Raw genomic sequence first — 72,089 nt, 5'->3', positions numbered from 1 at the left:
TGGAGCGAGGACTTGCTTGTGCTACGTATGTGCAGCCAGGTAAATGTTATATGGATTCTTCAAAGTCATTCAATCATCAATGAATCTAAGTTATTTTATAGTTATATTTGTACTTGTGTTTTTATAGTTTCATTGTAAAGGTGATTCTTTGAGTTGCTTTGTGATTCAATAACAATCATAAGGCTTCGTCAATTTCAACTAAAATACATCTAGAACTTGCTTGATGTTGAAGAAGTAAATTTTCGTTTCAATTGCTAAAAGTGGGAAATTGGTCTATCTATCAATGGAGATTTCGTTTAGCAGCCTTGTGTGTATTTGTGTGTGTGTGTGTGTATGTGTTGCTGTACTTCAGAATCAGTGTTTCGTTTTCTTCTGGAATGTGCGGCTGCGAACTATCTGTGTAACAGGCTCTTTTGACATGTTTAGAGAGAGTTGGATTTGTCACAAGGAATTGCATTGGTTTGTTCTTACGAAATTCAGAGGTTGTGGGAAATTTTACTTTTTGTTATTCTGTGCTGTCTTCAAAAAGGAAAGCTGATTTTTTATGAGGATCTTGATCTGTTTAGATGACATTTTACATCTGAGATACGATTTCATTCTTAGATTCGATGTGGTGTTTAACAAATGGTCTTTTTAGAGGTGTTTCTTTAATAGATATGAGGAGAAATTGACTTGCCTTGTCACTTAGATCAATCTTGTAGAAAATACACGTTTTCTTTTCTTTCTTCTTGTTATTATACCTTATCATATCTCTAGCCGTGTTTGGCAAGTGTCTTGGGTATAAAATATAGAAACAATGAGACAATGAGGATAGAAACAAGTGTTTTGCTCCCTTTTCTAGGACAGAGACATTTTTCCTGTTTCTGTCTGTCTCCTTTAAATAGGTTTGGGTGTCATATTATCTATATTCCTATCCAAAGATAGTTATCAAATGGGGCCTCTATGTACTGCTGCACAATAATAAGTTCCTTCTTCTATCAAAGGAAAAAAAAAAACCCTTTATTAGCAGCCCAGCAAGATATGATCAGTTTTTAAAGCATTTTATCATTAGGTGTAACCTTGAAAGACATTTATATATTATTACCATTCACAAATAAAAAACTTGTTATTTGTGACAATGACAATAGTGAGTGAGGGTGCCAATGACAGTAGCATTGTGGCTTCAATGTGAGAGGAACAGAGAGAGTTGGAGAGAGGGAAAATGAAATAAGAGAAGAAGTCGACATGGGGAAAAATTTGTTGTTTTTCAAATTTTGTTCTTTTTTCCAATGAAAGGATAATTTGGACAATTCAATTCTAGTTATTGGTTGTAAAATACCTTTTTGTTGTTGAATTAGCATTTCCGAAATTATTGATATTCTAACAAATAATTCCTAAGTATTTAGGTTTTTTTGTTTTTGTTATTTTTGTTTGGGGGGGGGGGGGGGGAATAACCTGTAATGAAAAACAAGCCCAAAAACATGGTTGGAGCCTGTGAAGGGTTTAACATTTTAACTTTACAAAGGCTTTGCTGACAAAGGAAAAAAGGAAAAAAAAAGAAGATGAAGCTTCTCACTCTAACTTGCTCTTCTCTCTCCTTAGATACCACCGTTTATTGTTCATCCCTTTTTATTACAAATCCTCCTCTATTATTCCCACCTTTTACATCATGTAAATGCAATTCAGCTGCAGATTAGTCACTGCAACCACAAATTTTTATTCTTTTTGGCATGTTTAGTTACCCCATAATTTCAAATTCTGATTTTTGTTTTTGGTTTTTGGTTGGGGTTTTGGGTGCAGGTTTAAGAGTAAGGTGTATCAAAAAGGAAAATCAAAAGGTAGAGGTGCTTCTAGAAGGGATGCCAAAGGAGTACTATGATGATGTATGTATTGTTAATGCACTTTTCTACTCTCTGTCGTTTTTTAATCTCATTGTGGCTGCTGCTCCCTTGGCATATTTTTTATTTTTTTATTTTTTATTTTTTATTTTTTAAAGCAATGGCATTATCATCATTAAAATGTTTCTTAATGTTAGAGACTCAAGTTTAATTAAGATTTAATGTTGTTATGCATTGGATGTTGTTGTTAATTGTATGTTTATTTATTGATTTTTTAGACTGTGGTAGGGATTATGACATTCGGTTATTGATAATGAATGGTTCAATTGTGTGTATTTTTAAAATTTTGAACATTTGTATATGTTGTATAAACAGTGTGATATTACATATATTTCTCCAAAAAAATGGCCATCCTTTCATCTGCTATTTTAATATAGCAGTTTTGGTGTCAACCGCTCTAACCATGGGGCTAATATGACGCAAATTCTAATAAGGTAAATGCTGTATTTTGCCCAAAAGTGTTTGAATCTTATAGATGTATTTGGTAAAGGATGTATTCTTGTTAGCAACTTAGCAGGGAGCTAGATTTTTTTTATTGCCCAAAAAGCTTCTAGAATGGGGGAAAGGTAACTAAATTGGTTTTATCTTCAAAGAAAAAATGCTATAGCTCCACTCAAACTTGAGTTCTTGTTTTGTTGGTCAATTATGTACTGCTCTTAACATCCTTGCTGAATATGTTTAGGGCATATATATCATCAAATGATTCTGATTTTTAACTGCATTTTCTGTTGGATAAACATTATATCAACATATATATAGTGCATGAATGGACATTTTTCTTCTTGGCCAATTAGTTTGAACTATGAAAATATTATGGCATCAGTTTGTCCCTTGGCCATTCATGTATGCTGAATTGTTTGAAGGTTTTATTTGTATAGATTTCACTAACCATCACAAAGATAGGAATGGCAAGCTCGACAACGTGAAGAGACAAAGGAATTGCATCAGTTACGCAAAGAAGATGAGGAAGAAGAAAGAAAGATGGATGAATATAGGGAAATTGGCATGCGACTGAAGGGATACCCTGAACAAGATGTCATAAAAGCACGGAAGTTGGTTTCAAGCTTTATACTAGCTGCAGAAGAAATTGAAGAGGTAATTTCTTGGTGAAACGATATCTTTTATCATCATGGAAATGCAGTTTTTGTTTTCGATGCATAAATTTAAATTTAAAGGAAAATTGTAAATAAGAAAAAGAAGAAATGGAAGGGAAAGTGGGTCCATTATGTCTGACATGTATCTCATTCTAATAGCCTTTTTAACATCTTTTTTGCATAAAAGTTTCATCCCTTGCAATTATGTACAATTTATGGTTATTAAAGTTGTCGCTTTCTTTATAACGTGTATTTTGTGCATATAAGAGAATCGTAAGGAAATTTTCATACCAGTCAGGCTTTTTCATGCATGCGTGTACAATTTTTGACATGTTTTAGTTGGTGTTAAGTCTTTTTAACTAGGATTCAATGATACTAGTGTGAATGATTGATCACTTTTGTCTTTATTATTGGTAGAAAATTGAGGAAGCTGCTGAGAAAGGAGAACTCAATGAACTTGTTTTAATGGTCATATGGAACCGGCTTGATCTTGCCCAGCGTGATGTAAGTTGTTCTTTGTTAAAAAACATTTGGAAGTTTCATTTTCTCGTGAACTTGATTCTATTCATATTTCTGATTTTGCTTACCCAAGAACTCAGACTCTTCGATTCCTTTGATGTGTTCTCATGTAAAACTTTCAACTTTCAATTCCTTCTCCTAATTTGAGATGGATTATCCAAAATGAATATTAGCATTAGTGCTATGTTTTCTTCTGTTTAATCCATGGATCCTGCTATCTAATTTCATGTTACTTGATCACCACTTTACAGGAGGAAAAGGATGCTATAAGAAGTCTGGATCTGTTATACAGAAGGGTTGAGGTAACTGCTCTTCTTTTTTGTTCTGCTTACTACATAACTTCTTTAGGAGTTCTAGAACTCTGTTAACTTTCTGTGCCCTCATCCTTCTTTTCTCACCACACACACAAAGAAGAGAAGGAGAGACTTGCTCACTCAGAAGGCTGTGGAGGCTCCTGATTTTCTACATAACTTGATGGATAGTTCTACTTTGGCTGCGATGGATTGTTCCTTGATTTTTAATGCAATATGAGGTCTTTATAGCCATTTTGACTGTGAATTGCTGCTTCTCCTGCATAGCAAATACATACACAAATAAATGTTATTGGGTACCACCCTCTTACCAGATGAAAGTGTCCCTCTTTTAAGTATGCAATATTTGAATGTGTTTACAGTCCAATGTCAGTTAATGTCAGTTAATAAGTACTTTTGATAACCCTCCTCTTATGGGCTAGTTCTTAGGTTTGAATTACAATTGCTGAATTTTATGACAGTATCATAGTTTATCTTGCCTTGTAACTCTCATACTCTAAATGTTCATACCTTGTAACTTTAGCTGCTCTTGCTAATTTGATGCGATGCGCACCTGTAAGAAATCACACAAGAAAAGGGAGAGAATAGGTATAGTGTATTATTTACTCACTGTGAAGTACTAAAGTTGGGTTTCAGCTCTACTGCTTGGGAAGAAAAACACATCAAAATTAGCAAAGGGAGAAATGAGGCACTGTAGCAGCCTCACTCTCCTAGCCAATTCCTACCAATCTCCTACCTTGTCTCCACACCCTACTGTGCCTAAATACATTTCCCCCATAACAGAAAAACACAATGCACCCATATATTCTACTACCAGACTAGCAGTCTCTCATTCCTCACTCCCTTTACAAGTTAGTTAGAACTTAGAACCTAAGGTCCCACTCAACCTTCCAATATTCTGATTTTGAGTAATCTCCAAACTGCCCTGAATTTCTTACACTTGTAAACTTGAAGTCCATTGGGAAATTTGTATCTAATCCTAACAACACCGCCATTAAAAAGAGAGCCCGTGTTTTCCCTAGTATACCTAAGGTTATCAATCAATCCAGTAATTCATGTCTTCCCTTGATCAACCGATGTGATTTTAATGCATAAACCATATGATTTTTGGCTCATATTGCATTTCTTTACATACCCCCGTCCCCAAAATTTTTGTTTCTGTTCTTTTTTATTTATTTATTTTCTGTTCTTGATTGTAGACTGAGATCTTGAGTCGAGAGGCTACCCCTGCAATGACACTACTCAACGAGCTTTTGATTATGTATGATGGCTTTGACTTCAGTGAATGGCTGAAGAAATGTAAAAAGATCATGATTGATATTTTTCCACGGGAGGATCCATTCAGTGTTCTCATTCCACCAGGATTTGAGTCTTTTGACATTGATAAGGTAAGCCACACCTATAGGCTTTAGTCAAATGATATGCTTGTATAGTAGCTTCCCTAAGTTCGAGTTCTTCCCTATCTCTACATCCCCCCCCCCCCCCCCCCCCCCCTTTTTCCTTTTTTCTCTTCTCTCTCTCTTTCTCGATAATGAAGAAAGAAAAACTACAATTTTTCCTCTGAAAAAGTTCGAGTTGTAACAGATTTGTTTCTCAAATAGAAACCACATGCAATTTTGTCCTTGAATTTAATATTGTTAGAACAAGTTGATCTTTCTCCAGGACCAATGCTATTTTATTCAGGGATAAAATTGTATGCGTTCTATTTCCAGAATGAATTTGTTGCACCCCTATAAAACAGAATTTTTGTTTTTCTAAATTCTACGGTTCCACTGAATAAAGTATTAATACCAATATACCACACTAAATCTAAACTAAGTTCATGTTTTATATGACCAAATACTAGTCTACTTTGGAAAGCTCGTGCCTTTCTTAGTGGTTTCAAGGTTGAGTCTCAGGAATGTATAAAATTACGATAAGTCCACAGTAATTACTGAAATTAGGCATCAATAGTAAGTGCTTAAACTTTATTCAAGTTTATCTGTTTATACTTGAATACATAAATCTGGTTAAAGACAAGAATAGTGTAGATACTATCTATTGTCTAAAGGGCAGTTTGATGCAGAAGCATCCCATGTTAACGTAGGGAAGGGCTGCACCTAATATACGCAGCCTATCTATTGTGTAAACTACAAAAAATTTGTAGTTTGAGTCCCACCTCTATCTGAATAAATACAAAAGTTATTAATTTCAATAATCTTGCATGGTATCAAGCTTGAAGGGCCCTTGCGACCGACCCTTGAAGACGACGGTGCTCTATTGAGGGTAGACTTCGTAAGAGAGGTGGATGCATTGCTACAAGAGGTTCGAGCCGATCGAAGTGAAGTGGAAAATGCAGCAGGATTCGATCCACAATCTGTTGCAAATAGATTGAAGCAACAAGAGAAGCAACAAACAATACGCCAAGTAGAAGCCTATTAGATTTAGCAATTGGTTTGACGTGGTAGCCTTCTTTTTATTATATTTTTCTTATAGTATATAGTGTTGATATAAGAGTTTGTTATGCATTAAGTTTGCAATCAATTAGCTTCATTTTATAACATATTTTTTTCCCTTTCGAAAGGATATGAAACCATAGCATGCCAATTTACTGGTCGAAGTTTTAAACAAAAAGTAAGAGAATTGAATAGTTAGATCAATAAGCAGTTGAGTCTACGGCTTATCGTCTGCGTCTCATTGATTCATTTCAAATGAAGAGTGGCTGGTAATGGAAGGATAGAGTAGGAAGGATTTAGACCTCATCTCAGCCCTACCTGGGAATTTAAATTCTTTCTAAAATTCAACTTTATTCTACTTATGGGTTGAGAATCTCTCAATTCTAACTCTATTCGCATTCTAAAGTTCTACACCTGATCCTATCTGATTTGATCCACAATAAATCAATTTTTTCAACCAAACATAATATTTACTCATTTTATAGTTCCTAAACATACTAATAAAATAGAAAATATAAAATTAATTCTATATTAAAATTAAAAGCAACAAAATCATAATATAATTTATTTTTAAATTACAAAAAAAAGGATGTGAGTTTGATTTTTATCAATTTTATTACATATGTTATAAAGCTAACAATAAGTAGGATAGGGTAGGATTTTTACTCCATCTTAATTGTTGAGTATAAGCAAGATTACTGAAATGACTTAGTATTCAAGAAAATTAAGAATACTTCAAGACCAATCTGTTTTATCAATGGGCTCTCTTGGTTTGTTTTCTATTAATTAGTTAGTTAACTTCCTCTTTATATATAGAACACTTAGCTCTTAGCAATTGTTAATTGTAATCAATATATTCAGTTTGTAATATAACTATATAATTCTCTAGTTCATAAAATTTACATTATTATTATTGTAGAACAAACTAATCTCAATTCTCTTCTTCTTCACTCCCTTGATCTTTAGTACCTGACATGGTATCAAAGTAAGGCTCCGATCTAGAATCTAAATCATCAGAGATCACATCTGATTCAACTCGAATGATGGACAGTAACAATTCTTCTTTACTCAGTCATGGAAATAAAAAATTTCTGTCGATAGTAGGATAAGTTGGATGAAGTCAATTTTCTCACATGGCAAGAGCTTGCTTTCTTTACAATTGGAGCAAATGATCTTGAAGATCATCTCCAGAAAGAGCTAGTGTCATCAATGTATGATACAAAAGCAGATAGAGCTTCCAACACTGCCTCAAAAAATACAAGCAATGAAAATTGTATGATAATCTCCTTGCAACTTGGCTGGTGCAATCGATTGTTAATTCCTTCAAAACAAAGGTAATTGGCAGTAAATTTGCTTATCAAATTTGAGACAAGATTCAATAACACTTTGGCAAGTTTTCGAACATAAAGGTGAAACAGCTCAAAATTGAATTAAAAGGCATCAAGAAAGGAGGATCTACAACCTCAGAATATCTCAAGAAAATTAGAAAGGTGATGGATTCTTTAGCAGCAGTGGGCAATCCTTTGACTCTTGATGAGCATTTTGAGGCTATTACTAATGGTTTGAATGAAGAGTATGCTATATACATTTCTATGATGCAAAATCAGATAATCTTAGCCTCAGTGATGCTGAAACTAATCAACTATGCTTATCTCTCATGAAAGCATGCTAACCAGGTTTAAGAAACCTGATCTTGGCCTTGTACAATCTAATTTTACACAAGTCAGTTACCAATTCAACAATAGAGGAACTAGCAGAGGCTTTATTGCTGGAAGAGGTAGAGGTAGAACCTTCAGAGGAGGCAGAACAAACTGGAACTCCTCCAATAGTCCACAATGCCAGGTTTGTGAAAGGTTTGGCCATATTACAGTAAACTGCTTCCACAGGTTTGATCAGAACTTCACTTCTAGCAACAACTCTAATTCCACTGCATCATCTTCAATTACACCACCACCTTCAACCTTCCACAATCCAATCCTGCAAATTCATTAGAATCCTCTTGGTTTCCAGATATTGGTGCCTCACACCACATCACATTAGATCCGAATAGTTTAATTTCCTCTTCAGTCTTTCAAGGAACAGAACAGGTGGTATTAGGTAATGATACTTCTACACCAATTGCACATATTGGACACTCATATTTGATTTCTTTAGATAACAATCATAAATTTCTTTTAAGACAATTACTACATTCACTAGAAATTTCTCATAATCTTCCTCTGTTCAAGGAGTTTGTGGGAGTTGCCTGTCTTTTTGTTTGCTTGATACTGTTTGCTCCACTTTAATGTGTTGAACTTTTTTACTTTAAAAAAAAAAAAATTTACTGTTGATAACAACTGTTACTTCGAATTTCATCCAAATGTTTGCTATGTGAAATCCCATGCCACCAAATAGATCCTTCTTCATGGATCACCTAAGCAAGGAGTATATGAGTTTGAAAGAGTTGCAATAGCTAAATCAACTACAATTACATCTAATCCTTTTGTTTTTAGTGCAAATTGTAATAATTTTGATGTTTGGTACAAAAAATTGAGCCATTGTGCACCCAAAACAGTTTCTTTAGTCTTAAATACATGTAATCTTTCTAGTGACCAAATTAATGATACAACTTCTTCCTTGTGCAAATACTACTGTATGTCCAAGATGCATGCCCTACCCTTTCATCAACCTGATTCATACCAATTTCATAAACCTTTGGAAATGGTATATTTGGTCAAACATAGCCTTTGCTGTAAATAAAGTGTCCCAATTCATGCATAATCCTCTTGTCTCTCATTGGAAATGTGTTAAACGAATCCTAAGATACTTGGTTGGTACCATGGATCAAAGGATTCGAAGCACCGACTTAAAACTCTTTGCCTTTGCAGACTCAGATTGGGGATTAGATATAGACGATAGAAGATCCACCACGGCCTATTGCATCTATTTGGGGACTAATCTAGTCTCTTGGGCTAGTAGAAAGTAGCATTTCATGAGTAAATCAAGTACAGAAGCTGAATTCAGAAGCATCGCTGCTGTTGAAACTGATATTCGCTGGATACTGAACCTATTTTCTGAGCTTCATATTAGATGTTCCAGCATTCCAATCATTTACAGTGATAATATTAGTGCTGTTATGCTCACTGCCAATCTCATTCTACACAACAAAACCAAGCATTTTGACCTAGATCTACATTCTGTTCGGGAAAGGGTAAATCAACAACAATTGGTTGTTATTCACATACCACCAGTAGATCAAGTTGCCAATCTTTTAACCAAACCTCTCTCTTCCTCTAATTTTGATCGTTTCAAAATCAAACTCAAGGTCTTGTCCAAGAAGACCATGAGTTTGTAGGGGGTGTTGAGTATAAGAGTAAGATTACTGAAATAACTTAGTGTTCAAGAAAACCAAGAATACTTCAAGACCAATCTATTTTATCAATTGACTTTCTTGGTTTGTTTTCTATTAGTTAGTTAGTTAGCTTCCTCTCTATATATAGAGCACTTAGCTATTGTTAACTGTAATCAATATACTCAGTTTGTAATACAACTATACAATTCTCTAGTTCATAAAATTTGTATTATCATTACTGCAGAACAATTTTCTGCACTGCAACTAATCTCAATTCTCTTCACTCCCTTGATCTCTGGTACCTGATACTAACCCTACCTATAGATTTAAGTTATTTTTAATCCTCTGTCTTATCCTACGTGCAGGTTGAGAATCTCTTAACATTAACTCTACTCGCACTCTAAAATTCCCCACCCGATCCTATCGGACTCGATTCACAACAAATTAATTTTTCCAATCAAACATAATATTTAATTACTCTATGATTTTTAAACATACTAATAAAATAAAAAATATAAAATTAAATTCATATTAAAATTAAAAATAACAAAATCATAATAAAATTTATGTTAAAATTATAGAAGAAAGAGGATGTGGGTTGGATCTCCATCAACTTTAATATATATGTATAATAGTTTTTAACTGCATATAATAGGGTTAGGCATAAACCCTAGCCCAATCCTACCTTGCAGCTCAATCTGCTTCGCTATGGGTTGGTTTCCAATCCTGCCCGAACGGATTTGGTTGGATTGGATATCCACGAATAGGTTAGTATTGCCAGCTCTATTCATTTGGGCTTGAAGTGTTGTTTTCAACTCTCATTCCCTTCTTTATATTGTTTTTGATAAAAGAAAAATGGTGAGAAAATACTTAATCCAATTTCTAATAATTTTTTTGTAGTGTCAAAAGGCTTTAAAACAAAAGTACCCATTCCAGTCTTGGTTATTCCAGTCTTGTTTATCTAGTAAAGTATTAATATGAACTAACACAAGTTATATAGTCATCCTAACTCCTATTATATAAATTAGTCATGTTCTTCTTCTTCATCGATAGTGGTATCAATTTTTTTTTTCATTTTCTTTATTATCATCATCATCATTATTAAAAGTCACAGAACTAACTACATTTTTTTTTATAATTATCATTTTTATTATCATCCTCATCCGAATTCCACAAAAAAAAATTTTATATGCTAATCAATAGGTGAAATGCACATATGTGATGTATAGAATGTGTATCACATTGATATGATTTTCACAAATCGCACCATACAATTAGTTTAGAAAAACACTAAAAAATTTATAGTACTTGTTGGTCGACATTAGTTGTGTCAATGATAGAGAGATCGATTAAAGGAATTCGATCAAATTAGCATTGACAAGAAGAAGGCCGAAAATGAAGTTTGCAGAGCAGTTATCAAGCTTGTGATTGGTGGGGAATAGTTATTGTTAGAGTATATGAAGGTCAACACATGGCCAGGCTTGATTGGTTGAAGATGTCTATAAATATGACGATAAATGATGGATAGAAGGTTAAAAATTTTACTAAGGAACACACTTATTCTCTCACCCGTTCCAGTAACTTCCTGTGTAGGTTTCCTTCTACATGTTCTTTATATTCATTATAATTCGGGCAAAACACTATAATAAGCCAACATTATTCCAAATTTACCTATATGAGCTAAAATGAAAATCGATACAGCAATGAGCCAGATCATATTTTTATGTAATTCGAACCAGGCTAGTTCGAACTTCATCATCAAATAAATCGAACCAGAGTAGTTCGAATTTCAAAAGAAAAATTGAAAGTAAATCGAACCAGCCTGGTTCGAACTACGAATGCAAGTAATTCGAACCAGCCCAGTTTGAATTATGGGTAAATTAGGTCATGTAATTCGAACCACCCTGGTTCGAATTACGCTTAAGCTAGGTTGTTAGTAATTCGAATTACTAGGGAATGGGCTATATAAGGAGTTCGAATCAGCCTCATTCGAACCATTCTCACCTTCCCCCTGCCCCACCAAATCTCAGAGAAAACGACCCAGATTCTCTCCGCGAAGGAACTGAACGCAATACTCTGCTCATGGGGGACGATCCGGCGCGGTTATATCGCTTGGACGGAGTCGCCCATATAGCTGGGGTCATCAACGAAGAGGTTAGTACGGAAATAACTTTGTTTTACTGGTACATGTGAGTTTGTGGTTTGGCATGCGTGTAAGATATTGGTTTAGTTGGTGGTTTATTTTAGTGGTTTATGTTAGTGATTTCTGTAAATGGTTTATGTTAGTGGTTTTTGTTAGTGATTTATGTTGGTGGTTTATCTTAGTGGTTTATGTTAGTGGTTTATGTTAGTGGTTTATCTTAGTGGTTTATGTATGTGGTTTATGTAAGCGGTTTACGTTAACGGTTTACGTTTGTGGTTTTTGTTAGCGGTTTATGTTGGTGGTTTATGTTAGTGGTTTATCTTAGTGGTTTATGTATGTGGTTTATGTATGTGGTTTATGTAAGCGGTTTACGTTAACGGTTTACGTTAGTGGTTTTTGTTAGTGGTTTATGTTGGTGGTTTATCTTAGTGGTTTATCTTAGTGGTTTATGTTACTGGTTTATGTATGTGGTTTATGTAAGCGGTTTACGTTAACGGTTTACGTTAGTGGTTTCTAGTTGTGGTTTATGTAAGCGGTTTAGTTGTGGTTTTATAATGTTAGATCTTTCATGTCAGTAGCCTATGGTGGTTTCTAATTTAAGTTTCTTATGCAAATGGTTCTCGTTCTTGGTATTTTTTAGCGGCTATACATAGTAAGATTTTTTGGTTTATCAATTATCGTGTTGATTATGTTTGTCACCGGTAATTAAGCTAGTTCTAAGAATGCGGTTCATTTCTTCCGCAGCCTCAGCGATGCATCAGGAGCATGCGGCGGCAGCAGGGCATGGTCCTGGATGACAGATACGTTCCGTACCTGCAGATGGCTGGTCTTTACCATCTTGCAAGGCTGAACGATAGATGGTTCCGGTTGGACGAGGCCCTTGTCAGTGCGTTTGTAAAGCGATGGCGTCCGGAGACTCACACGTTTCATATGCCGTTCGGAGAGTGCACTATCACACTGCAGGACGTGGCATACCAGCTGGGTTTGCCAGTGGACGGGCGTTACGTCAGCGGCTGCCTATCAGAGTTCCATATATACATCGAGGGTGGCCGTCCAGCCTGGGTTTGGTTCGAGGAGTTGCTTGGAGTGGTACCTCCTCCTAGCCAGGTTCAGAAGTACGCGGTCAACTGCAGCTGGTTTCAGGAGACGTTTGGTGAGTGCCCGGAGGGAGCTGATGAGGATACTGTGCGTCGTTATGCCCGTGCGTACATCATGATGTTGTTGGGCACGCAGCTTTTTGCGGACAAGTCGGGCAACCAGGTTCACATCAGATGGCTTCCGTTTGTAGTTAGACTGGAGGACATGGGGACCTACTCAGATGGCTTCCGTTTGGCCGATTCGGATCTGCCTCGTCCATGTTCGTCCGTATCCTAGTGGATCTCGGACGACCCTCTCTCGCACGCCTCTTGGCAGGGTCCGGGATCACGGTTGGCCCGTCGTAAGGTGGCCAGAATCCCTCCGGTATCGGCGGTGTGAATCCCATCTGGTACACACGGAACACTGAACTAATCTGATACACGCTGTGAACATAAGAGGACCAGGTAACCCGTGAGTAGGCGCAGCATGCAAGTGCGTGCTGGCACGGGAAATGAAGTGCCTGGAAGTACCCGCAGTCACAGGTCCGGGACGCAAGCGATACTCTGTAGGTACCTAATGAGAAAGAGCCCGTCGGAGTGGTCTCGGCTACGGTGAACTCAGAGTTATCCCGGTCATACAAAGTCACCGTGAAGCACCTCGAATTCTTCAAGTTGGCCTCTATACACTTCACCAAGTACTGACTGAATTGCTGTCCGGTTCCCATCTGGGCCTCAGCCTCTCTACCCTTGCGAACAAAGAGTTCCGCAAGCCTTCCATATGTTGCCTTCACCAAAGAGCAAACAGGGAGGTTTCTGACACCCTTTAGGATTGAGTTCACACACTCCGAGATATTCGTCGTCATGTGACCGAATCTCCGTCCCTCGTCACGATGCTGAGTCCATAAGGAATAATCAATCCGGTTCGCCCACTCACACATCGCCGGGTCTTCAGACCGAAGAATATCAAACCAGTAATCAAACTCAACCTCGGTCTTGGCATATGCGGCATTCACTAGAAGCCTACGTGCATCCTTGCCCTTGAAGGTAAGGGCAAAATTAGCCGCTACGTGTCGAATGCAGAATGCACGGTATGCATATAGAGGTAACCAACCTCCGTCCGGAGCCTCAAGCGCAGCCTTTATGCCGTTATGCCTGTCCGATATAACCAGAAGACCGGGCTGCGGTGTCACGTGCTGTCTAAGGTGGGAGAGAAAGAATGACCAAGACTCTGCATTCTCACCTTCTACTAGTGCGAATGCAACGGGTAGAATGTTGGAGTTCCCGTCCTGTGCAATCGCGATGAGCAAAGTACCCCCATACTTCCCATACAGATGGGTCCCATCAATGCTAACTAAAGGCTTGCAATGGCGAAATGCCTGGATGAGCGGTGGAAACGTCCAGAAAAGTCTGTGGAAAAAAGCTTGAGACTCGTCTACTTGTCCACTAACTCGAACGGGGCTCGTCCGTAGGATTGCAACAGTACCGGGCATCGTCAACTGGACTCCCAAAACCCACCTGGGGAGCTCGTTGTATGACTCATCCCAGTCACCGTATACGAGGGCAATTGCCTTCTGCTTCGCCATCCAGACCCTCTTGTAAGTCGGCCTAAACCCGAAGTGTGCTGCCGTGGCATTTAGGAGCACCTTGATGCTGACGGATGCATCAGCCCTAACCATTGGCATAACGAACGCGGAAATCACATGATAATCCAAGCTCCTGTGGTCACTCGAGATGGAGGTCGCAAGACAAGTGTGAGGTCCATTGTACCGCTTGACCTCCCAAATGCCCTTGCGCTTCCGCAGACTTAGTCGAATCAACCATGTGCACCCATTCCCAAACTCAGAACACTTGCCCACATAACGGCGATGATCAGACTCCACAACCTTGTACTGTACCCCTTGCCGGATGCTGTAAATCTTCACACTTAATAGGGCCTCGTCTTTATCCTGAAATTGCTGACCAACCTGGAACTCTATCAAACCAGCAGTCCCTTCAGCATCTCTAGCTCCGAATCCAACAGAGTGCCTTGAAACACCCTCTTGCCTTATGGCATCTAGGTCCAAAGAGGAAAAATGTGGTGGATACTGCTGTGTGCCAGAACTAGAACCACCGACTACCAATGCAGGCTCAGTCGCTCCAACCTCGTCGCCGCTGTCATCCTCAATCATATCCGGCTCGACGTCGTCCTCCTCTACATCACCCAACACTCCGTCACCGACGCCAACCGGTGGAACTCCCTGTAAAGCGTTCGGCAGAATATCAACTGATCCTACCACGTCGCCTACTCCATCATTCAGATCAACAGCAAAAGACGGGGAGGCGACTGGTTCGACCGCTGGCTCGTACACAGGGACGGACGAAGAAGCAACGGCCGGCCTGGAACTCGAACCGGCTGCCGCTGCTTCAGTGGTGGCATTCCGGTTCGAACCCCCTGAGCTGGATACCACATCAACCAACTTTGCCAACAACTCTGGTGTCCTAACCTCGGGAAACTGCCTCCGACATAGAAAGATGACTTGCAGGTCCTCATCACTACCAATCGTGAAGCAATCATACTTCACCGTATCCTGCAAGACAGTGATTGGAATGCGATAGAAAAACTTCTTCACTCGCTTCGCACCTTCCAGACCGAGTTTCATCAGCACAGATCTAACAAGATCATCATAGCTCGTCGTTGGTTTCACGACGATACAGAGAGGATCCTTATCTGTGAACTTCACACCGGAGCGAGTTTTTCTCTTAATGGATCCTCTATGGTGAACCAAAACCCCGAAACTCTCCTCACTAGCCATATTACACCCTCTATGAGAGCAACTCACGTTTAGAACCATATATATACTGCACTGTCTACCACTAATTCGAACCGGACTGGTTCGAATTCTTTTAGTGTAATTCGAACCAGCCTGGTTCGAATTACTTGATGCAGCTTCTCCCTATATAATTCGAACCAGGGTGGTTCGAATTATGTGCTATGTTTTCCTCCCAAGTAATTCGAACCACCCTGGTTCGATTTACTTGAATGGATTTCCCTCTTCATAATTCGAACCACTCTGGTTCGAATTACTTATGAATAGAGTTCGAACCACACTGGTTTGAATTATATAAATATAGGGTTTGGCTCATTGCAGAAACGAATTTCACTTTGGCTTATTTAGGTAATTTGCAACTTCCCTTGGTTTATTCTAGTTTTTTGCCCTTATAATTCTATACTTTTTAATTTTTTATCTTCTATCAAAGTTATTTCTTTTCTAGTTTTTGCTTTATCAAGTTCTTTCTCTTTTATAACTTATAATTTTTACTCTGAATTTTTATGGAGTTTTCCTATACTTGTACACACTTCAAAATTTTGTGAAGTGTTTTTAACTTTATTTTATTAAGTAAAATTTGTTTCTTCTCTTTTGCATATTTTGATTCTACAAAACTTCTTCTTTGACAGAGTAAGAATTTAATGCACATAAAATTGACATAAAATTGATATTCATAAGAAGAGTAGGTTTAGAATTTAGATTTCAAACTATATTAGATAATTGCAATTGTTAAAAGTGTCTTATAAATTTCAATTGCTAAATATTTGTATAATAGTACTGAAATTAGACCTTCTAATTTTTTATTTTAAAAATAAAAATATTTTTAAAGTTGAAATTGAATTTTTTCATTTTACTCTTATATAATTAAAAAGTTTAAAATATTACCATCAGATTCTCTAATTTTTTATTTTAAAAAATTTAACAATTTTAAATTGAAATCAGACTCTCTAATTTTTAGTTTTAGAAAATTAAAAAATTAAAATTAAAATCAGACCTTTTAATTTTATTTTTTTTAGCCAGTCCTTTACATTTTGAGGAAAAAATAAAAAAAATATATTTAAAAATATCACATTCTAAACCCATATTAAATTTTTTTAGCAAATTTCTCTTCTCAGAATCATTCTCCACCTAATGTTAGCATCGTCATCAACCTCGGCATCAATCTTATAATTAAACGAGAGAGAAGAAGAGAAAGAAAAAGAGAGAGAGGGGTTTACCAAATACATATATCATGTTCACTAAATTAAGCCTGATCTATAATATCAATAAATTACGAGGAATATAAATACATGGTCAATAACATGGATTTCATTGCTTAATTAATTAAATCATATATATAATATAAAGTTCCATTACAAGACAAATAAAATGAAAAAAATTTGGTAACAAAAAAATTTTAGCTATAATTAGCCAAAATTTTTCATAATTTATTTCTTTTATATAATTTAATAATATTTTGATTTTTTATCTCATTCTCCTATCAATCCACTTATCATATTTTTATCGGTTCCACTTATTAATGATATTAATTATAATATCATATTCTTAATTATTAGGCATTCTTGTAATCACTATTTAATATTTTCTCTTATAATTTGAGTGTTATATTTAAAAATACAATAAAGACTAATAACAATTAAAAACAACTATGAAGTACGGACACTTTATTGAATTGCCGTGTCCGCATATCGGACACATTTCGAACATGACACTCGTCCGATATGTGTGTTTGCCGCGTCCAACCGTGTCTTAATAAAAAATAAAAAATTCTTTTTCAAACACACTTAGACACACCTAAATACCATCATGTTTCAGCGTGTCTAGCCTTATTCTTAAGATGTATTCTTGAAATGAGTTTAGAAATAATATATATTATTATTTATTAAACAAAAAATATTTTAAATACTTTTATATAGTTAAAAGAAGACATTAAAAATAGTTAATTTTTTTATATTTTAATACCAATAAAATATCAAAAATTCATTGTAATTTATCTAAAAAATACTTTATATTATATATATATATCGTGTCTCGTGTCTTAAAAGATTTTAAAATTCGTGTGTCCCCGTGTTCCGTGTCGTATCGTATCCCGTGTCCGTGTCAGTGCATCATAGAAAAACAGTAATAATGATATTCATTAAATGATTTTAATTGTAATTGATTTTTATTTTCTTTAATTCATTTATTATCATTACAAGCGTTGGCAAATGTGAAAGCTTGGTATAATAAGTTTTTCATTATTGTTAATCTGGATCATAAAGGTCGTTTACTCCCTTAGGCCAAAAATCACAATTCTATTTCAATTATAAGCACAGTTAGGATAGGCTAGACGAACTCACCCAATGAGATTGTTGTCATTCAACTAATTTTTGATATGAAAAACCACACTAGCTTTGATGAGGTATGGTAATAAACTGATTTAATTTTTTTTTGTTTTTATGTGCATTTATAATTATACTGTACTAACTAAGTTTATACATATAACATTCATAAGTTCATATATATAACATCTATAATTACATACAACTAACATCTAAAAATTAATTCATATTTATTAGATATTACATCCATACACATATCATTTTTTAGTTATTGCACAAGTAACTTCAAATTAACACAAATATTTTTAAATTTTATCATAATTGAATTTGAAAAAATGTCAAATTCTTAAATTAATTTATTCAATTGATAAATTTACTTATAACATCCATAAATTCATACACATAACATCCATAATTTTATATTAATAATATCCATAATTTTGTACTCATAATATTCATAATTTCATACATATGATGTCTATAATTAATAAATTTTTATAATTAATATTACCAAATTTTAGACTATGCATCTTATCGTATTCTTTAAATTATCTCATATATACACTAGTAGGTTATGATTTTAATTATTTTAATATTTTTTATTTAATATTCATATGTATGCTTATTTATTGATTTTAATATGACGAATTAATAATTATTTTTAAAAATTTATTTTTTAATTTTTGTTCGTATTTTATTTTTATTTTTTATTTTTAATAGTCTATATGTAAAATATGAGTTGTATAATAAAAATTGTTAAAATTTTTTAATTTAACTTATTTATCAAAAAAATAAAAATTTTTACGTGACATTTTTATATTATAATTAATCTTTGATTACCTAGCATTCCTCAACAAAATATATGCATTTCTAAAACCATCAATGATTCAAGCAAACAAACAAACAAGTAGATAAAGTGGAGGGGCTTGAACAACTAATTTCTACTAAGAGAGGACAACGATTAGTGTGATATATTTGATTTATAATTAATCTCAAAAATGAAATTAGAATGCCACATTTCAATGATCTGTAAGTAGTTGAATAAGAGAATAAGAGATGTTCAAATGGTAATTTTAAGTACCATTTTAAATTAGAAAATTGCTATTTTAATTAAATAAAAATATCAGTTTCGAGGATTTTTTTAAATAAATAAAAAATATTTTATTTACTAAAAATCTGTATCATTGGGGCTCTTCAGCGTTTTTTTTTTTTTTAAATCCAAACGACACCGTTTTCATAACCTGGGGGAGAGAACCGGTACTTTCAAAAACCGGGTCGGTTTACTCGGTTCGCCGGTTAATTATCAGTTCGATCGGTTTTCTACCGATTTTTTGCAGAACAATTTTGTAGGTGGATCGGACTGGTTAGGTGACCAGTTTTCAGTTAATCCGATTGGACCGACCGATCCGATTCGATTTTCAGAACATTGGATGTTCTCTATCTCAGTTTTTTTTTTTCGTTTCTTCCTAAGAATTTGCTACAGTGTCAAATGTTTTAGGAGTCTGTTTTGGTAGTATGTCCAATTATGTCACGAAATGTTAAACACTTAACAATAATGAAATTATTTGAACTATAAATTAGTCATTTTTGTGACTAACTTTTAATTTTGAATTCTTATTGATAGATAATTAGAAAGTAAATATGTATCTAGCTTTAGGAGTTCTTTGATCAACACTGGACTTTACTTTGTATTACAATTTACATGTTAGAATTTAAGTAGCCTTTGTTCTATATTAAATATTTGGAATAAATGATCATTTGTATCCATGAGAGATGAAAACGCTGACATTTGTACCCATGAAAGCTCAAAACTAATCTTGTACCCATGATAGATGTTGTTCGTGTGACAAAAGTGCCCTGACTTGGATCTGAGCTTGGTTCGTGGGTTTCCGAACCTACGTGGCACTCCCACCCCCTCCCCAAAAGCTCCCAGCAGCATCAGACAAGCCAAAATTTTTAAACAGTAGCATGAATCAAAACAACAAAATTTTCAAACAGCAGCATGAATCAAAAGGGAAGATGATGGCTGAATTGGCCGGGGCAGAAGCGGCGGCCTGGTAGTGGCCCTGCTTCAATTGCAGCAGCGGAGAGTGAACGCAGCCATGAAACAGGAAAAAACGGAGGGGATGAAAGACACAGGGGCTGCACCCTGTTCTGGTCGTTCCATGGAAGAACGGAAAACGGAGCTGGAATCGCGACGGTGCTAGGCTGGTTCGCGATGGTGAGACGGGATGACAGAGAAGGAAGAAGAAAGGGAGAAAGGGGCTCATCGTCGGTGTCGCTGTGGCTCGTCGACGGCACGGCGGTTCGGCCAGTGAGAGAGAGGGAGGAAAAGGTGGCTGGTTCGTTGGTGTGGCTGAGGAAGACAGAGAACACGCAAAGGGGAGAAAAGGGAAGAGGGTTGCGGTGGCTCGTAGAGGCCGACGGTGATGGTTGGTGGAGCTAGGGTTCGGACAGGGGAATGGTGACGGGTTGGAACGCCGTAAGGACGCTGCGGAGAAGGTTGGGTGTCGCGGCTGTTTGGTGGCAGACGAGAGGAGACCTAGGAATGGAGAAGGTGGCTGCTCCCGCTCTGGGCTTTGGTGGAGAGGAGGAGCTGACGCTGTGGTTTCTGGGCTCAGCGGAAGTGAGAAGAAGAGAAAGAGGCGCGGCGGTGTGGGTTGTCGCCGGCGGTTGTGGTGAAGGGAGGTGGCTGTGGCGGTGCTGAGGTGATGGTGATGGAGGTTATGGTGGCTGGGAAGAGACAGTAATGGATGGGGATGATGGTGAAGAAGATGAAGATGATGATGGTGAATGGTTGGCCGGAGGTTGTGGTGAAGGGAGGTGGCTATGGCGGTGCTGAGGTGATGGTGATGGAGGTTATGGTGGCTGGGAAGAGACAGTGATGGATGGGGATGATGGTGAAGAAGATGAAGATGATGATGGTGAATGATTGGCTCAGATATGGCTTTTGGGGCGCCGGGAGGATGGGATGGGAGTGCCACGTAGGTTCGGAAACCCACGAACCAAACTCAGATCCAAGTCAGGGCACTTTTGTCAGACGGACAGCATCTATCATGGATACAAGATTAGTTTCGAGCTTTCATGGGTACAAATGTCAGCGTTTTCATCTCTCATGGGTACAAATGGTCATTTATTCTAAATATTTGGGTTAAGTACGATTTTGGTCTGTAAGGTATAGACCGAAAAAATTTTCATCCCCAACATTTTTTTGCATACAAATTCGTCTCTAAGGTGAATGAATTGGAGTTTTAGTTGTTCCATCAAGCATTAAAATATTGTGTCTTCTTAACAGTGGTTGTGAATGAATTCACTGGAAATGGTTCACAGATCACAGTCCACTTTTATCTGTCAAAACAAAATTGTTAAGCTTCTCAAAATGAGCATGATATCAAAAAAATATATATGGAAGGAGAATATCTTTACAATGAATTCTAGCATAGGAGGGTCACACACCAGACACCAGTAGAGTATAAACTATAAAGTAACATAGTTTCATTAATTCTGAAACTTTCATTTCTTCACAAGAACATAAAGAACAACTCGGTTGCTGCGATAATCAGGATGCCACAGATTTTGATCGATGCGACCAATTCTGAATTTGTTCATTGCAGCTTCTAGGAAGTACTCAAGAATGGCATCTGAAACCAGAAAAGAAAAAAAGATCTGAGAACTCATAATACTTGTGAGGATTAGGATCCAAAAATGAAGTTAAAGGAACAAATCCTTCACCATTTCGAAGTTCGCCAGCCAAGAAGATAGTTGTATTAGGCCCGCAGAGCTGTCCTAGCGTCTCTAGCAGATCCTCAACGGCCCCCTCACTGTAAACAACATCAGATCCAAGCACTGAAAAGAAGACATCAAATAAGTATTGAGTTGATAATCGATTGGTATATTAACTCAAAATCTTGAAACATCTTATGGCACTCTTTATCTTTATATTCTCCAGTGCTCTAATATACCAAAATGGATCTTTCTTAATCATGTCAAAAGCCATAAACCCCTAGCGTTAGGCAAAATTATATATTATGAATTTGGTAACATCTATATTCATAAGACCATGGAGGCATAAGTTGTAAAGAAATTATTACATGATAATAATACCACAAAACAGTTATATTTGCAAATAAATATGTGAGTACTGAGTAGTGATCGATGACAGTATTTTTACCAACAAAAACTTTTAAGTAATGCATGAGACACAGAACACAGATGTTGAACAATAAGGGATACTATAAGAAGGAGAAATGATGGAGATCATGCGGCAACATAAAATGACTGCTATATCCCTACAAGTTTTCTAGTGCCAATAGTTGAATCTTTATTACCATAATCAGGCATGGGCTTAACGAGTTCTGGGTCAGCATCATCTCCCCATATGAGTTCGGTTGCTGTCACAGATCCGCGTAGACAAAATTGTTTCATGTTGGCTTCAATGTTCTTTCTAAGTAGCCTCAGCCTATCGGGCAGATCAGTAAGAATGACTTCACCACCCAAAAGAGCTGCAATGCAACTAAGGAATACAAAATAAGAACAGTTCATTATTATAAACTGAGTAAGAACAATCCGAAAAATCGATACTTCACTGGTTTCTAGACAAGAGTCAACACAAGAGATCATAGTTCTACTTTTGTAGTTCATAAATCTTCGTCAAACAGGTTACAAGCTAATTTAAAAGAAAATAAATGACAAACTATAGCAATTCGGCACCAACAAATTGATAGTAAGAACGTAATTACCCGACCAACCCACAACCAGATCCCAATTCAACAATCTTCTTGCCCTGAAGAACAAGCATCCCAGAATCAACAGAATGCTCTAGAAACTTCCCCAATACAATTCCACTGTCCCACATCACTGATCCAGTTACTCCAGGCGTGCCCTTAAAATCAAAAGTTTAAATAGGTATAACTGTGAGCTTAATTCAACAATAAACAATTCATGGTACATCAATTTCACTAACTAAATAAATTTTAATCAGTAGCTTGAAAAGATAAAAGCTGTTTAAGGAGGCTCCAAGTTTATACACACTGAATCCCAAACCATGAAATATGAAGCAATCCACAAATTAAACTCATGCTATTTAATCTTTTTTCCTGATCAATCTAAAAACTGATATTCCAACCTGGTACACAGTAACATAATAACATCTCAATATTGATTGGCTACTAAATCAAACTATCTGTAAATCACATCATAATCATAGCATAGAAACGTGGATTATGCATGAAGACAGAAGCATAGCTTACAACTAAATTATCAATGAATGAACATCACAATCCACAATAAATTATCATCATCACAAGCTTCAAACTTTAACCGCCAATTATCCCTAACAGAGCATCATACCAAAAGGGTCATCAAATTTGAGCCAAAAATACAAAAGGGTCATCAAGTTAAAACTCATAACCACATAAAAATCAAAGATTTTTCACCAAACAAAATAAATTACAGGGAAGAACACCGAGAGAGAGATGATTAGGGGTACCAATGAAGAAGGAGACTGAAGAATGGAGAGAGAGTGTCCACAAGAGTCGATGGAGAGTTTCAATGAAGACTGAGAAACAAAGGAGTTGGGTTTGGAAAGGGTTGGTTGTTGGATTCCCCATAAAAGCATGATCTCTTCTGCAGCTGATTCCTCTCCATCAACCACCAACCTCACTTCGCCACCATAGGAACCCAACTTCGCCATTGTTGCATCCTCTCTTTCTTCTTCTTCTTCTTCTTCTTTTACTTCTGCTGCTTCATTGCTGGCCATTGTAATTTGTTTGCGCTTTGCACGCATTGCATTTGTTTCCACTTTGCAGTTTCCACTTTCCAGTGTTCCACTTTTCTCCTTTTTTTTTTTGTTTTAGTTTTGGGTCATTGAGAAAAGGCCTTTTTTAATTATTATAAAAAATAAAACCCAGTTAGATGTACAAAAAGAATTAAAAAAGCCTATTGGATCCAAGGAGAAGGAACAATATGGCAAATTGACACATTTCTAGAGTCTAGACCAGAGTTCTGAACGCCAATGAGCCATAATTCACATGGCATTTCTTTCTCTCCCCCACCTCAAAGGTTTTAAGTTCAAATTCTACCAATTACAACCGAGTAAAAAAAAAATCACTAAAAAAAAACCAAGGTTCTGAGTCAAAATAATAATTGTATAATATCCAAAAAGAAAAATAATATATATAGGATAAGGATGTATTTTTCAGAGGATCTGTGTCCCAAAAAACAAAAAAAGAAAAAGATAAGGATGTATTTTTGAAAAATAAAAATTAATGCATCTATCCAAACTATTGCCGGAATGAAAAACTATGTATAGAAATGTATTTTGATCATTCTTTTTTTTTTCGGATTTAATAGACACGTGTTATAGTTGTCAATTAAATTTTTTTTATAAAAATATATAAAGTTTAATTTTAAATATATTTATTATAGGTTTATTAAAATAAAAATTTAAATATTTTATAAATAATCTTAATACTGTAGGGGAACAGCTAAACTCATTTTTCCCTTTATATAACCAAAAAAAAAAGTCATGAAATAAATAAAGAATAAAATAATAAATAAATTTTTAAAATTTATATTTTAGATAAATTAATTTAAAAAATATCAATAAAATTTTTTAAAGTAATAAATATAAATACACTATTTTTAAATTAATTTCTATAATTATTTTTTAAAAAAATTAATCTATTTAAAATATAAATTCTCTAATATTTATTTGTCACTCTATTCCTAAATAAATAAATCCAAGCATGATAATGATTAATGATACACGCTAAAAAGAAGTGATGGGCACTTTGAACAGTTATTGTGGGGAAGGAAAAAATGTGTCCCAACAATCAGTTTAATCTTGGTCAACTCACACTAGTGAATACAAGTATGGTGTGGAGAGTGTGGACAAAAGTTTGATCTATCAGCTTTGTTGTTTCTTTTTTGTTCCAAGTTTGCAGCTGTATTTCACAAGTATGGTGTGCTCACTGCCCACTGCGTTCTTCACTCATCAATGATGTTGCGTTCATCAACAAGAGCTTCTCTGCGCTTCTTTTGGCAGCAATCTCAATCTCAACTTGGTACTCTTTCTCATCCCAAACCCTTTCTTGATGCCACTGATATTGATGCCATCAAGGAGAGGACCCATCTCGTAAATTCTATTAGGAATCTCCAGAACCTTGATTCTGCTCTCCATCTGTTTGACAAAATGCTTTCCATGAACCCCTTGCCATGCGTGAATGACTTTAACTTTTTGTTTAGCTCTATTGTTAAGATGAAGCATTACACAGCTGCCATTTCGTTAATCAAACACTTGTTCTCCTTAGGACTCAAACCTAATATCTATACACTCAGTATTGTTGTCAATTGCCTGTGCCGTTTGAATCACACTCCCTTTGCCTTCTCTGTGGTGGGGATGATGTTCAAAATCGGCTTGGAGCCCAATGTGGTCACATTTAACACAATTGTTAATGGTCTTTGTATTGAAGGAAATGTGGATTATGCTATTTGGTTTGTTGACCACATGGATTACATGGGATATCAACCCGACGCCCACACTTTTGGAGCAATTATAAATAGATTGTGCAAGATGGGCAACACCCCTGCTGCCATTGCCATTTTAAGGAAGACGGAAACAAGAAACTGCAAAGCAAGTGTTGATGTTGGGTGTTATAACGCAATTCTGGATAGTCTTTGCAAGGATGGGCTGGTATCCAATGCTTTGAGTCTATTCTCAGATATGACAATGAAAGGTATACAACCCTGTACTATCACTTACAATCGCTTGATTCAAGGACTGTGTACTTTCAGCAGATGGCAAGAGGCTGCGTCTTTACTCAGCGAGAGGAAACAAAAGGGAATTATGCCCGATACACATACTTTTAATATCTTAATGGATTCTCTTTGTAAACAGGGAAAGATTTCGAGTGCTAGAGCCATACTTGGTCAAATGGTTCGAATGGGAAAGGAGCCTAATGTTGTCACCTATCACTCAATGATTGCTGCTTATTGTTCCGAAAATCAAATGGAGGAGGCCATGAAAGTATTTGATTTGATGGTTCACAAGGGATGCGTACCAAACGTCTACACTTATACTTCATTAATCCATGGGTGGTGCAAGATCAAAAGGATTAATAAGGCTATTTATCTCTTGGATGAAATGATCAATAAAGGTTTAAATCTGAATGTTGTGACTTGGAATACTCTTATCCAAGGATTTTGCAAAGTGGGTAAACCGTTAGCTGCTAAAGAATTGTTTTTTACAATGCACAAATTTGGTCAATATCCTGATCTATGCAGCTGTGCCATTATATTGGATGGCCTATTCAAATGTCATTTGTCTTTTGATGCAATATCATTATTTAGAGAAATGGAGAAGAATAATTTGGATCTTAATATTGAAACTTACAATGTGGTGCTTCGTGGGATGTGCCATGCCGGAAAACTTAATGATGCACTAGAACTCTTCTCTTGTCTGCCAGCAAAAGGCTTGAAACCTGATGTATATACTTATACAATAATGATCCAAGGTCTATGTAGTGAAGGACTTCTGATTGATGCTGAAGAGTTGCTGATGAATATGGAAGAGGATGGCTGCCTGCCCAATTCCTGCACATATAATGTCTTCATCCAAGGATTACTACGACGAAATACTGTTCTGAAGTCAATAAAATATTTTCAGATTATGAAAGACAAAGGTTTTGCAGCAGATGCTACAACCGTGGAATTGCTTGTAGATTACCTCTCTACGCACAAAGGAGAGAATGCTTTTCAAGAATTTGTGCAGAAAATTGTTTGAATATATCAATATGACCTCTCAGTTCTTTATTTGAATTGAGGTTTCGATGTTTGTGTAGAAACTGATACTTCCATGCTGCTTTTTGTTTTCAAATTGGACCCAGCAGAGCAAGAATCTCCTTCTTGAGAAGGTTATGCAATGTATTATTCCAGTCATCTACTAAAAAATTAAGAGTATAATATATCAACTATGGCAAAAAAGAAAAGTCATTGAAAGTAAAAAAGATCATTCAACAGTGTGTCCTGATTGCCCTTTACCAAATGTTTACAAAATTTTATGGCAAGAAACAAAATTACCACATTAAAGTTTAAAGATTCATTCAAAATTGTATTTTCCATCTTATTGTACACTTAAATAGTATCACTTCGTCTTGTTCTCTTTCAGCCTTAATACTAATGCTTCATACATGAAGCTTATCATGCCATCTTCGTTACGCAATATAATAACACAATGTTCTAAACGAAATAAAACTTTCTATAATAAAACTAAATAACTTGGAATGAACAAAGTGATTTTCCATCAAAAGTATCATTTGTCATTGTCGTCTTCATATTCAAAACTAGCACATGCCAAGCCCAGAAATCCGCCACCAGCAGTGTTATCATTGTTAGGCTTTTCTTTCGCTTCTATGCTGCTTTTTGTTTTCAAATTGGACACAGCAGAGCAAGAATCTCCTTCTTGAGAAGGTTATGCATATTATTCTTAAACTTTATTCATGTGGATTTTTATGAATATTTGTATATAATATTTTTTTGGTGACATATTTGTACATAATATAGTATTATTAATATATTTTTAAAATTAGATTAAATAATTCTATTAGAAAATGTTATATTAAATAATTTAAAATTACTTTATATTTTAAGACAAAAGAGTAGGTATTTGCGGTGCGATTTGGATCAAAAACTCATTAACACTAATTTTATTTGCGGTACAATTTGAAATGGATCGGATATTTTTACCCATCCAATTACAAGTGGTTTCGATTGGATTGGATATATTGGATATTTCGTTCAATCTGGTCATAAATCATAATTAACTAAGCAGGGCAAATTCTTTATCCCGCATGGCTACCCTACTATATATTATTCCCTAATTTTCTCTACTGTTAATGTATTCTAAATTTACAACTACTATTCACATTTAAGTATTCAAATTTTAAGTGAAACATGCTGTCACCTCTTCAAGGCCCATCTCCGATCAATATCAGTGTAAACAAACTCCTGACAACGTACAATTCCACTGGCTCCACCAAAGCACAACCATCTCTCACTACCCTTGTTCATGTTCCATCTCACCCTATGCAAAGCTACCATTTTGGAAGGAAAGACTTCTGGTATATTACCAAAATCTGCCTTCTCAGTATCATCCCCGAGATTACTTGCCGACGCATCATCTTTGCTAACAAGAGAATTACTTTCTGCTGGTTTTTTCTTGTCACTACCAGTCAGTTTTCGTCTTTTAGGCTGCTTCACAGAAGACAATGCTTCCTCAGATTCCGATGCCATACCCAAATCGTCATCACCACAGAGCGCTACCACAACAAATTGAAGAATTGGTAAATATTCTTGAGAAATTATTGCAGAAAATCAGATAAGTATAGCATCAAATTTACAAAGGCAAACCAAAAATTTGAGAATCAAGCCTTCGCCATCTCACCGGTTGCACGTTTTCTCAGCAAGTCTCGAAAAGATTGAGCATGCCGAACCCTTTCAATGGACCTCTTTAATGGAAAGGGACCAGTTGAAACTGAACTATTGATCACAAGAGTTGAGTCCTCCTCAGTTACTGACCCACAGAGGAAGAATGGAACACTATGGTGTGAATCACCTATTTCTACTGCTTTAGTCGTAAGCTGACATTAAAAAACATAGGTAAGAAATGGGCAGAAGGGCAAAGAAAATCAATTTGTATAAAGCATTAGTCAAGAACTGCTACAAATTTGAGGAATACCATCATGTTTGAGGAATATCCAACAAAATGTTACTCACCTGAAAACGGAAGACAGTACCATCTGCACCACAGTATGCAACCATGCCTGGCACAACATGATAATTAGAGACAACACATTATTTAAGTAGTTCATCATGATATTTAGATAACTTAGAGAGTCACAAATTACCATTAACTGATAGCTTGTTTGCAAAGAATATAACCACTAAAAAGGTACCTGTGTTACGTGACACTTGAACATTCCATATGGCAGAAGATGAGAGTGAATAAGTGTGCAACCAGGGTTGTCTTTTCCCATTGTACGTTTTTCCATTTACAGGGAATTCATTTGCAACCTTCACCAAGCTAATGGTTTTCATTGTCCCATCTTCAAAGGACATAATGATGCAACTATAAAACATAAACAAAACAACTCTAGGTTAATCATCATGATGAGGTCATACAGCAATTCTGTCCTGTCGAAATTATGCATTACCTTGGCTTTGGCAACCAATCCAGACTATATATGTTTCTTGGCACAGGTTGCATACTCCTCAAAGGACGAAATGGATTACTACAAACACATTTTTACTAATAAATCAGAACACTGAACTAGGTTTTTACACAAATCTAGCTAAAGACCGTTTGTAGCGAGATATGCGCCTTGACATAATGAGATGTCAATATTCATCCTTTCTACCCAAGGAGAGAACTAATTACTCATGCACACGCAGATACAAAAAGAAATCGCAATTAATGTGCCATTTGAAGAGTGTTCACCAGTTTGCCAATCTTAGATAAGTTTTACAACGTATAATATAATTGCCCCAATATTTGGAAACAATATCCTCTATACAGAAAATTATATTCTAAGATGAAGGTGATATAAACGATTAAAAGACAGAAATTTAGAATAAACCTAAAATTAAATAAAATCTGGTCAAGGAATCAAGAAAGGAAAATTTTCATGAGAAAAGGTATTGTGCTTCTAGTGCATTGAATGCGTCAAAAGTTACAAAGTAGACAAAAAAAAAAAACAAAAAGGAAAAGAAAAAGCACTAACCGCAGGTCCCAAAACTTAAGGCCTTCATGTCCAGCAGTAACTATTATATTGAAACTCTCAGGATCACTAAAATAAAACAACAAAAAACAAGATACAATAAAATTGCTTATCCTGATCAACATTACACAGGTAAACAATGAATAAGGCAGACTTACAAACCATACTATTAGACTTTCATCAAGAAGAAAAGGGGACAGTTACATGAATGAAATCAGTTGTCTGAGCACAGTAAATGAAAAAGGAAAATTCCACAACAATTTCAAAAGCCCACGAACACAATAAGTTTCATAAACTATGTAAATAACTAGATTATATTAGGTTGAAGCTGGAAATCAATTAGAATCTTGTCAGTTTAACAAAATGGGAAAATACAGAGGTGAAAATAAAAATATAGAACAAATATTCAATTATAGTCTTTTAATTCTTCCAAATCCTATAAAGACACAACATAGCAACAGAAAAATGTTAAATGCAATTAAATAACATGTCTTTATTGAATTGGTTTCAATCATTACTAACCCTTCAAACGGTGCCCAGGCGATGGCTCTAATAGGAGCTGCATCTCCCCTGAAACAAAGCACAGGCTTTGTATCTGCATATAAAAAATTGGGTCAGTGGAATAATTATTGTCTAGTGAATCTGATGACTTTGTTTTTCAACACAGGTACCTTCCCTAAGAACGAAATATGTAAACATGAGTATGGCAACAAAAACATTACCATCACATTTAGATGAAGTCTTTATAGAGAATTTCCACAAAGCAACCTAAATATAAAGCAAAATACATTAGCAGATATACTTTATAAAGAGTATTGGGATGACAAGATACTTATGTTTGAACTGAACAATGATGGTGAGAAACAAATTTAACAATAAATACAAAATTACAAAAATATATAATAAATAAGGGTAATATTATCAAAATGAATTCTCTTTATCCCTCCCAATAAAACATCATGAATGAATTTTTTTCTTAATCTTACAAACCTACTATGAAAAAATAAAACAAAATAAAATAAAATAATGAAGAAGCGAAGAACGGAAAATAGAAGAATAGTTAACAAAAATTATACCATTCCATCATGGCAGCCCACAAGTAAATAGTCATGAGGGGGCATGACAGACCACTCCACTGTCAACGGAATGCTGTGATATCAAACAATGGATGAAATTAAATCAGTGACTAGGCTAAAAGGAAACTTATAATTACCGGCATCAAGCAAGTTCAACTACCTTAGGCAGCACGGCATGAATGTTTTAAATTGAAGCACTTTTTTAAAATGTGCTCACTTCCAATTTACTTATCCAATAATCAGCCAAGTTAAAATTAAATATGTTAATTTATTTTGCCCCTCAGTGATTGAATTCGTACAATTTTTCCCCTAAAAGGAACAAGTTAAGTAACACCATAAAAAGAGAAAGAAGAAGGAAGCATGCCTTTGTTTTCCACCATGCTTCAACATTGAGCATTTAAATACAGGTGCCAATTTTATAAAACGAGGATCAGTGCCCTCCCTATGCTTATAAATCTCCCTCAACACACGAGGAAGAGGAACCTCCCACCTGCAATTGAAACTTGACATGTTGATAAGGCAACAATAACAAGGAGCATCCCATAAAAGAGTTGTGAAAATATCTGATACAAAGAGATTTAATGTCAAAAGGAAATAGCATAACATATGAGAAGAGATGAATAACCATATAGAATAGAGTTGAACAACTCCAAACATAAATTACACCCCGATTTTGATATTTCTAATCTAAATTAAATTTCAGGATAGGGGGCTGTGCTATTCTACAAATTGCATCTGAATTATGAAAAATATCCAAATTTTCAACTACCTGTAAAATTTTTAAACAAGAACAATGATATCAATAGGAGATGAGGCATCAGATATCTTACACTTCTAGAGATCCATTGCCCAACAAGACAGCAAGATAGCCCATTCGGTGTTTGCTTACTGGGTCATACATGTTGCGCGGTTGCCATTTCACATCCCATGCCACCTTTCCATTATGAGCTAGGCAAGACACAAGTTTTGGCATAGTCACATTCCCTGAAATAGAATTAGGGGCGACTACATTACCCATTGCAGAGCTGCCATGAGGTTGACTTGAGTCATTCTCAACCTGTGTCAATAGTGCCGCATCTTCGTTGCATCCCACATCCCTATGGTTAGCTTTCAACCTACTACTTTTAACATGAGTTTCCAAGACAGTATTGCATGCAGAAGCAGCTTTCTTGGTTTGTTTCTGCTTTGCAACTGAACACTGTTGCAAGGCTGATTCATTGCGATTTCCATCAGCTGCACCTGAAAAATTTATTTCAGCTGAATCTTCTGGAACCTGAACTGCAAGAGCTTGCACAGCTTGATTCTCAGAATTTGAAGAACATACAGTAGCTTCTTTTGAACTCTTTTTAGGCCTTCCTCTAGGCCTCTTTATTTGTGCTGATTTTTCACTTGAGGCCTCAATTATTTTATGTCCTCTTCTACTCATGTCAATGATAGGTAATATTTCTTCATTGTTCCAACAAACCCCATCCGAAGCAGGAAGCTCAGAAGAACTTTCTGGAAACTGAACATCTAGGGCTGGTATGTACTGGGGGGTTTCACTATTTGTGTTATCAATTACTTTTCCTTTGGGATTCTTTCTAGGTCTTCCTCTAGGCCTCGTCACCTTTGTTGACTTGTCTTTTTTAGGTCTTTTTTTCCCCTTATTTGTTAAATAACATTTTTCTTCATCCTGCTCGCGGATATTTAGAAGACACCATATTTGTATAACACCTCTACCAGTCAGTGGGGCACCCATCTTGTGGTAAGAAGAACCAGGTGGATGAGTAGCAACAGCAACAAACTAATACAGAATAAAAAATTGTCACCCAATATACAATATGTCAAGGTTATAAAAAAGTACAAAAATTATATCCTAAATTCCTAATAACTTCTTAGAAGAGCAAAGCTCATGCAAGTGCCGACTAACATCCAAGAAAGTAGTAACATAATAATTCCAAATACTTATCTGTATCAAGTATAACAATATAACATATGATAGTGCAATGCATTAAAAAGCTTTGTCAATTGCACTGCTATGATGGAAGACATGTTACTCCTTTCATCCATCTATTTCATAAATCTAGTTGACGGAAAACACATGGTTAGTATCGCAATAAATACAATACAAATCGCTGGAATTATCAAAATCACGCCTGAATCGCTTGATTCACATCTGAATCACTTGAATAGCAATTAATATTGCAATTTGCAAACTGATGATTCAGGAACTGGCTGGGTTCCGGGAGTTTTAGGTCAGGTCAAACGCGTCCCAGTTTGCAAAAAATTATTTTTTTCGCTCCTTTTTTTTTCAATCAAAGCCACAATTGCAGCCGACTCTTTACCTCTTCAGTTCCAATTTTATATAAGTGTTTAAAATCGAGGGAAAAAACAACTGTAAATTTCTTCCTTGCGGCGTTCTGCAACTGCAAGCACACAGGCATCATTCTTCTGCAAGTGAAGCACCATTCACTCGGCCTCAGATGCGTTATTATTTGTTTTATTGAATCTTTGACTTCTTTTCTTTATATTATTTAATATCTAATGACTTGTGGAATTGTTTCTTGTCATTATTTTATTGTTGGAGGGCAATATGTTATGTTTGATATTGTTTTGCCTTATGCCTAGTACTTCGCTTGCTGTGTATTGATCATTTTGAAAATTGAATTGCAAAACTTATCCATAGTTTAATTACTTTCTGGTCATTTTTATTTCTGGATATTATTATGAGACATGAATTATATGGTTATTTAAAGGTTTAATTTTATTTATTATTGTTGTTTATATCTTATGATACACAATAGAATACGATATGATATACGATACAGAAAATTGATGTTTTGATACACGATACGTATCCCTATTTAATAATCTGGGATGGGAAACCTCTCCCATCCCATGAGACTTCAAATAGACAATGAACCTTGACATGTTAGATGTCAAAACCAACAAATAGACAGAGTACACCATTTAGCTCATGTTCAAACTTCAAAAACTTCCCCATACAATAGTAAGCCAATAAAAAGTAGCTAAATAGATGGCTTGAAAGGCGGGAGAGAGAAACCAAGTACCTCACATTTAGCTGAACAATCAGGCCTTTCATCTATCCAAGGACACCAATCTAACGCCCATACAGGGCCTCCAACACACATCACAAAGTCTCTGCATCTACAGCATTTGAAGTGTTTGGCCAAGTTAAATGATGAGTAGCAATGGAATACAATAATTTGTCAGGAACTTCAAAGTGGGCAGTAATGCCCATACTGATGTCAATGGACCAAAAGACCACAGATAGGCAACATACTAGTGATACCTGGATTCCTGCAATTTGGTATCCACGGGATGCTCTTTGCTTTGCACATCACACTAAGAACGATACACAAAAAGATAATGAATTGTTTGCAACACAACACCTGTAACATTGTTACTAATCAAGAAGAATTTTGATAAGATGAGCTCTGAAGAGGAAACAAATAAAAGGATACAAACAGCTTATACCTGGGGAACAGTGGCTGATGAGAACTGAGGCAATGTTATGGCTCCAGCATCTTTTTCCTCAGAGCTCTGACATCTCTCAGTTATGTAACCAAACCTAATGCTTTTTGGTGGATACCTAAAATCTCTCCATTCTCTACACATTTGAAAAACAAACAAGCTAAGAACTACTTATTTTCATTCAAATTAACACATCCAAACAAACTCTGACTATCAAGCTGTTTTCAGCATCTACATCACTATTTTCTATTCTCGGGATATCTCTATCTAAAGTAAGTTCAAAACAATTTACATGCATTTCAAAAGAAATCTTGTATTGCCATTTGTTTCAACTTCTTTTTGACTGAAAATAGTGATCACTTTTACCAAAACAAATAAAAATTTTTTAGAAAATATTTATCTTAACCACTTAACTTCAACTCTTGTTATTTCAAAAATTTAAAAGTTTCTGAAACATTCTTTAAAGCAAAAGATGAAATAATTAACTTCTCTTAAACTGAAAAGTGATTCCTTTAGTAGTTAAAAATCACTTTGTCCAAAACAAATTTAAATAATAAAAAATAAATATAGAAGCTAAAACAAGTGCACCTAAATATTCTACAAGCACATACAAAATTATTGTTTCCTTATAAAATGTACCCTATTATGATTATAAATATTGAGATTATGTGTACATGTTTATAGCTAGAGTTGTAGCTGAAACATCACCAAATAACTACCTCTAATGGCTCAAGTAACTAACTCTAACAAGCACTAAGATAGGTGACTCAGCTACAAATGAGAACTCAGCTATTCACTAAGACGCTCTTAACATTATCAATGGGTATAACTTCAATCTAGAAGCAACTCAAAACAGTTTCTATCTGATTCATATGCAATTAAAATAAACATACCTCTAATAATATTATAATAATTATAAAGTTTAAACATATTACAACAAATTCTATTTATTTTTCAAAAATTGAAATTAAGTACCTTAAAAATGTGAGGGAGGAAGAGAATCTCTGAACCTCACTGTGATGAAAATCAGTATTCTGATCTTCCCCGCATAGTGCTGCAATGTCATCAATGTATCTGAAGAAATTCTCAGCAGAATAGTCAAACGAAGAAACCCTAATCCCGCTACTAGTAGTAGCATTATTACTAGCGCCAACATCGTTACCACTGCCATTGTCAATGCCTACAGCTGTAGCAGTAGCACCAGCATCAGCACCATTGTTTGCCGGTGCAGAATCTTCTGGAACATTTCCATCCTTCTTTGGTTTTGTTTTCATGTTCTTCTTAGTGTTCTTCTTTCCTTTGAGGCCAAAAAGTTCAGCGATGCAAAGCTCTTCTGCTTCCATTCCCTCAAATTTTAGAGAGACTTGAACTCTAAACGTGTTCCCCTGTTGTTGTTAACATAGTTACTAGGTAACCCAGTCATTATTAAATAAATATACAAAAGTATAAAAACACCAAAGGCCAACATCTACTAAAATAACACCAAAAAGCCAACATCTACTAAAATATAAAGGTATGTAAATAAGGTAGGGAACAGGAGTTCAAGGAGCCATCTCAAGCAGGGAAGGGCGGGAACACCAAAACAGAAGGAATACTGTAGCAAAATAAGTAATATATAGCACACACCAAAAAAAATGAAAAATTAGCTAAGGCCAAGCCATGTGAAGGATAACAAAATAAACAGTAGTAATTGAAGAATTGGACATTAGCCCAGAGCACCAGCAAGTTATTGAAGACATGTACTCTATTTGCAATGGTATACCCCTTGATTGGAGCAATCTATCCTTGTACAACTTTTGTGAGATAGGACAAGAGAAACCAATCTGAAAATTAGCAAGTTGGATCCCACCCAGCAACAGTTATATATGAGCAATCTGCCAAATCTGCTCTGAAAAGAGAAATATAGAGACAGACAGAGTCAAGGGCTGATAAAAAGCATAGGAAGGTTCCAGATTGGATGAAGCATTACATGTTCTCAAGATAAAGAGACAATCAATCAATCAATTCCAGCTCTAAAGCATCACCAACCCTTAATTCTATTTATTAACAACTCATGAATCAAAGAAACTAAAACAAACTGCACCAAAGTCTTAGCAAGACAAAACCAATTCATATATGATCAAGCCGGTTTCTTCACAATATTCATTGTATTTTAACAGCATTGCCAATTTCAAAAATACTTAATTTATCTTATGTAGTCGCCACAAACAATTACTGAATTATCATTGAGACATTTTATCAAGCACATGGTGTGCGTCATTTGTATATGAAGTGTGCATGACACACAAAATGAACTAAACTATCAAAAATCAATTCACTAACAATTCATTGGGACGAGTGGAACAAAAATTGTACCAAGACATAGGCAATTCATATATGAAAATCATAATAAAAGTTCTTTAAAAAAAATGAAAAAGTTGAATGTACCCAAAACCAACACAAGCTTTAATTATTGGCTGCCCATGTTTATTTTATAGGATTTGTCTGCATCTGATTCGCTTTACTCATTTTTTTCCCCTACCAAATCCAAATATATTTCCTTCTAAACTTCCTATTTAATTTAATTTAATTTAATAACAGTAGTAATATCCATACTTGATACTTCAACTACTACTTGATATTTTGACTTTCATTAACACTATATTCTTGATTTCTTTCACATTTAACTTAGACACTAGATTACCATCTATCTATTTATAATATAGAAAAATTATCACGTATGGCACTGTAGACAAGTAGCAACAATGCATCAGTAAACAGCAATTGGTAAACATTACCTGAATCGATGGCTCGGGCTCCTTTATTTACTTGAATCGGTGGCTGGGTGGGAGACTGGGAGAGGAGGTGCTGTGTTGAACTGTTGATCGTGCTGGGTCAGTGGGTGCTGTGTTGAACTGTTGAGACTGGGTAGTGGTGGCGTGGTGCTGGCCTGCTGGTGCTGGGTCAGTGGGTGCTGGCCTGTTGTGCGACGGCTTCGTGTTCGTGGTGCACCGGCGGTGGGGGATCTCTGCTCTGTCCGCGAAGAGGAAGGCTTCGGCGTTGGGACTTGGGAGGAAAGCTTCGAGGTGGTGGGAGGAACGGGGGTGCCGCTGCCGCCGGCCTCGAGGCTCAAGGACGTGGGTGGCTCTGTGGCTGGGTGCGCAGAGGGCGAGATTTGGAGAAGAGAGAGCTAGGTTAGGTTTCGACTGGGGGTTAGGGACGCGCACTCGCGCAGCAGTAGCACTCAAACCGGTTCGGTTCGATTCGGTTGGAATTTTCATGGTCAGAACTGAAAACCAAACTGAACTGCAACAGACAGCAAAACAAGTTTTTTCGGTTTGTTCGGTTTTCGGTTATTTCAGTTCGTCTCGTCAGTTTAGTTCGGTCCAGATCAGTTTTGAACACCCCTAACATGAACTCTGCCGAACTAATCCAAACTTCACCTGAAATAATTAAAACAATAGAGCGACTCAAAGTAGCATCCAAATAGGTTTCAGACACTAAAATCTCAATAAGACTCAATAAATTCATATCTAAAATAATAAGAAAATAAAGAAAAGATTCTCACGCATCATCACCTCACCGTAGCCATTCGCAAAGTGGAGTCTCGATCTTTTCGGACCATTCCCTCAAGCTCTAGGACAAGTAAAATACCTCATAGTAGGAATTGACTATTTTACTAAATGGATTGAGGCGGAACCATTAGCGACCATCACAGCCCAACAAAGTCAAAAATTTCTTTATAAGAACATTGTTATAAGGTTTGGAGTCCCCCACTCCATTACCACAGACAATAAAACTCAATTCACCGACTCAACCTTTAAAAACTTGGTGACTAACCTGAAGATCAAGCACCAATTCTCATCGGTAGAACACTCTCAAGCCAACGGTCAAGCTAAAGCAGCAAATAAAGTAGTATTGGCTGGGTTGAAGCGCTGACTATAAGACGCGAAGGAAGCATGGGCAGACGAGCTTCCTCAAGTTATGTGGGCATATCGGACAACTCCTCATTCAACAACTGGGGAGTCACTTTTCCGACTTGCTTACTTCATAGAAACCATGATTCCTATAGAAATCGCTGAAGAATCTCCAAGAGTTACATTCTATAATGAAGTGGTCAATATCCAAGCACAAAACGAAGAACTCGACCTTCTCTCAGAAGTTCGAGAACAAGCTCGGATCAAAGAAGAATCATTAAAGCAAAGGATGACTTTAAGGTACAACCAGAAGGTAATCAAGAGAAGCTTTGTCCTCAACGACCTTATATTGATCCAAAAAGACATCGGAGTTCAAAAATCGGGAGAGAAAAAGCTGGCAACAAACTGAAAGGGGCCTTACAAGGTCAACGAGGTCTTAAGAAAGGGTTACTATAAGGTATCCGACTTACAAGAAAACGAACTCCCGAGATCGTGGCACGCATGTAACTTAAAAAGTTATTATAGTTAGGGAAGCGAACCTTGCTCCCTAATATACTCTTTTTTCCGACTTCATATTTTTTTCCGAAAAAAGTTTTCTTGAAGGGGGTTTTAATGAGGCATCACAGCAAGGGTTAGTACCGAAGACTGCCTTTAGTACCGAAGTCTAAGACCTTATATTGATCATGAGAAAATCTTTAGCAGTGAACTTATGTAAACCCTATTTTTCTTTTCAATAATAAAATACCTATTCTACTAGATTTTCCATCCTCAAATGCATTAATTTAAGCTCGAAAAATCGCAAAAGTTGTTGATCGACCTGTATGGTCGGCAAGATGAAGCAACGAGGTACAAATTAATAAGAACTTATGTAATCAATTCGTGAAACCAACCTCAAAATTAAATCGAAACAAAAATGAAAAGTAAAAGTAACTTGGCAAAGTTTGATTACACGAAGTCAGAACTTACAAAGGAAAATGCAATATTTCGTATATGCAAATTTTTCAACTAAACAGCTGTATAAGCTAAGATATATTTCAAAAAAAGAAGCAAAAAAACCTAAAATCATTATCAAAGTGAAGAAAGGTTTTTAACAAAATTCTAAAGTTGTTTAAAATACAACTATGGCAAAACAAAAATTGTTTAAAACTAACTACTACAAAGACCCACAGATCGGGCCATTCAAGAGCTACGAAAACAAAGTTTACAAAGGATTAAGTTGTTCCCCTATGACAGCATCCTCGACGTGAACGGAGGAAGTCGGATCGTATTCAGAGACTGGCACGGCGGGAATTGGATGAGTTGGAGAAGGAAGGAGTTTGCCACCAACGGGCTCGCCTCCGGGTTGAAGCTCGGGATCCTGGGAAGTCTGACTGACTTGTGCCGCCAAAGCCTTCATGTCGAGCAAAGAGGTATCATCATCATCATCGGGAGCAGGAATGATCTTTCCATCTACCACTATGTTATCCGGGCTAATCAGGGAAAGGTCCACCTCGGGAGCAATAACTTGGAACTGGGCCTTCAGATTTGCAACCATCTCGTCCATGCCTTCGGCCACATACTCCTCGAGCTCCACATATTTATCCCAGGCTTTAGTAATTTCATCCACAAGATCAGGCTTCTCCCCAAAGACACGGGTATAACTTTCCTCAGCTTTCTTTTTCAAACCCTCCGACATGGCCAAAGCAGCCTCCGCCTGTTTGATTTTGGCCTGAGCTTTACCAAGGTCAGAGAGCAGTGCATCCCTCTCCTCTTCGAGCTCTTTTTTGGTCTCCTTCAACAAGGCTACCTCGGCCTCTGAGGGGGAGTCTTCTCCAACTCCCTGGCCAAGGTTGCAAATATACCCGCTGTCCAAACTCCACCTCGGGCCAAGAGCTGCAGGTGAATTTTAATGGCCACATCATCCATGCTAATATAGCTATGAGGAAGGATGTGCTTTTCACTCCACGCAAGGTGGTCAAAGCCCTGCTCGTATATGCTCCCCGACTCCGAGGTCTTGTGCCTCTTAGGATTTGGTTCGTCAGTAATAGGGGGAGGCCGAGTTACTTATTCGGTCGGGCAGGGAGGAGGAGTAGATTGAGAGGTCAGGTCAGGAATAATCTTCTAAGAAGATGAAGGGCCTAAGTCCGACTTCGCAGGCGAGGACAGGACGGCGAGGTCACTAGCTTCTTTCAGTTAAATGTTTCGCGCAACAACGTTCTTTCTAGTAGAACGGAGCATCTTCATGGCAGCTGACTTAGGAGCCATCCTTTCTGCAACATCCAAATAAAGGAACATCAGTCATCAAAGCAAATTTACAAGTAGAATCTATAAAAGGAAGAGGAAACTACCTAGCTCGGACTGAAGTTGGCTCGGGTTCCATAAATACCTCTTGTGTCCAGATAAGGAGCTCGGCCCCAGAACTCCTGAAACACCCCGACCACACTCAACTCTACCTCATCTAAATCATCCAACTTATACTTAACTATCACGAGGATGTCTTCCCAATACAAAGGAAAGACGGGTTCATCCTCATCGTTCAAGAAAAAAGGTCGGATACCCTCAACAGCTCAAACCTTAAAAAAGTAATTTTTGAAGTCATGAAAGGACTCATCATAGATAGCAAATACTTTTCTACCCTAGATAGCACAAAAAGACAACCAACCTAGTTTTTTAGAACTAAAGGGTTTGGTGAGGACAAATAGGTAAAAGAAGACATTAAGAGAAGGTCGGACATCTAGTTCCCGACAAAGAAGTTGATATATTTTCAAGAAACTCCAAGAATTAGGATGCAATTAGGTAGGGACAACGTTGCAGAATCTAAGGACCTCGACTCAAACTCAGAAAAAGGGAAGGTAACCCCTAACTTTGTGAAAAAACAATCATAGACATATATGAAATGTCGTTCCGACCTATCAAGTTGGGGGAAGCAGACTCTCTCCTCAGGGTCGACAATAACAATCTCATAGTTTCTCTTATTCCTTCGACTAAAACATAGCCTATGATGCCTATGAAAGGCATCGGAATATTCATTATCAACAATAGGGACATAGGTAAGAACATATAACTTTACCCATTCCAAGTCGGACGAAACCTTAGTCGACATACTATGAACTAATGAACGAGACATACAAGCTACACCTACAACACAATAAAATAAAAATAATTACTACAAATCGAGCAAAGCAAGTTAAGTAATTAGAAGGTCGGGTCAATATCACAGGTCGACGCTGACTTCCCAGACGTGAACAACAGCAGCACAGGCATTTGCAAAATCTAAAAGAGGTCGGGCCGACATTAGGAAACCTTCCTAGAACACAAATAAATATGCGATACCTCCAACACATAGAAATGAAGTCACCTTCTATATGAAAATGGTATCATTGGGGGGCATCATAGAACCCCACGAACAGGGCCACAGCAACAGCGAAAGGAAAAATCAAAACCACAATGGCAGTGAAAAGTGAAAAATTTTTCAACTTTTTTTCAAAAACCCAAAATCAGATTTTCAAGAACGCAAAACTCCAGAGTTAGAATGACAATCACAAGCAACATTTTACAACTACCACTCTTTCACATATGCCAGAATACATAAAAACAAGAAAATATATAAAAGAGTACTAACCTCGAAGAAGCACGAAGACTGAAGGGCACGATTAAGTGGCAAAAACACAAACGGTCTTCCCATAAAGCGCGAATGAAATCCTGTAAAGAGGGTTCAAGATGGAAAAATCTCGAATGATGGGGCAATGAACAAAGAAAGTGAAAGAAGGAGAGAAAGCGAATGTTTTAGAAACAGAAAAAGAAAGAAGAGGGAGAAAGTGATGTATTTATAAGACACAAGAGGCAAAAGAGACATTTCAACCCTCCTTAAATGTCGTGCACGAATCTCAAGGAAACTACCGCATAACGTACACCATATCATTAAGCTACACAATGTTTCAAAAATTGTGAAACACGTCGAGTACCTGACCTCTTGAAGGCGGCGTACCCGACAAAGGAAATTGAAGCCACGAATGCTCGAGCCCGACCTTGTAAAAGCTCGGACTCAAGCATGGGAACTGTTCATATCCTGAAGCCAAAACATAAAGCCATGTCCAATAAGGATAAAGGCTCACCCAAAAAGGGTGGCCCCTTCTATTTGCCCGACCATATAAGAGGTCAGACACGATAAGGGAGGTCCAGCCCTACTTATCTGAATAAATAACTACCTCCCTAAATATTTCCTACTATCTCTACCTCATCTAGAAGGTAGATCCCAACAAACTTCTAAGATAAAAGAAATGGTTTTCCACTAACAAAGGTGGAACTACTCCAAAAGGTAGTTATATATTCTATTATAAATACACTGACACCCCTCATGTATATTCAAGTCTCAATCTACTAAAAAATTTGTTCAAAGCCCTTGCTAACTTAAGCATCGGAGTCTCTTGCAGGTACCACCCCCTCTTCTTCATAAGGAACTCGAACGGCGGTACCTCGACATCAGAACAAGTCGGACACTGCCTTGGAAGGAGTCTGGACTGCACGTTCAGACCCAAATCACCGTTTCAGGTAACTCTCAGAACACCTAGTATGGTTGAATAATTGTTTTAAAAAATTTTAAAAAGATGTAGGAAGAATTGGATAAACAAAAGGTTTGAATTTATTTATTTTTCTCTTGTTTGGTAAACTTTCCTGCATAAGTCTTCTAAAGCTAAATAGATAATGGAAGTTGTTGACCTCTGTAATAATGCTTGTTGAAAGCATCAAAACATTTCTGTTTACTTATTTTATCCTAGCTTGTAACTTTTTATAAAGGATTTGGATCCAGTTAACTAAAATAAATGAATATAGGATTTGGATATTGCCATGTTATGATGGAAGATATATACATAAATAGCTTCCTGAGAATTTTAAAAGGGACTCCAATGTATTTAATGAGTGTGTCTCTATGGCATATTATAGAAATCGGTGCAACAATTGAATTGTTTTACTGATAAGCTTCAGTATTTTTCGCTGTGTAGTTAGTTTTTGTCAATTGATTTTACTGAGCCTGCTATGCTATGTTCTTAGGACTGTTTATACAAGACTTGTTGGTTAGTAGTTAATAAGTATTGAAGCTGCCGCTTTCTCATAGTAAACTAGCTGAATTATTGGAAATCATCTTCAAAGGTGTTTAGATTTGGTATTATGACATTATTTAAGTATTAAGTGCAACTAAAGAAAGTTTCATTTATTCACGCTGATAGATAATTGAAATCCAAAAATGAGAAATCCATATAACTTTGTGGAGGAGGAAAATACTATGCATTAATTGTTAATGTTGACATAGGTCTATTCCAATGTTAGTTATTTGAACTACAATCCTTCAATTATTGTAGCTTCTTTTGCCTCAGTTCAAATTCATAGACCTTCTTACGCTTTACTAGCCATGATGAAAATAGTTCTTTTATGTTTTTAAGTTTTCTGCTTTCTACTCTTGAAAATTGGTTACTATTTCTATTTGTTGATTGCTGAAGTAAAATGTCTAACCTTTTCTTGTATCAACTGTTGTTACTCACATCTTACCAATTGTAAGTCTTTTGCAAGATTGGTTGAATGGTGAGTTTGTCAAGGTTGGACCTAATCAGAATTTTTCTCCTGAGGCCAGATATCACTGGTAATTTTGTTCTCTGTTTTGCACCATATATTATGAAATATGAGTATATCTGTCTTTTTCATCCGTCTAGCTTCAACTTATTGATTTTCCATTAGCAATATTTATTTTTATGGTAAGACTTAGTTTTAAACTGGAGGTTTCTCATCTTATCTAGATGGCTTAGCACTGCTTATACAATATACCCTCCTCTCTCGTTTTGCAGGTTTGATGGAGATGGGTATGTAATTTGCTTCCTTCATACAAACTTACATTTTTTTCAAGTGTCTTCAAGAATAATATTTCATGTAAATGGAGTGGCGATATTTGATCCTAGATCTACAAGGATGAATGCTCTGTTTGGTTGATATTATTATTGAAATAAATGAGAAAGTGATGAGCGGATAATTTATACGCTTTTTGGCATTGATTTTACATAGTTTTTAGTATGATTTAGTCAGTTTTTACTATGTTTTTATGCAAAATTCACATTTTTGGACTTTACTATGAGTTTGTGTATTTTTTTGTGATTTCAGGTATCTTCTGGCTGAAATTGAGGGACCTGAGCAAAATCTGATTCAGAGGCTGAAAAAGGACTGCAGATGCTGTTGGATTCTGACCTCCCTGCACTCGAAATGAATTTTCTGGAGCTACAGAAGTCCAAATGGTGCACTCTCAATTGCTTTGGAAAGTAGACATCCAGGGCTTTCCAGCAATATATAATAGTTCATACTTTCTCCGAGTTTAGATGATGCAAACTGGCGTTCAACGCCAGTTCTTTGCCCTATTCTGGCGTTAAACGCCAGAAACATGTTACAAGTTGGAGTTAAACGCCCAAAACAGGTTACAACCTGGCGTTTAACTCCAGAAACAGCCTAGGCACGTGTAAAGCTCAAGTCTCAGCCCTAGCACACACCAAGTGGGCCCCAGAAGTGGATGTCTGCACTATCTATCATAGTTTACTCATTTTCTGTAAACTTAGGTTACTAGTTTAGTATTTAAACAACTTTTAGAGATTTATTTTGTACCTCATGACATTTTAGATCTGAACTTTGTACTCTTTGACGGCATGAGTCTCTAAACTCCATTGTTGGGGGTAAGGAGCTCTGCTGTGTCTCGATGGATTAATGCAATTATTTCAGTTTTCTATTCAAACACGCTTGTTTCTATCTAAGATGTTCATTCGCACTTCAATATAAAGAAGGTAATGATCTGTGACACTCATCACCATTCTCAACCTATGAACGTGTGCCTGACAACCACCTCCGTTCTACCTTCGATTGAATGAGTATCTCTTGGATTCCTTAATCAGAATCTTCGTGGTATAAGCTAGAATCCACTGGCAGCATTCTTGAGAATCCGGAAAGTCTAAACCTTGTCTGTGGTATTCCGAGTAGGATTCAAGGATTAAATGACTGTGATGAGCTTCAAACTCGTGAGTGTTAGGCGTAGTGACAGACGCAAAAGGATCAATGGATCCTATTCCGACATGATCGAGAACCGACAGATGATTAGCCGTGCGGTGACAGTGCACCTGGACCATTTTCACTGAGAGGACGGATGGTAGCCATTGACAACGGTGATCCACCAACACATAGCTTGCCATAGGAGGAACCTTGCGTGCGTGAAGAAGAAGACAGGGGGAAAGCAGAGATTCAGAAGATAAAGCATCTCCAAAACTCTAACATATTATCCATTACTGCATAACAAGTACTATTTAATTTATGCTTTTTACTCTTCATAAATATAATCACTCTTATCATTGATTTCCTGACTAAGAATTACAAAATAACCATAGCTTGCTTCAAGCCGACAATCTTCGTGGGATCGACCCTTACTCACGTAAGGTATTACTTGGACGACCTAGTGCACTTGCTGGTTAGTGGTACGAGTTGTGAAAAGTGTGATTTACAATTTGTGCACCAGAAAGATTGTGACTAAAAAACTTTGTTAAGTAACTTTTGAGCTGTTGATAGAGGTAGATGAATTGTTTTATACCTTAGCAAGCTCAAGTCAAAATCTTGTAAACTCTTTTTTCCTCTAATTATATTACACTGTGGTCTCCCATGTTGTTCTACACATCATTGAATTTCAGAATGATTCATGGTTTGCGTATTAAAGATGGAAAAGCAACATATGTTTCTCGTTTTGTGAAAACTTCTCGTTTTATGAAGGTATGATATCATGTGCACTAACCTTGTTGGTTTTTTTCATGATTATTTTTACTATTTTATTTAAATATTTTCTTTTTTAGTCCGTCTCTGCATGCACTTTTTCCTGAGTTGCATGCTTGATTAAGTGAGTGACTGCTTTAATGTGCAGACATGAATTCCCACATGGGATTAATTGTATGATTTGTAGTTCTTAATTAAGTATGACCAGTGGGGCAACATCGTAAATATTTTCTGTTTTAAATCTGTTCTTGATGGTTATTTTGCTTTAATATTTATCTAATTCACTCTTTGATTGAATCAATTGTGCTTCTGATACTATCAATTGTCAAAATCTTTCACATTTTTTATATTGCTTCCCCTAGAACCTATCAACCTCTCTCTCATTTAAATATGAGCAGTCGAACTATATGCTTCCAATTGTTTATTACTTTTTCTCTTTCCTTTTTTAACTGTATAAGGATCTCTCTAAAGTTAGGATCTCGCTTTAGAGGATAAAGTGAAGGATTTCACCTTATTGTTTAAGAATAGAAGTTATTTTATTTTATTGCTTCAATGGTAAAACTTCTTATTTTACATTCAAAAGTGAAATCCTCACTTTAGAGGATCCAAATTTGTATTAAATGTGCAAAGGTCAAGTCTTCCATTCAACTTCTAGAATCCATTCTACAAGAAAGTGCTAAATAAAACTGTTTATTTTATGTCGCTAATTAAATGCTATATACTCTTAAATGTGATATTTCAGATTGGAGATCTCAAGGGTCTGGTTAACATGTTGAAAGTACTTGATCTATCTTTTGGAAATGGAATAGGTAAATTGTGCTATCTATCTTGTTCTGTCCAATTCAGACCATGATTTTAATGTATTTTGTACGTGAACATTACATGCTTGCTACATCATGCATGGACATCTATTCAATATCGGTACTTTACGAACTACTGTAAACTTCTAACTGATCTTTCAAATTTCAAGATAGCTCTTAATTCTTTCTTAGAATGATCAGATAGTGCATTATCCTCTGCTCAGCCTTGATGGTTTCTTATAAATGCACTTTGTTAAGTTTTCTTTTTTTGTTTTGTATTTCTTTATTTTCTTTTCCTTATAAACTATGACCGGAAGATCTGAAACTAACTTGTAATCATACTCTAATTTATACTAGCCAATACAGCTCTTGTATATCATCATGAAAAGTTTCTAGCACTCTCAGAAGCTGATAAACCCTATAAGTACATCTATTATATGTTTTAGGCGTATGAAGACTATGCACTTCTTGATTTTATCTTAACTGTCACTATATGGATTCAACAAAGGTTTTGAGAAAACCCTTCAGTTTTCAGCCATCCTTCAACCATGATCATCTAAGCAATTATTTTTTCCTTCATGGAGAAAGACACTGAACTTCAATTAATGACTTTGTTGTACCTAAGGATTCAACTTGTTATCTTTACTGATACTATCTTCCAGTGTAGTACTAAGGGTGCATTCGTTTTATAGCTTATTTGCCAGAAAATACCTGTTCCCCCCTTAAAAAACCAATTTTCACACATTTAAATATTTAAAAAATCAAAAGTTTTAAAAAATCACTGTTGCAGATGCTATTAAAGTTTTTGAAGATGGTGATTTGCAGACACTTGGTTTGTTAGATTATGACAAAAGATTGGGCCATTCTTTCATAGCTTTTCCAAAAGTTGACCCATTTACTAGTGAAGCCATCTTCATGAGGGAATAATTATTCCAATTTCCAACTAAATGAATATCCTGTTTGCAGGAGAGATGTTCACGTTTGGCTATTCACATACACCACCATATATTACGTACTGAGTTATTTCAAAGGATGGTTTTATGCTTGATCCTGTACCCATAACAATAGCAGAGCCTATCATGATGCATGACTTTGCCATAATAGAAAATTATGTAATATTTATAGATATTTCTCTGTATTTTAGGCCAAAGGTATTTCGAGTGTTTCTATTCATATATTCTGAAAAAGGGAAAAACAACAATTAGTTAATTATAGTTCAACTATGCCAAGCATGGTATTTAGATTCTCAAATGAGTCTTATTTATGATTATTATAAATATAAGGATAAAAAAATTTTTGCTTTTCTAATTTCATCATTGTGGTAGAATATAGGAAAAATGGCAAGCCTAAAAAAATTTGCATTGTTTGTTCTTGATGTAACATCCTAATTAGCCTAAGCTTTACCTCGCGCCGTAAAGCAAAGATTAATCAAAGGTTACGATAGTTCTAAGCTCATACATATAATATATAGAAGGAATTAATATAATCTAAAAGCCCGATGAAGGATATAGCTCAAAAACAGGATTTAAAAGCATAATTCATACTAACGAAACTTCTAACTTCAAGCACAAGATATAGATAAGATATAACAAAAGATATTAGTATAATATCATGAGAGTCTAGCCACGGCTCGCGGAGTTTAAGCCGGCTAGCCATATATACAGGGAAAACAGAAATCTGAGTTAAAACAGCTTATACAAGTGTTCTCTCTCAAATACAAGCCTCTAGGTAAAACAAAATACAAAAGGAGAGATGTATAAACAAAATGAACAAAAGACTCCAAAAGTATCATGATCCTCCGCTTCTGTCACCGTCCAGAACAACTCACCGAGGTGGGTTGCGACCTGCATCTGAAAATACAACAGAAATATGGTATGAGAACCGGAGGTTCTCAGTATGGTAACAGTGCCCAATGATGTAGGATATAAGATCCCAGGATGCCAAAGGCAATCCTAGACTTCATATCCATCACAAGATTCATCTTAGGCATACTAAAACAGTAAAGCATATATATAATTTTTAACATAAATAAACAGGGTACTCTATCTTAGGGGATTTCTATTCTAGCCAAACACCACTGTCCCACAGCCTTCACCAACCTATCCTCCATGGGATCCCATTGCTACCGCCTTCCGAACCTCCTCAATTCTAGTAGAAAACACAGATAATGCAATTAAGTAAGACACAAGTAAAATACATATACAGCAAGTAAACAAATAGCAAAATAAGCATATGATTCATTTAGGCAATACTGAAGATAAACAAAGCAGACAAGCACATAAAAGATGCATATGATGCTATTGGCTCGTGATATCACTTGTCGGTCCGTAATGCCAACCCGACACATCCTTCCGGATGTAGCCTTTTCTGCCATGCCCACGGATATAGTGCCGGGCACACTCTGTTGACCCATAGATATGGTGCCGGGCACACGCTATTCACCCACGGATATAGTGCCGGGCACACTCGCATGCTTAACCCGAGGATATAGTGCCTGACACACTCTTGAAGCAGAAAAGGTTATTAATCATAACTCATTCCTAGAGACATAATACCTTGCATACTATCGTACTTAACCCAAGGATATAGTGCCTGGCACACTTTCCACATTCATCGAGATCATCATTTCTTTTTGAGTCCTCCAATCATCACAACCACACTGTCGTGCTTAACCCAAGGATGTAGTTCCTGGCATACTCTCAACATTCAATAATATCATCATTTCTTTCCGAGTTCCCAACTCATCTCAACCACTGTCAATCCGTTACCCTTAACTACCAAGTTTGCTGCTCTTCCATCTCTCTCATTCAAACTTATCCTCAATACACCAGAAACATAAACCTCCATTTTCTAATTTTTTAGAATAATAGGAACTAATATCCTTAGATTATTTCCCATGTCCTCATACTCAAAATTAAGCCCAAAAGTCTTAAAATAGTGTTATAGAAGCTTACAATCTTGTTGGAAAGGTGAAATAGTTGAAAACAAAGTTAAAATTTGAGAAACAGGGCATGTGCGTACGCACAAGGGTGTGCGCGCGCACGCCCTGAAAGTTTTAAGATGTGTGCGTACGCACAGGGGTGTGCGTATGCACATGTACAAAAATTTACATGTCTGTTCACTCGCACAGACTGACATTCCCAACTTGTGTGTGCGCACAGGGATGTGCGTACGCACAGGTTGTAAATCCTCATTGGTTGTGTGCGCGCACAGGTTGTGCTAGCGCTGCAAACAGGAAGCCCTTCCCTGCGTGTGCGTACGCACAGGTCTGTGCATGCGCACAGGTTCAAAATTTCACAAGGTTATCCGTGCGCACAAGGCTGTTCGTGCGCACACAAACCAGAAATCATAAATTCTGCAGCAAGCTCAGAATTCAGATTTTGACACCAAACTTTGATCATACTTCCTCTACAAAAATCCAAATTTTACAAACTTTATATCGATTCGAAGAGTTTTCAATAAACTTCAATTCTAACTAAATTTCAACAATTTTTGAAAACCGAGCCATAAGTAATGATCAGACAAAGTTCACCAAAAACCACTTCTTACCAAAACTCACAAAAACCTCAATTTACCAATGTCCACATACCACATCCAACTAAAACAATACCAATCTCCCAATTTCAGCACAAACTACCCCCTTGGGTCACAATTTACCATTCATACTGAGATTTCATTCACCCTTCTTCATCCTCAACCTCAAATATCAATATATTTCACTAAAACATTCTTCAATCAACCAAATCATTCATCAACATCATATCACCAACAATTAATCATAACAAATCTCAATTTCAAGCTCCAATTCCAATTATTCACATCAAAGCCACAATCCATCAAAACAACTCAAAATCATCAAATCATCATACATCCTCATACAACACTCAATCAATCCACATTCAACTTCTCCAACCACATGGTTATATCATCAACATCAATAATCACTTAGATCATACCACTTCTCAACTACACACAACCATTTATCATCATCATATCATACTCAATCATTATAATCAAACTCAAAAATCATCAATTCATCGCAAAACATCATATATCATCAATCAACAATCCAATACCCATTTTAATACAATCCTAACCTATGGGTCACTAGCCTAAGTGTCCATGAATATTATATACTACATAGAAGAAACCGAAACCATATCTTGGTCAATTCTCAGTATGCACAAACCACCATCTTGAGCCCAAACAAGCTTCCAAGACTCACCAATTATCAAGCCATACACATAACATACCAAGAATCAACATTATGGCTAACCAAGACATCAAACCACAAGATTTTAAAGAGACTTACCTTGTCCAATGTGATTAGGGATAAAATTCAACAATTATCCGCTACTAAAGCTCACCTAAACAAGCAAAACCACAAAATCTACTCAAAAACTAAACCCAAAAATGCACAGAAACTAGGGCGAGAAACTGGAGCTTGGGTTGCAAGTTCTTACCAGCAAAGCCTAGATAGAAACGAAGAGCTCATCAAGAGCTTCACGTGGCAACTGACGACACGCAAATCGGATCACTGTAGCTCGAGATATGGCCAAAAGAGTGCAAGTGTGAATAGTGCTCTTCTCTCTTCTTCTCTTCTTCTCTCTATCCGAGCTCTCTCTCTCTCTTTTGGGAAAGAAATGAGCTGAAAAGCTCATTAAATGAGCTTATATATGTTGGGCCTTGGGGCTAACTTAGGCCGGTCCAACCCGTTAGTGTTCCAAGTCCATTTGGCCTACTTTGGGCCAAAACCTTTAAGATTAGTGTCCGGTTTTTAATTCCAAATTATTTTCATCATTTCAAAACAATAACTCACTTTTTAAAATCTTATTTTTCTCAAAACGCGGTCCCAAACAGACTAAAATCGGTTTGACCGGCTTAAGCACTAGTACGCAGCTTTATAAAAATCTTTTGCAAAAGCTACATTTCCTAACTCAGAAAAATTCAGTGAAATCAATTTTCATCTTTAAATTTTCAAAATAAAACTTCTAAATTTTGAACCTTTTCCGGGCACTTAAAAATCATTATTTTAATTAAAACGATTTTTCGTAAAAACTCCGGTTCTTACACTTGACATGGTCATAGAGCAACTGAAATTGTCGTGGTCAATCTTTCTGCTATCATTCATAATTAAATTATAATTTTGCACTGTAAAAGTGTTCCCATGCTTTAAAAAGATTTTTCTATGAGAGAAGATATATTTGAGATAAAATCTATTTCAATGTTTACACCTATTTCAAATAAATGCTGAAGCAAAGTTTCAAGTTTTGGAAGCTTCACTCCACTATTGAAGGGGTGAACAACCAAGGATTGGAGCAAGGAATGAGAGCACGATGTTTGAGTTCCTATAGATTACAGAGCTACTACACTCTTCTCTTTCATGGTCTCATTGAATATCTTATTTTCTCAGTCTAGTCTTTCTTTGTTTTCAATGGTAAAAGACATAACAGTGAGGTTTGTAAGAAAAAGTCATTGAGTGGAAAAATGTAAGAGAGTTAGACTTGGAGAAAAAGTCATATGTTTATTTTAAAAATCCTTTGTAAGTTTTTCTATTTTGTTGTCATGATCCTAAGGGGATTGATAAACCCTAATTTTGTGGTTTATCTTGTGTTGAATTTAGTGGATTTTATCAACTTATTCCATAGTTATTCAATGAAATAGCATAATTTTGTGAATTTCTCCTAATTTGTGCTTAAGAGTGAAAACATGATTTTTAGATCCTTAATTTGCCAAATTTAATTCACTTTAATTCTATTCGATGCTTTGATATATTTGTTAAGTGATTTCAGGCTTAGAAGGCAAAGATTGGGTTGAAGAAATGAAGAAAAAGCATGCAAAAATGGAGAAATCATGAAGAAATGAGGATTTGCCGAATTCATGGTGCATACGCATGAGAAGGAATTTCGTCAGCCGATGCGTATGCGTGACAACCAGCATATGACCAACTTAAAGAAACACACTGGGGGCGATTTCTGGACTGGCTCAAACCCAAATCCAACTCATTTTTGAAGTATATAAGGCCAAATTCAAGAAGGAACAAGGGGGAGCAATCAGTGTAGCTTAGAACCATGTTTTAGGGTAGTTTTCTAGAGAGAAAAGCTCCATCTTCTCTCTAAATTTAGGGTTTTTAGTTTAATTTCCTTTTAGATTTAGGTTTTGATTCTTGTTTTGATCTAGTTTTCCTTGCTTTTTATTATTCTAGCACTTTAATTCTCTTAGTTCCTCTTGTTGTTTTCTTTATTTTGCCACTTTTATGTTCATGAACTTTTGTTACTTTTAATTTCATTTAATGCAATTTGATGTTTTATGTTCATTTAATGCTTGTTTGAGTTATTGTTGTTATTTTCTTGCATTTGGTAGTAATAGATTTTAATATTTCTTGCAATTTTACCATGCTTTCCTTTTATGCCTACCAAGTGTTTGATAAAATGCTTGGTTGGGTTTTAGAGTAGCTTTTTGAGCATTCTTGGCTTGGAAAGAGAAATTAGGTGCTCTTGAGTCATTAATACCCAACTTATATTGGTGATCTAGAGTTGTTAGTTAATATTGTTTTCATTGACGCTAATCTCTTACTAATTCAATTAGTGAGTTGATTAGGACTTATGGATTGAGATTAACTAGTCTTATTTGATTTTCTCCCGATGTTGGAGATAACAAAATAGGATTAGCTCTTGGTAATTATTGTGTTATGATTAATGACTAGGATAGAAAACCTTGATTCTCAATCCTTGTCATGAATGCCTATTTATTATTTGTTATCTTTAGTTGTTTTCTTTATTTTATTATCATTTAAATTCTAGTCTTTTTATTAACCCAACCCCCGTGAATCTCATAACCAATAATTGAGCACTCGATTGTAATTCTTAGGGAGAACGACACGGGAGTAATACTCTCGGTTATTTTTATTGGGTTGAACTTGTGACAATCAAAATTAAACTTTAATCGAGGATTATTTGTTGGTTTGGAACTATACTTTGACGAGACTATTTTTGTGTGAAAATTCTAAACCGACGGTAATCCTCCCATCAAGTTTTTGGCGTCGTTGCCGGGGATTTGTAATGTGTGCTTGTTATTGGTTATTTTTCATATGTTAATATTGTGAATAGTTTGATTTTTGCTTGTTTGCTAGTTTTGGTTTAGGAGTTTGTTTTCTTTGTCTCTTGTTAGCTTTTGTTTTTGTTTCCCCTTTTCTACTATGAATTCTCATCCTTTTGGCTATGAGTTTGGTTCGAACTATGTTGTAGGAAAAGAAAGCTTCAATGAGGGTTTTGCATCAAGGAATTAGAAATCAAAGGTGGGAGGAGCCTCAAGCATATGGATACTCTTCTTGGCAACAACCTCCTCCGATTTCTTATGGGTATAATCCAACTCCTAATGCATAATAATCTAATGGATGTGGTGAACCTTATTGTGATTGTCAACCACAACCACCATATGCATATGACCCTTTCCCTCAACTTGCCCTCAACAACCTTACTCACAAGTTCCATACCACCATTCACCTTCATATGATCCTAACACATACCCACCATACCAACAACCCTATGAACCATACTTAGAGCCACCACAATTCCAACACCAATACTCCCAAGGACCACCACTTTCATATACACCACCTCCATACTCTCACCAAGATGAACCACCTTCCAACTATGACACCTTTCCTCCAAACAATGAACCCTCTCTTCCACCACTGCCTTCATTGGACGAATTTCTCAAATCCCTAATGCAAGAACAAAAAGATCTCTATTCTCGTCTTCAAAAGCAAGAAGAAGAGGATCAAAAGAAGCTAAAGGGGTTGGAAGTCATGATGGCCACCATAACCGAAGCCGTTCATGTAACACCCTAACTTTTAGCACCTCATGATCGTACTAAAAGTTCGAACGCTACTTACCTCTAAACCTTTTTTATTTTATACTATCTTTATTTAATAGCGAGCCTTTATGAATACGAACCAGAATCTTAATCAGGAAAATGAAAAGTCTTCACTTTAAATCTCTTAATCACAAAAGTATATATATTCACATAGCAATATATACATAGACTTATTCCAAGATCCTCAAATACAAGTCCTATCGCTCTGAAATTTTCCAGAACAATGAATGACGAGGGAAAAATAAAATCTAAGATTAAACCAAAATCCAAAAAACATGAATACATGTATATAAAACTCTGTGGATTAGTTATGGCTCCTTGCTAAGGGCTTCCTGAACTTGTCGCTGAAACAGAAGATCTGTAGGGGGTGAAAACGTCGTCCTCACATATTCTCAGTAGGGAAGGTGAATGCCGTAAAAGTAATAAACGAAATGCGAATAATTAACTTTACTCAGTAAAACTATTCTTTTTATCAAGCCTTTGAAAATACTTTTTAATTTTACTTTAGACAAATATTTGCTTTCTTTAAAATTTATGAACTTAAAACAAAACTCACTTACAACATTAATTCTTAATTACTTCAATACATAATACTAATAGTACCAGAGATCCAATTGAACACACAAGAAAGGCATAATAGGACAACCAGCACAATCACAGAGAAAATACAACAAGCAAAACACAACTAAATGCAAATACGCAAACAATATGATGCACGTCTGTCCTAAGCAGGCCATAAGCTCATGCATCGGTTGTCTATCCGCAACCCGACGTTACTTGGGGAGAACCTCAAATATAGTCTCTTTACCATGTCAATTAGGCACAATTATCATCATGGGTGAACCCATGTCAGTTAGGATATCTTGGCATCAAGGTAAGAGACAGGCTATCAATTAGGCAAACATTCCGCATTAGCAATCTCAGGCTATCAGTTAAGCGGACACTTTCACATTAGCAATTTGGCACAAAGGCTTATTCAACATACAATATGCTATCAGTTAGGCGGACATTCCCGCATTAGCAATCTTAGGCTATCAGTCAGGCGGGCACTTCCCCATTAGCACTTTTCATGATTCATTATCCGTTTCAGTTATCTCTTTCATACATGGCTTCTCATTTTCTTCTTCTTTATTATGCCTCCACATCACCAATTACATACACACACCTCTACATCACCTATATTATTAAACGTCCCTCCGTATCACCATTTAATTACACATACCTCCGCATTACCAAATAATCAATCGCTCTTACCTCTACATCACCTCATAGGTATACTTTCAGTCTTAGCATAAAACCTTTAATTTCCAAATACCCAAACTTCTTTAATATTTAATCAAGATAAAAGTCACTTTCTTAATAAACCGACCTCAATTCCTAACTTAAAAACAAAATATTTTCTCAATAGGTCGAACTGAAAACAATAATCTTTTCTTAATAAATCAAAATCAATTAATATGATTCTAAAACCAAATTTTCTTTTGAATAACGCTTTAAACAAGCCTCAAAGTTTTATAAAAATTTCTATAGCATTTTCTCTAAAATCCGGACTTTGCCACCCTTCAAGGGTTCTATCAAACCATTTTCAATTCTCAAAATCATTCTTGATAATTTAAACAAATCAAATTCTTAATACAAAAATCCTTTTCTCAATATGAGTAAATATGTAAACCAAATCTTTTTCAATCATAGAGTCATTTTCCAAAATAAGTTTGTAAATCAGGTTTCTAAAATAAAATCACTTTTTCATATATTTTACAAGAACTTGGCAGAACCTCTCCTTAAAATAGACTTCACCACCCTGACAACTCCTTCACTTTTATCATTCCTTAACTTATCTCAATCCATATATTATTCTTAATTTTTATATCATTTCACCAAAACATACACATAATTTATTCACAGCCACAGTTTCGACAATTCTCAACACAACCAGCTATAAATCAGAATCTTTAGCATCCTCAAACATTCAGAAAATCAAACACATATTCATCAAATTCAATTATTTTCACAGTCACAAATTCAACACAAATTCGTCATCCAACCAATCTAGACAGTCATAAATTATTTGCAATTACTCATTAAGCTTTTGAGCATTCATGAATTAAAAAATTTTAAAAACGAACCCCCTACTTCCGTACGAAATCAAAGTAAATAAAGATTCCTTAGAAGCTTTCTGACTGAGCTGTTGAAGAGGAAAACGTCAGAAATCGTCTGTACCTCTTAGAACTCCAATTGGCCGAACTCAAGGGAAAGAAGAGCTACGTCACCGTCAACTTCCATTGGACAAAACTAATGTCAACGTGTAGAGGAGGAGAATACGAATACTTTTATCGGATTAGATTTTTTATTGGAGTTATGGATCGCAAGAAATCGAAGCCGGAAGCTTCACGGTCATGGAGGTTCTCTCTTCCTTACTCTCGTTTAATCTCGTTTCCTTTCTTTCTTTTCTCTTCAAGTTCGGTGATAATAAAGAGAAGTGAAGATGAATAATAATGATTCTTGATTAAGTGGCATTAGTTTATTAAATGAAAGGGCATGTGTCATAATTATATGTATGTATATATGTTTATAAGCCACACTTCTTATTTCTTTTCTTATGGCTTCGGTTCTTTCTTTCTTTGTTTCCAAATGGTTCCCTGAATGAAATGAATAAGTGAAGGTGATGATTATCATTAATGAATAAGGGGTTAAGTGTCATGTTATATATATATATATATATATATATATATATATATATATATATATATATATATATATATATATTATTTTCTTTTTTCTTTTTTTCTTTTTCTTTTGTTCCTTTGGCTTCGGCCAAATGATGATGATGATGATGATGATGATGATTTTATTTTTCTCAAAATATTTTTTTATAATAAAAATTATTTAAAAATTCTAATAGATTTTAAACTCAAAATATCATAAAATTTAATTTAATTACTTTTAAAAAAATAATTTTCTTTAAATAAAATAATAAATCATGAATAACTCATTAGTTAATTTTTCAAAAACTCGGGGTATTATAGTTCACCACTTAGTCTCCCTACATTTATGCGATCAAAGTACCCCCATTGATGAATATGGAAGATCAACTAAAGAGCGTAGGGAGGAGAAGAACTTGGAGCTTCAAGGTGAAGAAGAGGAGTTAGAGCAAGAGTTGCAACAAAAGGAGGAGGTCGAGATCATTGGTATTGAGGAATTGGTTAGAGAATTGAGGGAAATTGATTAAGTAGATTCCATCATTAGTGATTTTTTGTCCACATTGATTAATCCCTTGATGATCTTGTTGAGCCTTTCCCCGTTGAATTTGAAACGGATGTTGATATAGATCTTATGCAACCTCCAAGATATGACTCAAGTGATAGGGAAGAGCTAGAAGATATTGGTGAAGAAACATTTGAATTTGAGAAAGCTTGGCAAGAGGTGGAGATTGAAGAATCTAGTTAAGTGGTGGAAACCCCTTAAAGAGGATGGACGGGAGTGGAGACTACCTTATCAAGACCGTTGGAGACATCTTCTCCTAAGTTACCATCACCCCTTATATTTGAGTGAATAAAATTCTTGTCCTTAAACTTTATTATCCCGCTTGAATATGGTTTATTTAAGACGGATGGTCAACTCAGGAATATTTGTGGGTTTAAGAGCAAAAGGAAGATAATTAGTGATTGGAAATACCATTCTAGGTTTATTGTGGTTGCATCATCAAGGTTTAGGTGCCAAGGTTGGAGGAATGCTAAATTGAATGGGTCTAGAAGGATAGTTTGGTGCCTAAAGGAGAATTCTAAGAACTTGCCACCCGATTGTCATTGTGATGATCAACTTGAAGACGGGTGTAGAAACAAGATATGGGATCCCGGAATACATGAAGATTAACTTTGGGATCCCTTAGCTTGTGTGAAACTTTATCAAGGTTTGGTGCTATTAACTTTGAACTTTGGAGCTTATTGGAAGTCCAAGCATTGGTGGAAGTTCAAGGATGAGTTCAAACATAAGCCACCATGACAAGGAGCTCACCAAATGTCTAACTTAAGGACAATAAATAAAAGTGCTAGGTGGGAGACAGCCCATTATGATAACATCTTTTCCCTTATCTCCTTTGTTTATATTGGTAAATAAGTTGAATTTTCATTTTTATTAGGTTTATTTAGTTTTAAGTTGTAGTTTAGTTATTTGATAATATTTGGTATTGCTTTGGTAGCTTATTAGTTTCTCAATAAGCTTAAAAAAAAGTGCCTATCACACATACGTGTGACCGACGCGTACGTGTGACACCCCTGAATTAGATCGCGCCAGGATCGTGCGTGGACTGTGCCATCGCACGGTCCAAACAGAGAGTTGTACGCGAATAGTGTGGACACTGTGAGTCTAGCACAATTTCGTCCCACGCGTACGCGTCACCCCCTCTTTTCTCCCATCATGCATATGCCTGCCAGACGCATACGCGTTGAACCCCATTCACCCATGCCATGCTTATACGTGACCCACGCGTACGTGTGGGCACCCCTGTCTCACATATTTCTTTTCTTCTCTTCTTTCCATTTCTTTTCTTCCCTTCTTTTCTTCTCTTTTCTTTCCCTCCTTCAACCACCATTCTTCACCATCTTTCACCATCTACCACTTTCTCCATTAGTTAGTTAGTTAGTTTAATTTTATATTTTGGTAAAAAGTGTTGGATTATTGATTTAATCTGATGATTGTGCTGTTATTGCTGCTGATTATTGACATGATGCTCTTTTAGCATTGTTGTTGTGAATATTCATTGTTGAATTTCTTTATTGAGGTTATATTTTGTTACTTAGTATTAAATTTTAATTGTTGGATATTTGTATATACCAAGTACTCGTGACATTGCCTTTGAGAATGTTTTTGAATTTCTATATTGTATATTGTAGCTAGCCATCATGTAATTTGAATTCACTATCTATTGTTAGGCAATTGTGTATAGTCGATGCAATTTTTGTTAGGTGATGCTTATTTATCATTGATCTTTATTTACGTCACTGAGTTGATGCATCGAAATTGTGGAATTGTGAAATTGGATTGTAATCTCACCTTGGGACATCTTTTTGAAATTCTCAAGCTATGACCATGCTTGCTATGTGATTGACTTTAACTTCTATCTTTCTTTTCTCAAGATGCATAGCACCCATGTCTCCCATTTTATGTCAACTAGGTGATGCGAACCAAAATTCAAAGTGTGTCATTGATTGATGTATGATTTTCATAGTTTTTTTTTGTTTATTAAGTTTCCTTGCACATCAATCAATGTCCATTCATTATCCATTTCACAATTGTTTGATTCTTGCTTGAATGCTTTCATGCCTCTTTACTACCTGTTTGTTTGTCTTAGCCTACAAGTTTTCTTTGAAGTATTTCAAGCACATTAGAATGAGTGAAGTGCATACTTCTTTTTGTTGAATTGTGACATAGTTTTCAATGCCAATGTGTGTTTTCTAAACCGCATGCAACTTATAACTCACACATTATTCTCCTTAATGTCACAAACTGTTTCACTCACTTCATTTTAGTGATTCTTACCTCAATCCAACAATCTATGCTTCCTTGCTTTTGCATTTACTTGTCTTACTATCCTGCTTTCTATCTTTCAGGATGATTCACCATAAGCAACAAGGGAAGCGGAAGAAAGAACACGCAACAGCCGGTTGATCCACCAGCTAAAGGTGGTAATCCGTGAAGTCACCGAACCCCCTTGCTCATCTTTGAATGCACCGAGGACGGTGCAAACTTTTAAGTGTGGGGAGGTCGTCCAACTGATCGGTCGATTTTGGGTAAAAATTTCTAATCCCAACACTTCACATTTCATTTATTTTTCTTTTATTACTAGGTCTTTTAGAATTCTTAGTTGCATTCTCTTGGTTTGCATCTATATATATAATAAGCTTAGTCAAAATAATGAAATTTTCCAAGAAATTTATCTATAGGGCGCCCCAATTGATTTGAGTAAAATTTTTTTTTTCATTGAACTTGCCTAAAGTATATATTGTGGAACATGTTTTTGAGCTAAGAACACATAAGCTTGTGAGTTTTGAGCCTAATTGTGTGGTTACATTATATAACCACTATTTTCCTTCTTGTGTATATTATTCTCTTTCTATGATTGTAATCTTTGATTTGTTTGATTCTTTATGTCCATTATTTTGTGTATGAATGTATTTATATGATTGAGGCATTGATTTCATTTGAGCTCACTTACCCAAATGGCCTAACCCTTTTATCCACTTTTGTTAGCCAACTTTGAGCCTATTTTAATCCCCTTTTGTTCTTAATTTTAGCACATCACTAACTCTAAGTGAAAAACAATAAATATCTCTTATTTGGATCTTTGATTAGCTTAGGCTAGTGAGAGTATGTATCATTTAAGTGTGAAAAAACTTGGGAACATTGGTTGAGATAAAAGTGTATTTTTGAGTTTTTATTAAAAATCTTGAAAGTTGGATACATACTCATGCATTAGATGTTTAAACCATATGCATTAATCTTTTTGTATATATTATATTATTGAAAAAAAAAGAAAAAAAAAGAAAAAGAAAAAGAAAAAAAAGAAAGTAATAAAAAGGGGACAAAATGTCCCAAAGAAGAGTAATAATAACAAATGCATGTGTTGTGATTGAAAAGAATGCATGAGTATGTGGAAAAGTGAGAATTATGGGTAGCTAGGTATTGTGTTGGAATTACATAGGTTGTTATATGTTAAGTGAGAGCTTAAGTTAATCAAAGGTTCAAATTTCAAGCTCACTTAGCCATATATATCCTTATCTTGACCCTAGTCCCATTACAACCTTTAAAAAGTCTTCATGATATTTGTATGCATGAATTGAATAATTGTTGATTGTTAGATGAAAAACAAATCTTAGAAAGCATGATTAGAGGAGAATTGAGTGAATCAACCCTAAACACTTGAGCGACTAGTAGGGGTGTTCGCGGTGCGGTTTGGTTCGGTTTTTGAGGGAAAAGCCATCCAATCCGATCATTTAATTAAACTGCGGTTCGGTTTGGTTCGGTTTTTTTGTCAAGGTCATCCGAACTAAACCAAACCAATTAAAATCGGTTTGATCTGGTTTGGTTTGTTTGATTTTTTCAATCAAATAAAAAAATAACTACATACTATCATGCAAAGTCATAACATTGAAATTATAGAATACAAGTACACCATAACTAACAAAAGTCTTGATTCAATAAAATTCGACAACAAAAGAAATTAAAATACGATAATTAAAGAAGTTTAAAGGTTCAATAGTCAACACAACAAAAAATAAAAACAAATTTCCAGCAACAGATAGCCACGTCTTGGTGTCCTCTCCAACAAAATAATGAAACTTCTTTAAGCAAACCTACCTGAAATCAAAAGACAATTACATAATAAAAACAATAATAATTAGAAAAAGTACTTGATCATGTCACAAGTGAATCTTCACCATCATCTCTTAAGACCCATTCTAGGGACTACCTTATCAAACAATGTTAAAATTTTACCACTGACATGTCCAATACTCCAATCAGAAAAGATCCATACACATAGACTACTACAACCTTTATTTAAAGTGCACTTGATTTTATGATTAATTTGAACAATTATTTCAAAAAAAAGATTAACCATTGTACTTGTCAACCTAAAATTTACTTAAGAGACCTACGATCATGATCTATGGAAAGCACATTCAAAACTATGCTGTTAGATTGAGATGAGTTTAAGTAAATAGTTACCATGAATGGCAAGATCTATAGAAAGCACATTCGATGCAAGACCACCATGAATAGTTCCAGGCTCATATGCCAAGGGATTTGTTGCTCCAATCAACTTTCGGCCAATTGCAACAACACCTTTATCCTCCCAAACCATGGCAACAATAGAACCAGAGATAATGTATTAGACCAATCCATTAAAGAAAGGCTTTGTAATTACTAGCAATTTGTGGAGTTTCTAAGCTAAATTGTTAGCATGTATGTTAAGTAGTAACAAAAACAAAAGAAGTTACCTTTCAAGTAAAATCCCTTCTTCTCAAATTTACTAATAATCTCCCCAACCTGAAACAGAAAGTAGCTTTTTTCAAATATTATAAGGGGGAAAAAGAACAACATTTACCTATTTTACAAAATAGCTACCTTCATCAACCTAATTACTAACAATTTCAAACAATTAGTAATGAACAAATAATTAAAAAATCAGTAATGAACAATAAACAACAACCAGCAATCAACAATGAATAATGAATAACAATCAACCATGAACAATGAACAGCAAAGTAATTACTAGCAATTTCAAAAAATAACAACAAAATAATGAACAACAATCAGCAATGAACAACAATCAACAATCAAACAACAAATATATAGAACAATGAAACTGAAATTATTGATTTATTGATTAACAAGTTAACAACAACCAGCAGCAAGCCAGCAATCCATCAATGAATAACCAAGTCAGCAAACAATTCAACAAACAAAACAAAATCAGCAACAATGAATCAAATTACCAAAATAAATCAATAATTTAACCAGCAACAATACCTAACAAAATAAATCAATAACCAGCAACAATGAATCAAATTAACAATGAATCAACAAGTCAACAAGTCAGCAATAAAGTAAACAATATCAATGAATCAACGATTTAACCAAATTACATACCTGACTCGGTGGCTCGGGCTCCATATCTGACTTGAATCGGTGGCTGGGTGGGAGACTTGAATCGGTGACTGGTGTTTGCTGTGTTGTGGGTGGCGACTGGCGAGGGTTGTGGCTCTGCTACTGCTGGGTGCGAGGTTGCGAGGGTCGGGCTCTGCTACTACTGGGTGCAAGGAAGGAGGCTCGTGCTCTGCTACTGCTGGCGTTGGGTGCGAGCCTGCGAGGGACGAGGGTCGTGCGCTGTGTGCGAGGGTCGTTCAGACTGTGGTGCGAGGGTCGTACACCACTACAGAGAGGAGAGCGCGACGGTGAGAGGCTGAGACTGAGAGCTTTGGATTGAGGGTGGGAGGCGTAGGGTTAGGGCTCACTTTCGCTCAATAATCGCACTCAAGGGAATTAGGGTTTGGCCGTTTGGGGTGGGGTGGGGGTGGGGGGAGTGGGCTGGTTTTTAAGGGTTGTTTTACTAAACCGGTTCGGTTCGGTTCGGTTAGGGTTTTCCTGGTCAGAACCAAAAACCGAACCAAACTGCAAAAAACTGCAAAACACATTTTTTCGGTTTTGTTCGGTTTTCGGTTTTTTCGGTTTGGTTGGTCGATTTAGTTCAATCCGAATTGGTTTTGAACACCCCTAGCGACTAGAATGTATACACATCTGGTGAGGATTCAATTACTTGATTCTATATTTTCACCTTTGATTATCTCTTTTCTTGCAAGTTGTTAAATTCTTTTCAATAACTCGATTCAATTGTGGATTTAATTTGATTGTGATTGCTTTAGCCCTTATGTTCATATATGTATTCTTGGGAATTGATTTATTTTGACCAAGTAGTTGCATGCATGTAGATATGTTGCATTTAGATAGTTTACATTAAATAAATGTTGGTACCCCTTTCTTGTCTTTCTTGAGTTTAGCATGAGGACATGCTTGGTTTAAGTGGTAGAGGTTGATAAACCCCAATTGTATGATTTATCTTGTGTTGAATTTAGTAGATTTTATCAACTTATCCCACATTTATTTAATGAAATAGCATAATTTTGTGAATTTCTCCTAATTTATGCTTAAGAGTGAAAACATGCCTTTTAGGTCCTTAATTTGCCAAATTTAATTCACTTTAATTTCATTCGATGCCTTGATATGTTTGTTAAGTGATTTCAGGCTTAAAAGGCAAATATTGGGTTCAATAAATGAAGAAAAAGCATGCAAAAATGGAGAAATCATGAAGAAATAAGGATTTGCCAAATTCAAGGTGACGCGTACGCGTGAGAAGGAATTTCGTCAGCCGACGCATACGCATGACCCATGCGTACGCGTGACAACCAGCACGTGACCAACTTAAAAGAACACGCTGTTGGGGATTTCTGGACTGACTTAGGTCCAAATCCAACTCATTTTTGAAGTATATGAGGCCAAATTCAAGAAGAAACAAGGGGGGAGCAATTAGTGTAGCTTAAAACCATGTTTTAGGGTAGTTTTCTAGAGAGAGAAACTCTATCTTCTCTCTAAAATTAGGGTTTTTAGTTTAATTTCCTCTTAGATTTAGGTTTTGATTCTTGTTTTGATCTAGTTTTCCTTGCTTTTTATTATTCTAGCACTTTAATTCTCTTAGTTCCTCTTGTTGTTTTCTTTATTTTGCCACTTTTATGTTCATGAACTCTTGTTACTTTTAATTTTATTTAATGCAATTTGATGTTTTATGTTCCTTTGATGCTTGTTTGAGTTATTGTTGTTATTTTCTTGCATTTGGTAGTAGTAGATTTTAATATTTCTTGCAATTTTACCATGCTTTCCTTTTATGCCTACCAAGTGTTTGATAAAATGCTTGGTTGGATTTTAGAGTAACTTTTTGAGCATTCTTGGCTTGGAAAGAGAAATTAGGTGCTCTTGAGTCATGAATACCCAACTTATGTTGGTGATCTAGAGTTGTTAGTTAATATTGTTTTCATTGACGCTAATCTCTTGCTAATTCAATTAGTGAGTTGATTAGGACTTATGGATTGAGATTAACTAGTCTTATTTGATTTTCTCCCGATGTTGGAGATAATAAAATAGGATTAGCTCTTGGTAATTATTATGTTATGATTAATGACTAGGATAGAAAACCTTGATTCTCAATCCTTGCCATGAATGCCTCTTTATTATTTGTTATCTTTAGTTGTTTTCTTTATTTTATTGTCATTTAAATTCTAGTCTTTTTATCAACCCAACCCCCGTGAATCTCATAACCAATAATTGAGTACTCGATTGTAATTCCTAGGGAGAACGACCCGGGAGTAATACTCTCGGTTATTTTTATTGGGTTGAACTTGTGACAACTAAAATTAAACTTTGATCGATGGTTGTTTGTTGGTTTGGAACTATACTTCGACGAGACTATTTTTGTGTAAAAATTCTAAACCGACGGTAATCCTCCCATCAGGGATTTCCTTACAAGTTGGGTTAGCAGTTTGCTATTGAAAGTTAGGGTGAGTTCTTAGTCAAGTCTGGTTTGGGTTAGAAATTGGATTTGTCCCATATAGGATTAGTTAGAATCCTAGGGAGAATTGGTGAATGTAATTCTGTTGAAAGATAGTGAAATTCCATCATAGTTGTGATGGAGACTGGATATAGGCTACATTGCAGTGAGTAGCTCAACCAGGATATATCTGTGCGTCATTTCTCTTCCTCTTCTCTATATCTGGTTCTACACTTTAGGAGACAAAACAAAATTATCTCCTGATTATTCTGTCCAGTTATACTTCACAGTAATTCATCTTGCTCATAATTCAGTTTTGGCCCTTACTTCGTCAAGAGACAAAATCAAAGTGTCTCCTGATTTTCACTCAAAGTGTCTCAACAAATTCAAAGTTTGAAAGCAAAATTAAAAGAGGCCAAGATTCAACTCCCCTTCTCTTAGCCACTAATATCCATCAATGGAATTATCTGATATAAACTAATTAGTAGGAAGATCAGTCAAACCTACTGGTTCAGTCACAAAAATGCCTGTGACTGAAGTCATAGCTCCAAGTTTGTAAGAAGTCCTAAATTATGCTTGACATTGATTAATATAATTTATACCCCTATATGATTAAACTAATCTAGTAAGAATTTCCTTTGTACCTCCATATAGCTTTACCAAACTAGCAAGGAGTAATTACTTCACAATGGGTCCGAAATAACAGTCTGAAAGGAATTAGTTATCTTGTTGATTAGCTTTTTCTAAAGCATTATTTTGTATGTAGGAGTTAGGAAAAAAAGGAAAAAGGAAGCATAAGGACTGAGAAGAATTGAGTTTAAGTTTTCTTACTTGTAAAATAATTTAATAAGCTCGTAATTTATATTGTGATCCTGTGAGAATCCCCAGTTTAAGGGAGCTTTGAAATATGGTGGTAGAGAAAAATTAGGAAACATGATAAAATTCTAGTTTCTTTTTTCCTTCTGAAAAGGATGGTATAAAGGTGAAAGCTAAGGAACTATGAAATACAGCTAAAACCTATATAAGGGCGTGTGATTTACAGAATATTTTTACATTATTAAGAATTTAATACTAGAAACATATTATTGGAAATTTACATTGTTTTTTTCAATGTAAAAGTTTATAGGAATGCAACAACATTCATCGAACCACACCTTGGGGTGTTAGCGAGTTGGAATCTTGAAGGGAAAGAGAAAGAAAGAAAGGGTTTGAAGAGTAAACTAGAGTTTATTGAACTTTTTGCTTCCCTTCCTTTCCTTCCGATCGATCCGAACTTGTATATGCATGCTTAGTTTATGTCTTCATGATGCTAATTCTTCATTTCATGGATTTATGTGCAGGACTGACTGCAAGAACAGGCATAACTTTGATTAGTGTTGACAGCTTCACTATGTACTATCTCATAATATATAGGCATGTATCTGTTATATACTATGTATCCAGTGTTATGTTGAAACAACCTATTTTATACCAGTACACTATTATAAATAAATTAATAAAGGAATTATCCATCTTAACACATAGCTTTTGTATCTTCTTGAGCAGAAATTAGTGAAAGTGTGAATATCTTATTTCAGCTCAAGTAGGTAAAAAAGTAAGTGGACGTATATGAAGTACTAAAAAATGTATATGAATATTCACCTCATGAAATGTATAGGAAAATTATATATGTCAATGAACATGTATGAAATATGAGTAAATAGTCAAATTGGTTCTTAAAAGATTATCCGATTTCCAAATTAATTTCTGAAAGATTAAATTAATCAAAGGCCAGTGCTACAGTGTAGATGAAAATTTTTTTCTACACCTATAGATGACACTTGTCAAGAATTGAGAGCGGTAGCGTACCATAAACTTCACATAATGGACCGAAAAATATCAGAACTTTATATAGGGACAAAACTCTATCTTTGTTGCAGGAGTAGGAGATGTTAGTACAAAATTGTAGTGAATCGGTGATTAATAAATTTATTTTCTATGTAAAGCAGAGATAATTATTTTATGGTTATTAATTATTATGTTAATATCATGGGCTGGATAATTAGTAGCTGTATTTTTTGTTTTGTGGGCCAGAATTTTATTATAATGCTATTTGTTTAAACTGTAATATTTTTTTTAGTTATTAGAATTAAATTTTTACCAATTAAATTAATTAGAATACACATTATATATAATGATAGAGATGGATAATAAATCTTTTTTATGTTATTTATGATATATTAAATTATATTTTAAAATAATATAGAATAAAAATAGTTTTTTCAAAATAAAAATAGAAACATTATGTTTTGAATTTGATTACTATAATTTGAAATTTGAATAGAATAATTCTAACAATATGTTAATTTTAAAAGATGCATATATTTATTTATAAAAAAATAAATTTAGTATTTTAGAAATATTGGTATATATCTTTTTATTTATTAAAATTTTATTTATTATTTTTTGATAACAACAAATTAAAAATTCAGATTCAAAATCTTACAATAAAATGCTAATTAAACAATAATTAATTTCGTCCAAAAAAAATTTTAAAAATCCCTCATTCATTATTCTACTAATTCTTCTACTGGTTAGATGTGTTAACACTTAACAATTAACATAAATAACAGCAGAATTTATAAGATTATATTCTTAAATTATATTGGTCCCACAGTTTTAGAAATTATCTCCCATCGTATTCAAACATAGCATGAAACCACCCTTAACTTTTAACAAGTGTCATTTATAGGTGTAGAAAAAATTTTTCATCTACATCATAGCACTGGCCTTAATCAAAATCGTCCTTGAAAGATATGTTAGTTCCTCCGTTCATTCTGTCACTAACAACGTTAAATTTTGCTGACGTGGCACGTTAGTTTGACAACCCAACCTGAACTAATTTAACGTCGTTAGTGACAGAAAAGACGAAGGAACTAACATGATTAATTTTAAATCTTTCGAAAACAATTTTGATTAATTTAATCTTTCGGAGGTCAATTTAGAGATCAAATGATCTTTTAGGACCAATTTAACTATTTACTCCATAAAATATATTTTAGTTGTTGGGACTCGAGTAAGGGAGGACCAATTCATTGAATCTCAACTCCTGAGTGAGGATTTATTAAGCCTTAGTAAAAAATGAAAAAGATTTATTAAGTCCAAACTTTACCCTTCTCTCTCTCTTTTCTTTTTCATCGCTTTTTTTATTTTTATTCTTTGGTTCAAAATATCTTCTAAAACTCTAGCTCACAAAGATTGCCCATGGGACAACAAAAATTGCAATACAGTGCATAACTTCTTTTTGAATGAAACCCAAATTAGTTGCAACGAAATTTTGATTGGACCTTTAGGTCTTCAACAAAATTTTATTTTCATAGACATTCTCAGTTATTGTTTAGGTCACTTTACTTGTTCGCTCTATCAATGGTGTTTTTTTGTGTGGTTGTCAAGTAGCTGACGATCACAGAAAAAAAACTCATTTTGTGGGAAGTAAAAGAAAATGTTTAAAGAGGACTTATTTATCTTATAACAATTAATTATTTTATAATAAAATTATTTTTTTATATATTAATGGTTTTATTAAAATTTTATACTTGGTAAAATAATGTGATAAATATAATTGTGCAATGTGCACATGGCAGTGTTTTAATGAGGTAATGATGTTCTTTGGTAGGTGGTGAACGAATCTCCACACTTCGTACAACTGTACTAGCAAGTGCACTGGATCATCTAAGTAATACCTCAGTGAGTCAGGGTCGATCCCACGAGGATTGTAGTTTAAAACAAGTTATGGTTATCTTGTAAGTCTTAGTCAGGTGGATAGAAGAATTGGATTTGGAAGATGAAATTACAATGTTTGATTATAAGGAATAAAGAAAAAGGGTATAAAATACTTTGTGAATTGGAATGTAAACAGGGATAAGAGATTGGTTAAGGTTTGGAGTTGCTTTGTCTTTCTGGATTAACTCTAGTATTACTGTCTTCTTCAATTGTGAATGATTTCTTCTATGGCAGGGTGTATGTGATTAACGCTGGTTTGAGCAGCCGTCAATACTTCTCCAGATATGAACCCCAGGGTTAGTGCGGATTCATTCTGATTGAGGGTGAAGCTCCTGCAGTCCATTCTCCTTTGTGATCCTATTCAAAACACCACAGACAAGGTCGGATCTTCCGGATCGAAGAATGTTGCGCCTTTGGTTCTAGCCTCTACCACAGAGACCCTAATCTCCCCATATATCAACTGAACTGGTGTCTTGATAAGTCCCCAACGAGATCGTGGATTAGCCATCTGAGAGATGTACAATCAAACTGGTGGTTCATCATTGTCCGATTAAAGACGCACTCTGAACCCATGTAGAATGTGATAACCTTATGCCAGTTCAACGCATTCATGTTGATGAAAAACGAATATACATCTTAGAATTGAATCAAACACAGATTAAAGAGGAACAATAATCTTTTATTAATCCATAAAACTCAGCAGGGCTCCTCCCTTCAATCTAAGAGGTTTAGAAACTCATACTAAAAGGAAAATACAATTTAAAATTCGAATATGGTGTAAAAGTCAAAAGTCTGGTCGAAGATCCTCAAACAAGAGTGATCTTCTCGTTTTAATACTAATCTAATAACCTAGAAATTACATAAATGAGATAGGCTAGGCTAATGGTGCAGAATTCCACGTTTTGGGCTCCCTAAATGAGTGTTTGGACTGAGTTTTGAGTGAATCACGAGCTGAGACTCCTTTTGGGACGCTGCTGTTCGAACAGAATGTCAGTTGGGCCTTTAATGCTCGTTTTGGACCCTCAATTCTGAAGCAAAGTATGGAATATTATATATTACTGGAAAGCCCAAGAAATTAGCTTTCCAATGCTGTTGGGAGCGCGTCAATTGAACCTCTGTAGCTCCAAAAATTTCTGTTCGAATGCATGGAGGTCAGAATCTGGCAGCATCTGCAGTTAGGGGGGAAACAGGCTAGGTCAGGCCAGGCTTTGCTCTTAACAGGCATGGCCTGTCATGTAGTTGATTAGCCTGAGCCTAGCCTGCAGCTTGTTATAGGCTTTTTTCAAAGTACTAAGCCTGGCCTGTTATTCAGCCTGACCTGGCCTGAAGCCTGTTAAAAGGCCTGTTAGTTTTTTTTTTACAAAAATAAAAATATTATTTTAAAAAAATATTTTTTAATAAATATATTTATATATAAAATGTCATATTTAATATTTATAAGAAATTTTAAACTTTAAAGTATTTAAAATATATAAAATTATTTATAATTAAATATAGTAAATTTAAAATATCTCATTATTCTGTTAATAATAAAAAAATTATTTATATATATAATTATATATTAAAAGGCCAAACAGGCCTGACAGGCCAGGCCACGCTAATTAGTGAGCCTGGGCCTGGCCTATTAACATAATAAGGCTTTTATAACAGCCTGAGCCTGTGCCTATTTTATAACAGGTCAGGCCAGACCAAGCCAAACACAGGCCAGACTGCAGGCCCCTGGCAGGTCGCCTGGCCTTTTTCCACCCCTATCTGCAGTCCTTTTTCTGTCTCTAAATCAGGCCTTTTTCACAGCTTGCTAAAATCACCCAAAAATCATAGAAAAATCACAAAAATTCAAAGTAGCATCCAAAAAGTGATTTTTGTACAAAAACCTATTAAAACTTAATAAAACTAAATAAAACATAACAAAAATAATAAGAAAATAGCACTAAAAAGTGTATAAAATATCCGCTCATCAATAGGACTGTTAAAATGGGCCAAATCTATATCTGTTTAAATTAGCGAATTTTGTCTCTAAAATTAAATCCGGGCCAATTCGTTTATCATGTTTGAATTAGTGGATTTTGCCTCTAAAATTAAACATGTTTAAATTTCGGACAGAGCCCGATTAACCCAAAAAAAATGACGAGTTAAACGGGCTAGTACGATTAACCCGTTTTACAATTTTTTTTAAAAGAAAAATAGCACTTTTTAGCCAATACTTTTACCAATTCGACTCGAAAATCTGACCCATCAACTAAAAAATACAGTTTATTTAAGGTTTTTTACTTAAAAGTGACATTTTTTGTCAAAATATTTTTCAAAAAATAAAATAAAAGTGTAAACGGGCCAGCCCGTTTAACTCATTAGACTAACCATAAATGGTCTAAACTAAAAAATTATGACTCCTAAATGAAGTAGACTTAAATGAACCGGACCTGAAATGGGCCGAACTAACCCATTTGACTGCCCTATTCCTTAGTTGAAAAGAAATCTAATTACTTTTGTGACATTTGTTAAATATAAAATAATAATATCAAATATAGTTGTCAGAACCGAACTGGACCGGCTAGTTCGACCAAAAAACTAGTAAATCAGATATTAATTCGGTCCGATTTAATGTTCTAACCGTTTAAGAAAACAAACTGAATTAAACTGGTAAGAATCG

General features: G+C 35.5%; 3 protein-coding genes and 1 pseudogene across 5 annotated transcripts; 2 read left to right on the top strand and 2 right to left on the bottom strand.

The window, feature by feature from the left end:
* LOC112766431 (protein PALE CRESS, chloroplastic-like) overlaps positions 1–6,440 on the top strand; it is a 7,114-nt pseudogene extending 674 nt beyond the window's left edge.
* Positions 6,441–21,294: 14,854 nt separating this feature from the next.
* On the bottom strand, positions 21,295–23,778 carry LOC112765889 (uncharacterized). The gene is made up of 5 exons (XM_025811752.3): positions 23,403–23,778; positions 22,654–22,796; positions 22,243–22,427; positions 21,647–21,760; positions 21,295–21,555 (listed from the first exon to the last, which is right to left on the bottom strand). Exons 1-5 carry the CDS (start codon positions 23,697–23,699, stop codon positions 21,428–21,430), a joined length of 867 nt encoding a protein of 288 aa, XP_025667537.1. The 5' UTR covers positions 23,700–23,778; the 3' UTR covers positions 21,295–21,427.
* A 900-nt stretch (positions 23,779–24,678) lies between these two features.
* On the top strand, positions 24,679–26,835 carry LOC112766593 (uncharacterized). Its single transcript, XM_025812493.2, has 2 exons — positions 24,679–24,978; positions 25,387–26,835. Exons 1-2 carry the CDS (start codon positions 24,912–24,914, stop codon positions 26,694–26,696), a joined length of 1,377 nt encoding a protein of 458 aa, XP_025668278.1. The 5' UTR covers positions 24,679–24,911; the 3' UTR covers positions 26,697–26,835.
* A 754-nt stretch (positions 26,836–27,589) lies between these two features.
* On the bottom strand, positions 27,590–37,626 carry LOC112764208 (uncharacterized). Of its 3 annotated transcripts, none has more exons than XM_025809752.3 (17): positions 37,016–37,626; positions 36,001–36,126; positions 35,214–35,623; positions 34,242–34,374; positions 34,057–34,109; positions 33,815–33,911; positions 31,595–32,547; positions 31,129–31,254; positions 30,765–30,837; positions 30,411–30,456; positions 30,211–30,283; positions 29,692–29,757; positions 29,125–29,202; positions 28,867–29,039; positions 28,688–28,734; positions 28,356–28,551; positions 27,590–28,230 (listed from the first exon to the last, which is right to left on the bottom strand). In XM_025809752.3, the coding sequence occupies exons 3-17, from the start codon at positions 35,579–35,581 to the stop codon at positions 27,872–27,874; spliced, it is 2,841 nt and encodes a 946-aa protein (XP_025665537.1). In that variant the 5' UTR covers positions 35,582–35,623; positions 36,001–36,126; positions 37,016–37,626; the 3' UTR covers positions 27,590–27,871. The 3 variants fall into 3 exon arrangements, with proteins under 3 accessions (XP_025665537.1, XP_025665538.1, XP_025665539.1); XM_025809753.3 differs by having other exon boundaries at positions 36,001–36,121; positions 37,016–37,463; XM_025809754.3 differs by lacking the exon at positions 36,001–36,126 and having other exon boundaries at positions 37,016–37,414.
* Positions 37,627–72,089: the final 34,463 nt, after the last annotated feature.

The sequence above is a fragment of the Arachis hypogaea genome, chromosome 17, assembly GCF_003086295.3.
Source record: "Arachis hypogaea cultivar Tifrunner chromosome 17, arahy.Tifrunner.gnm2.J5K5, whole genome shotgun sequence".
Lineage (NCBI taxonomy): Eukaryota > Viridiplantae > Streptophyta > Magnoliopsida > Fabales > Fabaceae > Arachis > Arachis hypogaea.
The sequence above is the reverse complement of the archived record's forward strand: the minus strand, read 5'-3'. Positions and strand labels throughout refer to the sequence as shown.

Bases quoted from the DNA above. Each gene is read 5' to 3' on its own strand.
- LOC112765889 (XM_025811752.3), bottom strand. From the start codon at position 23,699: ATGCGTGCAAAGCGCAAACAAATTACAATGGCCAGCAATGAAGCAGCA. The intron at 22,797-23,402 runs GTACCCCTAATC...TTTGATTTTAAG, and splicing joins TTCAGTCTCCTTCTTCATTG to GGCACGCCTGGAGTAACTGG. The intron at 22,428-22,653 runs GTAATTACGTTC...TGTATTCCTTAG, and splicing joins TCTGGTTGTGGGTTGGTCGG to TTGCATTGCAGCTCTTTTGG.
- LOC112766593 (XM_025812493.2), top strand. From the start codon at position 24,912: ATGATGTTGCGTTCATCAACAAGAGCTTCTCTGCGCTTCTTTTGGCAG. The intron at 24,979-25,386 runs GTACTCTTTCTC...TTTGTATTGAAG, and splicing joins GCAATCTCAATCTCAACTTG to GAAATGTGGATTATGCTATT.
- LOC112764208 (XM_025809752.3), bottom strand. From the start codon at position 35,581: ATGGAAGCAGAAGAGCTTTGCATCGCTGAACTTTTTGGCCTCAAAGGA. The intron at 34,375-35,213 runs GTACTTAATTTC...TCAAATGTGTAG, and splicing joins TCCTCCCTCACATTTTTAAG to AGAATGGAGAGATTTTAGGT. The intron at 30,457-30,764 runs GTATAATTTTTG...CTTTATATTTAG, and splicing joins TGGGCTGCCATGATGGAATG to GTTGCTTTGTGGAAATTCTC.